The sequence below is a fragment of the Periplaneta americana genome, chromosome 6 (assembly GCF_040183065.1).
Source record: "Periplaneta americana isolate PAMFEO1 chromosome 6, P.americana_PAMFEO1_priV1, whole genome shotgun sequence".
Classification (NCBI taxonomy): domain Eukaryota; kingdom Metazoa; phylum Arthropoda; class Insecta; order Blattodea; family Blattidae; genus Periplaneta; species Periplaneta americana.
Genome location: NC_091122.1, coordinates 177,107,235 through 177,179,323, shown reverse-complemented (window position 1 = coordinate 177,179,323; position 72,089 = coordinate 177,107,235). Strand labels below are relative to the sequence as shown.

Genomic DNA, 72,089 nt, shown 5'->3' with positions numbered 1-72,089 from the left:
ATTTTTGGGTGAATGTTACTTATGTCTCGCCCACTATACGAGACATAGGCCAGTTTTACATTAATCCTAAACATATTTAGTATAACTTGTTGCTTGTGAGCCATCCCAAACCCCGACCTCCACCCATAAAAGCGCCAGTCCTTATACAGACGTGGACAAATTATTAACAAAATTGACGATTTTTATGATAATTCTGTTTACAAAATTTGATTTTTCAATTTAGACTACAGTTGACAATTTTGCATATTTCTATCATTACAGTAGACAGAAATATGCAAAAATGTCAACTGTAGTTTAAATTAAAGAGTTAAATATTGTAAAAATATATAATAAAAATCTTCAATTTTTGTTAATAATTTGTAAATTAGCAAAAATGTCAACTACAGTCTAAATTGAAGAGTCAAATTTTGTAAAACTATAAAATAAAAATCTTCAGTTTTGCTAATAATTTGGAAATATCCAAAATGTCAACTGTATTCCAAATTGAAGAATCGAATTTTGCAAAAATATGCAATAAAAACCTTCAGTTTTGCTAATAATTGGTAAATATACAAAAATATCAAATGTAGTCCAAACTGAAGAGTTGAATTTTCTAAAAATATACAATACAAATATTCAATTTTGCTAATAATTTGGAAATACGCAAAAATGCCAACTGTAGTCTAAATTGAAGAATCATATTTTGTAAAAATATATAATAAAAATCTTCAATTTTGATAATAATTTGTCCACGTCTGTATACCCGTCAGTCAATGCCTACTGACAAATAAAAGCAATTGACAATAGATATCTCAACGATAATTTGGTCCAGGGAGCATTCTCTTTTGGCACAAGGATGATTTATGTAACATGTTTCTAAATTAGTCTTTTAAATGCCGGTACATTCTTTAAAAAATCACTGAAAAACAAATGTGAATATAGGAAGTGGAGTGAGTACGAAATTATTATTATTTTTTGGCGTGTCATTTTTACGTAAATAACGACAAATAAAAAGGGATTATTAGCAAGTACGTACACTGCGTTTGTCAAATGCGCATCACCATGCTTTCGAAAAGGCACTTTTCAGTGCCCGACACCCCGCTCTTTACATCATGTGCTACACGTCGAATCATCATCATCATATCGGTGTCGTTGGAGATTGATTTGTACTCTTGGCGGAGATTAATGGAAATTTTTGAAAATATAATTATTTTGGATTGGAGTATTAACTCAGTATGAATATTACTTTCCAAATAATTAACATTAAAGGTTCATTGGATTCCGGTAAAGGTGCGGTATGGCCAATAGACAATATTTGTTGGATTGAAACTATATTTAACACACATTCATTAAAAACGAAAAAAAAAAAAAAAACTTGCGGCCCTCAAATTAACACTTTCAAATTATTAGTGAAATGTTGAATTCTCCCTCTTTTGAGTTCACTAATGTAATCAGAACACCTGGAATACCATGTAATGTAGTCTACTTGGACATATAACAAATTCAAGTGAAAAAAAAAAATCCGAAAAAAAAAAACTCAGAATATGAATGAAATTCGCTATAAAACGACGCAATAGTAATAATTCGCGAATGTGTTCATATTTCGCTATTAGAACTCTATTTCGTGATTTGTCGAGATTGTTTTATTCGAATATTATTAATCAGAATCGCTGAAGCATTACTCAGGTGGGGTGTGGTAAACCCCGGTGCGTATATTTCAACGAAAATCTAAGAGATGGAGCTAGTGTGTACTCTGTGCATCTGTATACTTTTCAATCACATCCAGTTAGTGAACTAAGAATAGTATATTTAATTGCGTTTATCTGATTTCTGAAACTTGCGGAAAAATATATTAGTTATTTAAAATGGAGTTTGTGAAACCCCACCTGAGCAATGGTGAGAATATTTATAACATGAGTAACGCAGGGTTAATTCGTAAAGATTAGTAAAAATCTGTTGTATATCTATTACAGCGGTGACCATTGCGGGTGTCGTGATTACATCGTGTAATCACAGACATTCAAACGGGTACGAGGAGTTTCCTGTACATTGCTGTGTGTTTCATTCACGTACTGAAGGCAAGCAGTGGCGGTATCATGTCGCTCTACAAACTCTGTCTCTACAAGCAGTAAGAGGTGGTTTCGTAAAGAATGAGAAGGAGAACTTTTTTGTTGTTCTGTCGGACAAAATATAATACGTTTACTTTGCTCAACGGTTCAATTAGGAGTATATAGAAACATTAATTGCCACACTGGATATGTGTTATTACTATTATTATTATTATTATTATTATTATTATTATTATTATTATTATTATTATTACTGATCACTAAGTATGTGTTTCTATAATTCTTCTGTACGTGCACGAATGTTGATATTTATAGATCTTCTCTCTAGAAGGATAAAATTATTAGGTTTTATCTCAATTTTAATCTTCATAATCTTTAAATGAAGGTAACTATTTATTAGTTATTCATTTAATAATAATATTGTAGGAAAACTAATTCAATATTATGTGCCAACGAACTGTTAAACGCCAGGTATTGACATGTCTTAAATCATAGCCAGGAAGAGAAAGATGAGATAAATAAATGTAAGGAAGTCGGCTATCTAATGAGGTTTGAAATATCTCGTGCTCTAAAGCCTTTTAATAGAACAGAATTTCTCAAAAGAGTAATGATTAAAACAGCTTAAATAAGTTGTCCTGAGAAGTTTTTAATTTTGAAAAACTACGAATTTCTCGACCAAGTATCGAGAGAATAATTTAGAAAATTTCTGATTATATTCAAGAGAGAGGTTAAAAAAAGAAGCAAGAAAAATCGTATATTATTCACTGGCTCTTGATGACAGCAGTGACATTACTGATACAGCAAAGCTTGAGATTTTTATCCGCGGGATTGATCAAGATGTTAGTACAGGAACCACCACTGGTTGTAGTTTTCATGCCAAGCACCTTTCCTCCGTCTCCTTACTTCATAGGCTGTCTGTCGCATGTAATCACTGCAGCTCGAGTTTTGGTCACCGCTGATCTATTGTGTCGTGATTTTCGCGATCTCCATAAATACGCGGCCCTGGCTATTACAGACAATTTGTTTCATTTGGAAATTAATACCACATTTAAGTACTTTAAAATTAGGTAATGTTGAATTAAGTATTTCTGTCTTTATATTATCTACATATTTTATTAATCACACAACTGTGTATGTACAGGGACATCATTTTATTTTTACTTCAATTTTTATTGTACCTGAGTTTTTTAATGTACTTCACTCCCACCCCTTCTACTAGTGAAGTTCAACCGTCCTCCACACAGAACCAAGACCGCATATACAGTCATAGTAAACAGTACGTTCCAAAAATATGTTCGCGTTTTCCAGTGACGAAAGAGCTTTCAATATTGCATCATTTTCCATTTCCCCCCGGTTTCCCCCACCTGCTTCTATTCGCCTCTCTGTAAATGCTAGTGGCTGGGCTGTCTTAGCTCTTTTCTGAGAACATTAATTTCTGTTAGGAATTGGACGTCTACGTAATATTATACCCATACAATTGTTTAAAATAACTTAAATAAAAGGGTCTCGTTAAGTAATTAACTGTCACCTGATTTCCTCCCTTTCTACGACGCTGCGACGTAACCACTTGGACGGACAGTAGATAGCATGTCTGAGTAATTTTATCTTTTCTCTTTTATAGAATAGGTACGGAATTATTTCAACATGAGTTACTGATACGAAGTACGAACCTGGTAATTGGAATTACGTACAATAGTCTATTGTGCGATAATATGCACATTAGAACTGAAGCCTGTATCGAAATGAACGGCCACCATTTTCAAAAATGTGTTTAAATATCCATAATATGATTATTTTTCAATGCAACTTTATTCTCTATATTGTACGCTAATGTACTGTATACAGTATAATATACACTGCATAATGAATACGTCCGCATGGAAAGCTCAGTTCGTGAGTAAAAACACTCATTGTTAATACTGTACTGTATTTTGATTAAACAAAAACCTAATGGAAATTATCAAACTCAAAAGCGTGATATTTCCTAGTTTACGTAAATGGATGAACTACTTTTCTTCCCTCCTGTACCTAGTAAAGTGATTTGTATTTTACGCCAGTATCATCGAACTCCAGTCTTGGAAGGGGGAGCAAGCGGTGTTTCCGGTTCTAGACCTTTAATCCAAAGATATAGCCAGGTTAATATTAAAATATCAGTAGAATAACAGCAAGTGAGATGAGGTTCATGAGAGCAACAGCTGGATATACTCGCTGGGATCATAAAAAAAATGAGGAAATAATGCAAGACCTTCAAATAGAACCCATTATACAGTTCATCAGCAAATATTAACTTCAGTGGAAGGGTCATCTCGAACGAATGAATCGATGCAGAATTCCAAAAGCACTGTTTCATTACCATCCATATATCCATATGGCAAAAGATCTCTAGGCCGTCCAAAGAAGAGATGGACTGAAAATTCTAGTTTGAGACCGTAACAGGCCACTTGGCCTAATACTTGTTAGGATGATGATGATGATGATGATGATGATGATGATGAATATTAAAAATGTTGGTAAAAATAAAATGATGTCCCTGTACTTCTTGATTCAATTAAAAATCAAGTATACTGATATTACAACATTATTTTCTGTTTCCATTGCAATACTAAATTAACGCTAGGTAATTACACAGATAGAATGTGTATAATTTTAACATTTAGAACCGGTGACCCCATAGTATAACATTACTCAATGTGTTGTAACACAACGGTAAACGGTGAAAGCGCAGTACTGATTCATCGACATAATAATATGGTAAGATTTAAATGTTAATAATTAGTCTTCACGTCTGAAATGCATACATACAGTACGAATACATCCTGGAAGCCTGCCCTTATGGAGAGACATTGCGTTTTACACAGACACCTTGCAATCAGATAATAAGATTAAATTCCCACAGTCTAAGAAGAAGTGAGCGAACTTGGGACAATGGCAGAAACGGGGTATTGGCATAATCCCTGTCTCAAGGTCTGCTCACTGACCCTACCATCAGGTTCGAGACATACAAAGGGCAGTCTCAAGATGTGAACGAGGAGAAACGGGCACAGTGTTGCCAGGTCTCCGGAAATTTCCGGAGATCTTCGGAATTTTTTAACTTCCCGGAAAAATAGGAAATTATGTTGTAATCTCCGGATTTTTTAATGTAGGAAATTATTTACTTTTTTAGAAAAATCAATCTCTGGCATATATTAAAACTGATAGATCAACATTATATAGTTAAAGTTTTGTTAATATTTTATAACTTGACTATTAAAGTTTCCCTAAATATAAAATATGTAACACGTAAAAATGAACATATCTGGTCTGGAGAAACATCTATGAGGAGAAGAAGGTGGTAACTACTAATCAAATTGGTGATTAAAAAAATTAAAGTAGAAATCTTTTTATTATAGGTTCATGTTTTGTAATAGAAGGTCAAAATAACATTTTATGTGATTTTCGAAAGTGCCTCCGGAAATTGTGGACAAATCTCCGGATTTTTTTCATTACAACCTCCGGAAATATTTTTTAAAGATCTGACAACACTGAACGGGCAATCTACGTACAAAAATATACTTACTTACTGGCTTTTAAGGAACCCGGAGGTTCATTGCCGCCCTCAAATAACCCCCCATCGGTCCCTATCCTGTGCAAGATTAATCCACTCCCTATCATCATATCCCACCTCCCTCAAATCCATTTTAATATTATCCTCCCATCTACGTCTCGGCCTCCCCAAAGATCTTTTTCCCTCCGTCCTCCCAACTAACACTCTATATGCATTCCTGGATTCGCCCATACGTGCTACATGTCCTGCCCATCGCAAACGTCTGGATTTAATGTTCCTAATTATGTCATGTGAAGAATACAATGCGTGCAGTTCTGCGTTGTGTAACTTTCTCCATTCTCCTGTAACTTCATCCCTCTTAGCCTCAAATATTTTCCTAAGCACCTTATTCTCAAACACCCTTAACCTATGTTCCTCTCTCAGAGTGAGAGTCCAAGTTTCACAACCATACAGAACAACCGGTAATATAACTGTTTTATAAATTCTAACTTTCAGATTTTTTGACAGCAGACTAGATGATAAAAGCTTCTCAACCGAATAATAACAGGCATTTCCCATATTTATTCTGCGTTTAATTTCCTCCCGAGTGTCATTTATATTTGTTACTGTTGCTCCAAGATATTTGAATTTTTCCACCCCTTCGAAGGATAAATCTCCAATTTTTATATTTCCATTTCGTACAATATTCTGATCCCGAAACATAATCATATACTTTGTCTTTTCGGGATTTACTTCCAAACCGATCGCTTTACTTGCTTCAAGCAAAATTTCCGTGTTTTCCCTAATCGTCTGTGGATTTTCTCCTAACATATTCACGTCATCAGCATAGACAAGAAGCTGATGTATCCCGTTCAATTCCAAACCCTGCCTGTTATCCTGAACTTTCCTAATGGCATATTCTAGAGCGAAGTTAAAAAGTAAAGGTGATAGTGCATCTCCCTGCTTTAGCCCGCAGTGAATTGGAAAAGCATCTGACAGAAACTGACCTATACGGACTCTGCTGTATGTTTCACTGAGACACATTTTAATTAATCGAACTAGTTTCTTGGGAATACCAAATTCAATAAGAATATCATATACTACTTCCCTCTTAACCGAGTCATATGCCTTTTTGAAATCTATGAATAACTGATGTACTGTACCCTTCCACTCCAATTTTTTCTCCATTACGTAGAAAAATATCCGAGGAAAAAATTAATTTAAATACTCGTACGTACGTATAGCTGTAATGTTGAAACTAGAACTTTTTTCGTAGAGCAAAGACCAGATTTGTATCAAAAAGAAAAGCTCGCAAAAGAAGCTCACATATGAAGCACTTTTTCTTAAATGGCATCAGTCAAATGACGTATATTTTAGAAAACCAACAAAAGAAAACTATATTATGAGATTAAAAAGAAATAATGTGTATTTCTTCAGTTTCTTAATAATGTATGTGATATTTTGAGAAGGATTTGTAATGTATTAATGATTTATTATTTTTTATGAATTTTCTTAATTTTCAAATGATGCAAAGTAGTGATCGATGGCCTTTCAAAACAAATAGATATATTTATACAAAATAAGTTCCTCATCAAAACAAACGCAGAAAATCTCCTGAACTTGAAAAGTGTACGTGCGTGGGTGCGTGTGTCGATTACAGAGTCCAGATTTGAGAAGCCACTTTGTGAAAAAGGTACATTCATCACAATAATTATTTTTTATTTTATAGCTACCGAAACACTTTCTATTCCAAAATCGCCAGAAGTCACTCAGCGCTCGTTTCTACTTTGTTTTATTTCGCAAATCATCTCGTTACCCCCCCCCCCCCCTCAGCTCTTGACACCACACCCCACGGGGTCACGATGCCAGGATTACCTACTGAAGAATACGATACAGCCATTTACATCCCACTGACGAAACAAAGATGGCAACGATAACGTAGTATAATAATTATAATGCAAGGCAAATCAAAAGCCTCAACAAAACAAACAAAACCTAACCTAACCTAACCTAACCTGCCACTGATTCGGGTGTCGTCCTTACGAAAACTCTCAATCTATTAAAAAAACGTGAAGTTCAGTATCATATTCTCTAATAGACTCGCGACCCCCACTTTGGAAACCGCTGGTTTAAGTAGTAGCACAGTCTAGTATATACAGTCACGAAGCTCAATACGTAATAAATATGCATCCATAGATAGTTGCTAACCACTAGGATCGCTACTATCGCCTCATTACAGACAATGGGAAATAGTACCTGCACAGTCTATTGTTCCTAGTACCCTCATAAACTCAAGCTTCGTGACTGTATATACTAGCGGTCTTACTAATAAACCGTGTATAGTTTTATACGAGAGTTATGCAGAGTTAAGACAGAAAACTTTACTAATAAACCATGCATAAGCGATGGATGTATAAACAATCTGTAACTATACAATGGGAATTACTTTGCAGTAGTTATATACACGAAATCTCTTGTTTAAGCATTGTCTATAGAGAAAAAAATGGCCGCCTCTCTAACAGCTGTTCGTATCGACTGTCATTTTATGATTATGGATGCCTTGTAACCACAGAAGAACACGCCAAAGAGCACAGAATAAGTAGAATAATATTGCTGTAGCTTGTACTCTTTGACCAAAATATAGTGTGTAATCGATCAGAGCCAGTGGTACTATCGATACTTAACACGGCACACTAGAGCGCTCTACCGGATGCATTAGAGAATCTCAGATATTCTATTACCTTTTGTAATGAAGTAATGACGAAACTATGACGTAGCTGCGTTAACAGTTATACTGTTATACACGATGAATGTAGTGATTATTAGTAAGGAATTTACACACGACTTATAAACGAGCTACTCATTGTATAAGTATAAGACAGTTAAACGTCTGTATATAGAGTTTTTATTAGTAAGACCGTAGAACTATACTGTGGTAATAGTTAAACGAAAGGAAGCGAAATTTTCCTTCATTAACAATGCTACGTACATCTTTTCACATGTTGGTAACATTACTTCTACCACTTCCGCTAGAGACCGCTCTAATAGAATGAGTCTCACGCAGCCAATCACAACACTCTTAATGGATACAATTGAGTATAATAAGTGCAACACGATCATCAGGATCAAACACTAACATTAATGTACCTGTATCCATGACAACATAAGACAAATGACAAGGAAATTCATTAATGATGTATTCTGAAGGAAAGCCTTTCCATATGGATTTTAGAAGTTCTGAGCATGTATAATTTTATTATTCTATATTAAATTTCCATCATTTATATGCATAGATTGTTGGGGGAGTAAACTATGATTTTTATATAGTTTAGATTTTTGAAGTTTTACGTAGTTTTGGATAGTAGCATAATGTTATGTTTGATGATAGGCGATGTTTACTGCTTGGTGGCGATTGGAGTAGGTTAGGTTAGGTTAGGTTAGTTCGACTTCTCTTTTAATTTTTTTCTGAAGGCTTGCACTGCAGCCTCTTACCATTCCTATTCTGTGAATGACTGGGTAGCCGAACGGCCACACTCTTGTACAAGTACAGCACGCCGCACCGTGTACATAACCCGGGCTATGGTATGCATGATGATTTTTTAGTTGGTTATTTAACGACGCTGTATCAACTACGAGATTATTTAGCGTCGATGGGATTGGTGATAGCGAGAGGAGGCCGAGAATTCGCCATAGATTACCTGGCATTCACTTTACGGTTGGGGAAAACCTCGGAAAAAACCCAACAGGATAATCAACCCAAGCGGGGATCTAACCTGGGCCCGAGCGCAACTTCAGATCGGCACGCAAGCGCCTTAACCGACTGAGCCACGCCGGTGGCGATGATGATGATTTATTTTTTTGGGTTATTTTACGACGCTGTATCGACATCTAGGTTATTTAGCGTCTGAATGAAATGAAGGTGATAATGCCGGTGAAATGAATCCAGCACCGAAAGTTACCCAGCATTTGCTCGTATTGGGTTGAGGGAAAACCCCGGAAAAAAACCTCAGCCAGGTAACTTTCTCCGACCGGGATTCGAACCCGGGCCACCTGGTTTCGCGGCCAGACGCGCTGTCCGTTACTCCACAGGTGTGGACGACGACGACGACGACGACGACGATGATGATGATGATGATGATGATGATATGTAAATTAATGATAGCGAAATGAGTCCGAGATCCAACGCAGAAAGTTGCCCAGTATTTCTGCTTCAATTGGTTGAGGGAAGACCCCGTAAAAAACCTCAACCAGGTAACTTGCCCCGACCGGGATTCGAACCCGGGCCACCTGGTTTCGCGGCCAGACTCACTGACCGTTAATCCACAGGTGTGGACGATGATGATGATGATGATGATGATGATGACGATGATGATGATGATATGTGAATTAATGATGGCGAAATGAGTCAGAGGTTTAACGCATTAAGTTACCCAATAATTCTGCTTCAATTGGTTGAGGGAAAACCCCGGAAAAAATCTCAACCAGGTAACTTGCCCCGACCGGGATTCGAACCCGGGCCACCTGATTTCGCGACCAGACTCACTGACCGTTACTCCACAGGTGTGGACGATGATGATGATGATGATGATGATATGTGAATTAATGATAGCGAAATGAGTCAGAGGTCCAACGTACAAAGTTACCCAGTAATTCTGCTTCAATTGGTTGAGGGAAAACCCCGGAAAAAATACCAAGCAGATAACTTGTCCCAACCAGGATTTGAACCCGGGTCCGGTCGTTTCACGATCAGACGCGCTAACCGTTACTCTACAGCGGTTGTTTTAGTTTAGCCACAGTCTAGTATATACAGTCGCGAAGCTCAATACGTAGTAAATATGCAAACATTAGATAGTTGCTCACCACTAGGATCGCTAATATCGCCTCATTACAAGCAAAATAGTACCGTCACAGTCTATTGTTTCTAGCACCCTCAAAACTCAAGCTTCGTGACTGTAGATAGTAGACTGTGGCTTAGCTTAGTTTTGCTTGGGTTAGTTATTATTGCATCTCCAAAGGGGGGCAGCCCAGTTAGTTAAGATTAGGTTAAATTGGGTTCGTTAGGTTGTGATAGGTTATGTTAGGTTACAGTCGAAATTATGTTTTTCAGATTTTTTTTTTCGTATTACATATCTTACGAAAATGGAGCATAAAGTTGTAGTTTGTAAAAAAAAAATTAAGTTCGAAAATCGTGGAGTTGTCTTTTCTATAGACCTACAAGAACATCAGAACAAACGCACCAATCTCGGTCACCTACATACCTTAAGGTCGTAAATACTAATATATAAAATGAAAATTATTGCTTTCCGCCCAATGTTAGTAGTTTCTACGTATTCCCGAAGCCAAATTATGCAGCTCTAAATCCAGTTCATCGAGAAAAGACTCTGTCAGCTAAAGTAAATAATTGCAGTGAAATTAAACAACAAAAATTATCAAAATAACGTTTTATACTATCATTCATTAGACACAGCATGAATTTTAAAACTCTTCGAATTAGTAAGTTGAAAGAGTTTCGACTTACCTTGTTCTATGAAGACATGGCCCAAGTAAATCGCAGGAGATATGTTAGAATATTACGAAAGTTCCTTATATCGTTTCGCGTAGGCTAAATCAACCATAATATGTCCTACAAGATCTGGATCATGCACACACTGATCACGTATTCACTCACAGAACAACACACGAGATGAAACTCATGTGGCGACAGACATTACACACACTGGATATGATAATATGATAGTAGTAATTATTCTCTAAATGTTCTTAAAAGAGTCCAATGCGATATTCCAACCCAGCGACAAATATTACATCTACTACGCCTGGCTTTTGTTCCACCAAATTCAACATTTCTTTCTCCCTGTTAACCTATTTCATTTTGTATTTTATTACTATGGTTACGAAAACCAGTAAGTTAAAATCGTGTCGAGATATTCGTGGTTCAAACACTTGGGCACATTCTAATATACACACGCAATAAATAATTTTCACAAGAAACTAAATTGCACTGGCTTAAAAATCAGATTAACTTCCATCCCCCGGATGTGAACACACGCTCAGCAGCCTGTCTGCTGTCTGCCTTAGTACTGCTCGCTTAGAATACAGACTGAAGGGACAGGGTTGCCAGATGCCTCATATCACCGGATAACGATACGTGTTAATTTTTTATTTAATTTGCAAGAAAACCGTTCATTTTATTGAAAAACTATAAAGGGACAAAACATTCCTTAAAAGTTTCTCTAATTATAAGAGTAAAAATCAGAATTGTACTGATAGTACTTATCGAGTGAAACAGTGTTAATGTTTAAGTGATTTTTTTTTCTCCGTAAATATTCATTTTGGACTAATATTGTATTAGAAACTTTTGTTATTAGAAATGCCGATTAAATGAGTCCGGGGTCCAGCACCGATAGTTACCCAGGATTTGCTCATATTGGTTGAGGGAAAACCCCGGAAAAAACCTCAACCAGGTAACTTGCCCCGACCGGGATTCGAACGCGGGCCAACTGGTTTCGCGGCCAGACGCGCTGACCGTTACTCCACAGGTGTGGACTTGGTTGTCTCATGAGTGATATCGTATTGGTGTCACATGAGGTTCAAACGTGTCTCCGGACAGATGGTTAAACAATAATTTCACGAGAGGACCTCTGTACCCTGGAATGTTTCACAAGTCCTCAGAAAAAAATATAGGCCCTACATTTCTCTCGGGAATACTAATAAAATCTTCTATACTAATGTATGGATGGATGGATGGATGGATGGATGTGGATAGACAGACAGACAGACAGACAGACAGACAGATAGACAGGTAGGTAGGTAGACAGACAGACAGACAGACAGACACAGACAGACAGACAGACAGACAGACAGACAGACAGACAGACAGACAGACAGACAGACAGACAGACAGACAGATAGATAGATAGATAGATAGATAGATAGATAGATAGATAGATAGATAGATAGATAGATAGATAGATAGATAGATAGATAGATAGATAGATAGATAGATAGATAGATAGATAGATAGATAGATAGATAGATAGATAGAAATCAATGAAATCTCTGTTCTTCCATTCATTTCTCTTAAGTAATTGCACCAGCTCAGAAATCGGAATAAAGTTCTGAAACCAGCAATCCTTTCAGGTGGCTTAGTCTATTGTTGCAGTTTGACTGCTAGTTTTATGCCAGAAATCTCGATGTTAAATAAATATCATTCTGGGTACACAGAATATAATAAGATTATAATACATACATTATCAATCGTAGTAGTAGTAGTAATAATAATAATAATAATAATAATAATAATAATAATAATAATAATAATAATAATAATAATAATAACTTATTTAGAAGTGTTTTATTTCAGAAGAATTTTGTACATAATTCAGTACAGTTATGCTTTTAACAGATCAACATATTATCAATGTAGCTTGGATGTCAAACACAATGAAGACATGAAAATGAGTGGAAGTAGTATTTAAAATAGTATATTTGATCAGTCCTCAATACCTCGATTCATTGGCTAGAACCAATGGCCAGCAGTCTTTGTTCTGTTAATTTATTTGTCCGATTATTATAAGACAAATTTAAAATCATCACTCTTATTAGTCTAAATGAGATTTATTACTGAACGTCAGTTATTATTTCTATAACAAAGAGTCCCAATGGACTAAACGACTCGGTAAATAGAAACACCGTTTTGCTTTAATTATTCTTAGTATATTAAGAAGAAATACCCTTATGTTCAAAGTTCTCTGACAGCTGAAAGTCGAAATAAAATCAATTTACGAAACAGCCAATCATATTCTTCTCTTGAAAACGATTTTAATGAGATGAATGCGTTCATATGAAAAGTTAGATTTAGTAGACTTTTGAGTACGGCGAAGTTACTCATATTTTTAAATCAAACTTGAGATATATAATCTTAAAACATAAGACATACATTTTTAAACATAGGTCTACATATTACGGCCAATTTCTGAAAGCATCGGGTTCGGTAAAGGCCCATTCACAATGAAAACTTTAGCGTTAACTTGAGAATGTAAACGTCACAGTAAAATCAAAAAGTCATACATCATTCACTACGGGAACATAAACCTAACTACAAAGATACTTGGTAACCATGGAAACATAACAACGACGTCATTTCATAGGCTATTCTATTGTATACTTCAGCGCTCCACGATTGTGTATTGTTTCCAAATCATGCAAGCACAAACTTGAAAGTTTGGAGTTTGCAAGCGTTTATGTTACTTTTACTCTATGTTTAATTTTAATTGTGAATGAGCTTTTACTCAGTTACATTTTTAACGTAATATACTAACAATAGTACGTTTTCTTGTGATTTCCATTTTATAACAACTTGCAAAATTATATCCCAGTTTATGTTGCAAAGATATGACATTTTAAATTAAATATCAAAAGTGGATAAAGAAATATCTAGTAGTTAGACAAGGGATATTAGCGCTGCTGAAAAGATGTGCCAACGTCAAAACAATGTCTTTTTTTTAGCTTCAAAGTGTACCATCCCATTTCAGAAAGTAAAGAAATTTGGAAGGAGTTAAATACCAAAAAAAAGAGGACTTTGTGAAGACTTCCTCTTTATATGGCTTTAGCATATGTGTTTGCCGTGATTTGATTATTTTTATTTTATAGACGAATCGTCTCAATAAACATTATTCAGGTTCAACTTCTCATCGACTTTGTAAATGACTGGTTCACATTTTTGTCCCCCCAATTTACTGTGTCATTAACTCTTGACTGCACAATCATCAAAGCTTTCAGGACTTCTTGACCAGTGCTTCATATCGCTTCTTGTACTCTCCCGCCGGGTCGTATTTGGCGACGAGTCTCTCCCAGTCTTTGGTTCGCTCCTTCATCAGATGCTTAATCACTTTCTCTGAAGTAGTCTTTTGTTTCTCGTTGCATTTCTCGCAGCCTGTCTGCAGAGCATCAGGTAGGGTTTCTGAAACAGAAAACAGTGATCAGTTCAAGCGAATTGGTTATTAAAATTGTGTGTGTGTATTATATATATATATATATATACACACACAACCAAAAACCAGAAACTAAACACACTAGAACAATACGAAATATACAGACACACAAAAACACATCCAAATGAAATTCTCAACACACAACTCAATTTCAGAACACACACACTCTATGACTCCACATTACACTACACAAACACACCCCCACAGGAAACAAAACAAAAGGCGCCAAGACCAGCAACAACCAGTTCTGAAGATGGCCACTAGCAGGCCGAAACATGTTAACAAGGTAACATAAAATTTAACACGTGAAAGACACATAATACGTTTTCCGAAGTGATTAGTCTTAAAAATTGTGTAATCAAGATTTATAACCAATATGTCTGAAAATACTAAAGCTATGCGCTTGTAGTTTCTGGATACATAATAACAACATATTACAAATAATAAATGAGTGCAGTTTACAGTTTCTTGGCAACAGAAAATCTACTTGATATTAATTTTCTTTCATGCAGGCTAACTTGCATGAAGTTTATTTTCAATTATGACAAATTCTGGCATGATTATCCATACAAATACAATCACCGTGCATTAAATTCTTCCCATTTATTTGTATATGCATGTGGAAATTTCATAGGCGTAATATTTTCAGAGATAAATGCACCAAAGTATAAAAAAAAAAAATTTTGAGAAACAAGTATGCTACTTTATAACTTGGAGTCATATTTAAAGATCCTTGGCACGCTGTCTTTTAAAAATACAACCAGGAGCATTTAAAAATGGCGGAACAAAAACAACCCATATATAACACCGTTCAGAATTTAATGGAGAATCTTATTTTATTAAAATTTGAGAAACAATGTTTTTGCCGATTTTGAACCGAACGTATAACATCTAAATTTGAGTATTAGGTTTTTAAAAAAGAAGTAAAAGTCGGCCCAAATTTGTTAATTAGCCCCCATGTGTAACTATTTACAAAAATTGATATAACTCAATCAGTTTTCTTTTAATATTTGAGAAATTCTTTTACCATTAGATTCACAAGAAGATTTACTACAAAATGGCTTCACTCGGTTTTTAATATGCTTTCCAGGAACATTGTAACTGATTTTATAATATCATGGGTTTCAGTTTTTGAGTCCACTTCCTTGTATATTATTATTTTCATATTCAATTTAAACATCAAAATTCTAATGAAGCCACATCTTTTTAAATAGTCTGTTTAAGATCTGTATAAAATTTTAGCTTTCTGCTACCTATAATTTCTGAGTTATATCAATTTATGTAGAGCATGGTGACCAAAAAATCAATTTACGGATAAACACATTTAAACATTCACTTTGTATAGACTTTCACTTGAAGGGCCAGGCAATGATTACTATATTTACTACCTTTTTCTATATTTTCTGCCTCATTTTTTGAACAGTTGCTCACAGTTTTCATATTATTTACAAGTCTAGCCTTCTGTTTGCTAATCCTGCCCACGATTTGTAACTTACTTACTTACTGGCTTTTAAGGAACCCGGAGGTTCATTGCCGCCATCACATAAGCCCGCCATTGGTCCCTATCCTGAGCATGATTAATCAATTCTCTATCATCATATCCCACCTCCCTCAAATCCATTTTAATATTATCTTCCCATCTACGTCTCGGCCTCCCTAAAGATCTTTTTCCCTCCGGCCTCCCAACTAACACTCTATATGCATTTCTGGATTCGCCCATACGTGTTACATGTCCTGCCCATCTCAAACGTCTGGATTTAATGTTTCTAATTAGGCTATGTCAAGTGAAGAATACAATGCGTGCAGTTCTGTGTTGTGTAACTTTCTCCATTCTCCTGTATCTTCATCCCTCTTAGCCCCAAATATTTTCCTAAGCACCTTATTCTCAAACACCCTTAACCTATGTTCCTCTCTCAAAGTGAGAGTCCAAGTTTCACAACCATAAAGAACCGGTAATATAACTGTTTTATAAATTTTAACTTTCACATTTTTTGAGAGCAGACTGGATGATAAAAGCTTCTCAACCGAATAATAACAGGATTTCCCATATTTATTCTGTGTTTAATTTCCTCCCGAGTATCATTTATATTTCTTACTGTTGCTCCAAGATATTTGAACTTCTCCACCTCTTCAAAAGATAAATTTCCAATTTTTATATTTCCATTTCGTACAATATTCTCGTCACGAGACATAATCATATACTTTGTCTTTTCGGGATTTACTTCCAAACCTATCTTATGATTTGTAAGTAACTACATAATGATACAAATGCATTATAAAACACTAAACTAAACTAACTACAGAAACAAAATATCAGCCTAGAGATAATTTTTAATGGTTCCGAGCTCTTTCTGTTATTTATCCTATTTTCGTATAGAAGTTCTCTCCAAACAGGTTACGCATAAGATTCTCTTCTGTATGAGTTAATATTTACAGTCGAGATGCAGTTGTTTCTCAGTACCGTTGACCTGCTTATTACAACGAGTAAAATTTCTCATTTCTGCACACAGACATCTTTGCTTTCAGGTGAAGCAACACTCAGTCGAGTCTTGAACCAGGAACCTCGGAAGCGTGGCATTAACTCCTTTCCCTGGAGACTTTTTTCTCGTCGAGATGTTCTATTGAAACTTTCACCATTTCGCGACCGCAAAACAGAAAGTTTATAGCGGCATTTGTTTAGTAAATCAATTTAAAACAAAAGACTGTAGTTACGTGTGATTGTTATAAACTCCACAATATTCCAACGGGTAAATAATATCTTTCTTAAATATATTGGCATACAATTTAAAATTAGGTTGTAGACTAGTAATTTAAAATAAAATATAAGTTAAAACAAGGCTTCCTTAAAAGTTAATTCCACATAGTTATAACTTCAACCGTGAAACGTTAATGCGCTAGATATTCAAGAAATCTGGTCACATTTTCTATTAATACGATAATGTCATTAGGTCTTGGTGACTGAAATTACGACGGATGTAAAACCAACACAAAGGGAAAACAAATGAATGTGATAACTAAGGAGCGGATTCCTATGCAATCAAATATTTTTTGCGTGTGATAAAACACAATTAACAAAGTTAAAAATTCCGAACATGAAGTTTCAAGTTTAAAACCCGAATTTTATTTCACATAAAAACACATATTTTCACAAAAAATTATGTAAATACATATTTTCAGGAAATCTATTATAAACACATAAATCTTGGACTTTTTTTAATTAAATATTTTTTTACAGGAACTTTTAAACATTTTAAAACTAAATCAATTATGTCACTTAGAAGCACGTTATCTTTTTAAGAATTCTTGGTTGCTTCGTGTTTCTAAGCGCTGTGTGGTGTATCCGTGATCCATTTTTGTAATAGTATCCCCACAAGTTCTGAGAACTGCTAGGCAGCATATCAGTGTTATTATTAGAGAATAAATTAACATGGACAAGAAGGAGAGATCTTGCAACACATAATTAGGAATGTTTATTGTTGCTGAAGATGATTTCATTTCACGCTTTGTTTGTGAAACACAACAGATAAGAGCTGGATATGAACATTATTTAATTTAAACAAATCTCTCGCCTCTCGCTCATGTCTATCAAGTAAGGCAATACGTCTTGTTGTGATTCCCTGTTATCGGGCTTCGTCAATCGATATCCTTCAAAATATACTGAAAGATGGTTGTTTAAAAAACGATTTGGCTTTCCTATTAGCAAATCTAAGCTTTTTGTGTGACTCCATAAAAAAATTCGAAACATCCAAAAACCTGCTGTGGGAGGTGCGTGCCGTGAAAATTAAACTAGGCTCGCTACCAGGTTCAGAAATACAAGTACTAAGGAACAAATTCCAGAATGTGTTTGGGAAAAACTGTTGATATAAAAAATGTGTAAAGTTGCTCAAGTATTGGAGGGTTTGCCTGTAGGTGAAATTGACGGTGTTTGTGTTTGTGACATTCCTCTCTTTAAATATGCACGTCTGACGTCCTGTGATGTGGAAAGATCGTTTTCATAGTATAAGTCGTTGTTCAGAGATAATCGGCATGCATTTGTGATGGAGAATTTGGAGATGACCTTTGTTGTTCGCTGCAATTCTCGGCCAACTACTAGCACTCAAGTGTGGTTGGTGAGTACCTAGTAACATTTTCTTTTCCAAGCTAAGTAAGGTATTTTTGTCATATTAAAAAATATATTTTTTTTATTTTTAGCAAATATTTTCATACTTTTTAGAACATAAAAAATAAATATATTTAAATTTTTAGCACGTAAAAATCCGCTCCATACTAATAACATACTTAGTATCCATGATCAATTTCAAACAAATCGGATCAATTTTGTGGATTTTGAAATATTCACTTCTGCCTCCCCTTAAACGTTAATTCAACATAGTTACAACTTCAACCGTGAAACGTTAATGCGCTAGATATTCAAGAAATCTGGTCACATTTTCTGTTAATGCGATAATGTCATTAGGTCTTGGTGACTGAAATTACGACGGGTGTAAAAGCAACAAAAAAGGGAAAACAAATGAATGTGATAACATAATTAATTCATTATATCCTATCAGGTAATCAACCCAAGCGGGAATTGAACCCATGCCAGAGAGCAGCTACGGTTCTGCAGGCAAACGCGCCTACTCTAATAGGTAATTTACAGGTCGGAATAAAGGCTGAAACCTTTCTTGTGGTTCTGATTTCATAAATTTCCTGACAATACCACAAAAAGCCACGAAGATCCTTATATAGCGTCGTTCGCTCAAGGTTTTTCTTGTAATTATTTCCACTCAGCCTTGATTTGGATGTTAATCTAGCCTCGAGCAGAATTCCATGAGGCCAGATTGCTTCGGCAATACTAATAAGCAAAGACAATGACGCCACGCGAAGGCCACAGATGGTTGACTTGCTGTGAGATGTTGAACCTGGTTCTTACTCCTATGTCGTTAGCCGAAGATCTACACACCACATTTGTAGTGCATTGCTTTCCACTGTGGAGGCCCGGGTTTAAATAACTCAATGTTACAGTGAATGAAGACGGTATTTGATGCTAGGTTTTTACGGGGTATTCCAGATTTTCCTGCTCGAATTCAACCAATAATACATAAAATTATCTTTCTATTGTTACGGGGACACTCAACTATATTTTGGAACTTTTCTCCTATTTGACCAATCTTTTTCAAATTTGGAGAAAAAGGTTAATATACACATGGAAAGTAACATACAAAATCTCAGCTCATTCGATCCAATACTTTTTAAAATAAAATATATTTCAATTTTTAATCAATCATTAATTGAAATATCACTTTTAATTATCATTTTTTATTTTTTGGCTTTGTGCATTTGACTGCGACTTCTCAATTAATAGGGGAAGAATTCTCTGTATTGATTTAGTTCTGTCACGTGAATTAGTATAGAAATTTAATTTTTCATTTCTATGTCACTTTTTCTCCAATTTTTAAGTTTAGTGACCCCTTAATGGCAATATCAATGCCAATGAGAAAATGGGACAAAACATTTAAAAGGTACGCGAAAATGCGTCCTTGGAAGAGAATTTCGAACTGAGAAAAATAGAATATGTGAGCTCCAACACTGTTAGCCACTTGTCTCACTCCGAGTTTCATCGTTTTGATAAAGAAACTTGAGAACATTTTGAAGGAGAAAACTGAAAATGGACGTAATTAACAGCTATCACATGAAGAGGATAGAAGTATGCCAGGACAGCAACAGATGTGGATCGCCAAAGATGTTAAAAGCCTCAAATTTTATGGGACAGAAATTCATATAGAGTGTTAGTTGGAAGACTAGAGGAAAAAATAACTTTGGGCAAACCGAGATGTATTCATTCATTATTAGTGTTCTGCCCAAAGGTAGATCCAGAATTCTCCAGTCTTTCCTATTTTCTGGCTTCCTCTTTGTCTCTGCATATGATCCATATATCTTAATGTCGTCTATCATCTGATATCTTCTTCTGCCTCGAACTCTTCTCCCGTTCACCATTCCTTCCAGAGCATCCTTCAGTAGGCAGTTTCTTCTCAACCAGTGACCCAGTCAATTCCTTTTCCTTTTTCTGATCAGTTTCAGCATCATTCTTCCTTCATTCACTTTTTCCAACACAGCTTCGTTTTTTAATCTGTTTGTCCATTTCACACGCTCCATCCTTCTCCATATCCACATTTCAAATGCTTCTATACGCTTCTCTTCACTTCGTCGTAATGTCCATGTTTCTGTCCCATACAATGCCACACTCCACACAAAGCACTTAACTAGTCTCTTCCTTAGTTCTTTCTCCAGAGGTTCGTAGAACATGCTCCTTTTTCTTTAAAAGCTTCCTTTACCATTGCTATCCTCCTTTTGACTTCCTGGCAGCAGCTCATGTTATTGCTTATAGTACTCCCCAAGTATTTGAAGCTGTGCACTTGTTCTACTGCCTCATTTAGAACTCGCAAGTTTACCTTCTTTACTTTTCTTCCTATGACCATGGTCTTCGTCTTGTTTGCATTTATCTTCATCCCATACTGCTAACAGCTGTCATTTAGCTCCAGTAGTCTATCCTTTAGTATCATCTCCTCTTCTGCTAACAACGCCATGTCATCAGCAAATCTTATACAATTTATTCTTCTTCCTCCGTACTACAACTCCTCCCATGTTATCAAAACAGTTCTTCACTAAATCCTCCAAGTATATGTTGAACAGGGTAGATGATAAAGGGCACCCTTGTCGTACTCCTCTCCCTATTTCACTTCCTTCTGATATTTCTTCTCCTATCCTGACTTTCTGAGACGTAGATGGGATGATAATAACAATATGGATTTGAGGGAAGGTGGGACATGATGGTAGGGACTTGATTAATCTTGCTCAGGATAGGGCCATGGTGGCAATGAATCTACGGGTTCTTTAAAAGCCATTTGCAAGTAACTTCTTTTTACGGTACATCATAGAAATTGTCAATCTCATTGTCCTCAAAAGTGGTTTTTACATTAACGTTCTAGTACCTATTGTACTAAGATCCTCAACTGACTGGAATATAGAGTGGAGTATAAATTATTTCATTGGTCAGGTGTAATGAAGATGTGTAGGGGAGTAGTGGGTACAGTGAGACACAAAATATTAAGACATATGTATGCAAGTGATAATTGAAGTATTTTTAAAATCAAGTGCAATAGAAATAGACATTAAAACATGGAGTATAATAATACATAAACAAAAATGTTAATAGATAAAGGATATAATATACAATACGTGTTTCTCAAAAAAATGCAAATGTCTCACTGTTCCCATTCAGGAGGGTACAGTGAGACACCACAGTGTCTATTAACGGACATTGAAATGATTTACATTTATTTCAAAAGAAAACAAAAACTTGCTGTCTCTTTATCTTGACATGTTCTGTAGAATTATTTATAATCATTTTGATGTCTGACTTCCAAACCATTGAAACATCTGGAACATTTGCAAAAGTGAATTTTCCATGATATTTCAAACTTTTGCGAAAAAATGAAATGAATTTTTGGTGACAACAAAGCTTATAATTATAAGAATTTAATGTAATTCTTTATTATTTTTTAACATTTTCTTAAATTTTGTGAATAATTTATTATTTATGAAACCATTAATATGTAATGTATCCATTATTTTAAGCTATAATTCCTAAATTGGTTACTAGTATGTTCATTTTTAATGTTAGTTACTGGTAAATGTAATATAATTACAGTTTGTTTTTGCAAATCATTGGTACATGGGAACAATGAGACGTCTCAGTGTACCCTTCAATGGCATGTCTCACTGTTCCCTTTACGCATAGTTCATTTAAAAATGACGCCATCACTTCAAAATTAAAACAAGAAAGACGAAACTTTGCCAAACATAATCTCAAATACCATAGTATTAGGTAACAAAACATTCATATTTATATCTCATTTGTATATCCAATATAACCTTCATTAAACACAAGCCAAAATTTTACTTCTAGAGTGAAAAATTACGAATTATTTTTTCATCACTCACCTTTATAACTACAATCAAATCGAGTATGAAAATACTGTTACTTTAGTAGTATTAGTAGTATTAGTAGTATTTATTTATTTAACCTGGTAGAGATAAGGCCGTCAGGCCTTCTCTGCCCCTCTACCAGGAGATTCCAACTACAATATCAACAATAAAATTACAATTAGTATTAAATTTACATTTACAATTACAAATAATATTACAGTTAGTATTAAATTTACAATTACAATAAAATCAAAGTACGAAAAGATTACCTGAATAATTAAAACTAGATAATTTATCATAGAGAAACAAAGAATATTTTATATTTACTGAATTACAAATTAAATCTAGAATAACAAAATTGTATAGTGATGAAATTACTGAATATTGAAATATTTTGTGATAGATTAAAGAAACTATTTACAAGTAATCAATTACTGACCAAGTGCCTAGTAAGTTTTCGTTTGAATTCAATTTTATTTCGACAGTCCCTGATGCTAGCAGGTAGCGAATTCCAGAGTCTTGGCAGGGCTATTGTGAAAGAAGATGAGTATGAGGAGGTGCGATGGGATGGTATTGTTAGTATTGTTTCATGACGAGAGCGTGTGTTCAGATTATGGTGGGAAGAAAGGTAAGTGAAGCGAGACGACAGGTACGAAGGAATAGAAGAGTTCAAGATTTCGAAGAGAAAGAGAAGTGAATGTACTTTACTCATGCAACATACAACTCCACTGTTACCAACATCTCAACATCAAAATTTACCATCTAATAAAAAATGTCTCACTGTTCTCCCTTTCTTACTGTACCCACTTCTCCCCTATATCCATTAAAACCTTGATATTTGATTTTTTCCGCATATTTGAAGGACTAACGGGAGTCGATTCCGTGAACTATGTGGGTGTGTTGGAACAGCTGTTATTCCGGCCCTCATCTGCACAGACTGACCGAGTTGGGATGTCATTGTGCAGTGAAAGTGAGCCAGAGGCGCTCAAGGCAGGACGTTCACCCACGAAACCACTCGCACTTTCCCAGAATCCGGGACACCAATCAGTCGTGCAGCTTTGGGCCAAGTCCAGCTCATGAGTTTCTGCATATTAATGCCGCGACAGAGTTTCGTAAGACATTTCTTAACAGCTTCGTAGCCATGTACCACACTAACTGTACTGTACATGTTGATTAGCTAGGTTTTTGACAAAAAATACGTCTTTCCCCACCGAATACCCACAATAGAATGCAAATGCTATTAGTAATTAGGCCTCTATGTGGATGACGTGAATATGTTAGGAGAAAATCCACAAACGATTAGGGAAAACACGGAAATTTTACTTGAAGCAAGTACAGCGATCGGTTTGGAAGTAAATCCCGAAAAGACAAAGTACATGATTATGTCTCGTGACCAGAATATTGTACGAAATGGAAATATAAAAATTGGAGATTTATGCTTCCAAGAGGTGGAAAAATTCAAATATCTTGGAGCAACATTACCAAATATAAATGACACTCGGGAGGAAATTAAACGCAGAATAAATTATGGGAAATGCCTGTTATTATTCGGTTGAGAAGCTTTTATCATCTAGTCTGCTGTCAAAAAATCTGAAAGTTAGAATTTATAAAACAGTTATATTACCGGTTGTTCTGTATGGTTGTGAAACTTGGACTCTCACTCTGAGAGAGGAACATAGGTTAAAGGTGTTTGAGAATAAGGTGCTTAGGAAAATATTTGGGGCTAAGAGGGATGAAGTTACAGGAGAATGGAGAAAGTTACACAACACAGAACTGCACGCATTGTATTCTTCACCTGACATAATTAGGAACATTAAATCCAGACGTTTGAGATGGGCAGGGCATGTAGGACGTATGGGCGAATCCAGGAATGCATATAGAGTGTTAGTTGGGAGACCGGAGGGAAAAAGACCTTTGGGGAGGCCGAGACGTAGATGGGAGGATAACATTAAAATGGATTTGAGGGTGGTGGGATATGATGATAGGGACTGGATTAATCTTGCACAGGATAGGGACCGATGGCGGGCTTATGTGAGGGCGGCAATGAATCTTCGGGTTCCTTAAAAGCCATTTGTAAGTAAGTAATTAGTAATTAGGCCATTAACCAAAGCAATTTGTGTGACCACGTACAATGACATCACCTTCTCTCGCGCCGAATTTACGTATATTAGCCTCTCTCAGTAATATACAATCACGAAGCTTGAGTTCTGAGGGTGCTAGGAACAATAGACTGTGTCGGTACTATTTCGCATTGTCTGTAATGAGGCGATATTAGCGACCCTAATGGTTAGCAACTATTTATGGATGCATATTTACTACGTATTGAGCTTCGTGACTGTATATACTAGTATATTATTTAATGTACCGAAGTACATATGATATTTCCATGCAGATATTCTGCGTCATCATACGATAAAAGAGTAATGGAAAGGAGAAAAATTCTCTCCGGCGCCGGGATCTGAACCCGGGTTTTCAGCTCTACGTGCTGATGCTTTATCCACTAAGCCACACCGGATACCCACCCCGGCGTCGGACAGAATCGTCTCAGTTTAAGTTCCAACTCTTGGGTTCCCTCTATTGGCCGCCCTCTGCCAATAATAATAACATACCAAGAAATTGCACCGTTTAAATCATATCCTATATCATTTTGACATTTCTAAACCTTACAGTCATTTTAGAAGAACAAACTGAAATTCTCCGGATCCTGTACAAAGAAACATATTATGAGGATTATTACAAACACAATCTCGTATATTCTGAAAATTAAAATTAGTTTATAAGAAAGCTGAAAGTTTTACGATATTTGTACCATCGTAAACTTCAAAAGTCTTTTAACTCTCAACACAAAAAGTGCTAATAAAAATGAGTCTGCAATCTCAAATATAGTGTCACCTCTCTGCTTTTAAATATTCCTGTTGCGGTTATTTATTTACCACTTGTGCGATGGAAATAACATTACGACTGGGTAGTCAGAAACGATGTGGTTGTGGATTGTCCTCAAGGACAGCATAACGGCTTGTCGACGTCCTTGTTCAAGTACAAGTCTCCCAAGAAACAGAAAAGAAAGTTCTCATAAACGACGCATTAAAATTTATATAAATTTGTTAATTAATTTTTGGTGCAACAAATCTTCAGTGTTTAGCAAAATACTGCCCACCACCACGCTGACATAAATTTAAATATGTCATTGAACATAGGCCTGAAAGTTTAACAGACTAGGCGGAGCTTCTTCCCCGGACTCATCATTTCCCTATCTGGTGATATTCCATGGCCCCCGTGTTCACCCGATTTCACAGCTTCAGATTAAGGGCAGGACTCTTTGATACAGAGGATCTTCTGCAAGAGTTGAAGAACAAGATTCCGAAAGAAATTTAACACATTGGTCAAGATTTAATGTGTTCGTGACATGACAAGTTTCCAGAAGCGACTTCTGCAGTGGAGGTTACCTGAAGGATATTTACTTACTTACTTACTTACAAATGGCTTTTAAGGAACCCGCTTGTTCATTGCCGCCCTCACATAAGCCCGCCATCGGTCCCTATCCTGTGCAAGATTAATCCAATCTCTACAATCATATTCCACCTCCCTCAAATCCATTTTAATATTATCTCGGCCTTCTCAAAAGTCTTTTTCCCTCCGGCCTTCCAACTAACACTCTATATGCATTTCTGCGGTGTCCCATGTCCATCTCAAACATCTGGATTTCATGTTCCTAATTATGTCAGGTTAAAAATACAATGTGTGCAGTTCTGCGTTGTGTAATTTTCTCCATCCTCCTGTAACTTCATCCCTTTTAGCCCCAAATATTTTCCTAAGAACCTTATTCTCAAACATCCTTAATCTCAGTTCCTCTCTCAAAGTGAGAGTCCAAGTTTCACAACCATACAGAACAACCGGTATAGGCCTATAACTGTTTTATAAATTCTAACTTTCAGATTTTTTGACAGCAGACTGGATGATAAAAGCTTCTCAACCGAATAATAACAGGCATTTCCCACACTTATTCTGCGTTTAATTTCTTTCCGAGTGTCATTTATATTTGTTACTGTTGCTCCAAGATATTTGAATTTTTCCACCTCTGCGAAGGATAAATCTCCAATTTTTATATTTCCATTTAGTAGAATATGCTGGTCACGAGACATAATCATATACTTCATATGAAGGATATTATTGAAAAAATAACTTAATTATTAATAAACTTATAATGTCACATATTTTCTAATTCATTTGTGCTCAAGGAACATCACTGAAATAGAAAATTGTGAACCGCGCTTTTAATTTATAATTCATTTCGTTTACTTCCGTTTTACAGACATCCTGAATGTAGCATAATTTGTTTCATTCCCGGGTAAATGCAATCGTAGATACTATAGTTGAACCAAATCCGACCAAATATTTTGAATGTGTACAGACGGACGGGCAGACGATATGTGCAAAACTACTTTCCTGATAGTAGGAACGCTAAAAAAAAACTGTACTGACTAATAAGAAATTAAAAAATCCGCATAAATTTCCGCGTGAAAAAGAAAATACTTCTCGTCACAACTGAAGAAAACTTGGTACAGACTAACAAGTAAACGGCCAACACTGGAAGGTTTCGCAGGACTTTAAATTTTGCACACTGATACGTCTTATTGGTATAAGATGTTCCAAAAAAAAGTTGCGATAATAATATGCAAGATATTTAAACGATGTTCCGAAGTCTCTCGTGGCTCCGACTTAAAGAACGTAGAACTTTACACTCTTTGCCTTTACTCTTTCGAATTCTGCACACTTCAACACCAAATTACCTTTCGTCTCGTTTCTCTTATCTATACTCTAACCACGACGTAAATACCAGATCACTTATCTGTGGCACGCTAAGTATACCTCTTCATAGAACATCTTGTTATTCATCATCTTTTACAATATCCACCTCGCGTCAATGGAATTCCTTGTCACAAAGTATTAGGGGCTGCAAGACAATAAACACCTTTAAGAACAGCTTAAAAGATAACCTTATTAGCATTTCACTCCAATCATACTGATTTAAACTATCACTGACTACATTGTTACTTTTTTCTTTAGACATCATCCTGATTGTGCTGTATTTTAATTGTCTCGTAATAATCTCTTTCTATTATCTAATATTATTTGAAATATATTAACATTCTATGTATTTTAGTTTAATTCTGCTACACAGTTTATTTCAGTGTTTAATTAATAGTTCATAGTATTTTGTTGTTTAATTTGTAAATAACTTTTGTATACATGTAACTCTCATCTCAATCAAATTGTTGGATTCTTTGTAAGTTCATGCATATGTATATACACTTTTTGCTGGTTGAGTGGAAGAGAAGGCCTTACGGCCTTAACTCTGCCAGCTAAAATAAATCATTATTATTATTCATCATCATCATCTTCATCACGGCATAAGCCTTGTGGCTCGTTCCGTCTTCAAGAAAACTGATCCGACCATCTCATCCGTGGCCTGCCGACATTTCTTCTACCTACAGGTTTATATTTATTTATTATTTGTGGTATACGATCTTCATCCATTCTTTGTATATGATCTTGCCATCTTTGTCTGTATTCAATGATTGTTTCATTTAGACTCTGAATTTCCAATTCTTTTCTAATATCTTCATTATTATTATTATTATTATTATTATTATTATTATTATTATATCGCTGTGAATCTAGTAGTTGAGGAGCCTTTTGAGTGTAGCGTGTGGCATATGTGAGGGGGGAAACAAGGCTACAACTCGACTGTAAACGCAGAGTTAAATAGGGTCCATCATTACAAACAAAATATTAACTGATTTCATGGAATTAAACAAACTCACAGTACATTAAATTGGTAAGGTATGTTTAATGGTATAACAAATTAAACCTATAACAGTATATTTTGCAATAAGTACACAAATATAATACAAAGCCACCGACACGAGGTTCGACTTTCTTATTACCTGTCCCTACCCCTTGTTTAGTTCTCTTATTCTGTCCTTCCACCCCTTTTGGTTGTATATACACACTACAGCAGCCGTGGCGAAAATGCCATCGTGCGCCGAGCCACTGTGTAACCTGCAACGTGCATAGCACCTATGAAGGGAGGCGGACACCCGAAGGGGAAGTGAAGCAACTGTCTGACTTATTAACGGATTTTCGTTTTCCTTACGTCAAGCACTTAAATAAAATTATATACAGTACAAGGCTACAAACTAATGTTTAGTACGTGTAACGAAGAAAGAAATGAACAAGAAAACATAGGACACATTATCAGAACCTAAAATTAATTGTCTTCAGAATGTCTCTGAGACAGAGTTTCAAAATCAGGAATTATGTCACTTACTGCCAGTCGTAGTTGATCACGAAGGTATTTGTCTGTCAGTCGTGATCTAAATTTGATTTTTACTATTTTCATTGTTGAAAATAATTTTTCACAAACGTAAATTGTAGCGAACATTGCTTCAACAGAGCAAGCGAAAGAACGAAGCTTCAAATATTTATTTTTTACCAAAGATCTGAAAGGTTCAACATTTGTCAAGTCCTTACATCTAGCTTTCATTTAACATCACATTGTAAATCTGTGAGTTTAAATTGAAGAGCTAACCTCATTATTCGTACATCTGCTGAAAAAGGATCGACGTACAGAGATGATGATGATGATGATGATGATGATGATGATGATGATGATGATGATGATGATGATGATGATGGTAATAATAATAATAACAATAATAATAATAATAATAATAATAATAATAATAATAATAATAATAATAACACTTAACCTTTTAATGTTTCATCAGTAACATGTAGTATAATGCCGTTTTATGTTATACAACCGTTTTCCTCGTAATACTTGTGAACAAATCATACATTTAATATTCTCATCATATTGGCAGCAAAAAAATTCGTCCTCCCATCCTACTTGAAACTTTCGTTTTTATAGAGGTACATGGCTTCGAGAGAGACATTGCGACGATATGCCACTCGCAGGTCAGAGACAAATACAAATGGAATGGAGTTTGACTCCAGTGAGTGAGAGGGTAGGGGTTGTGGGTAGGAAGCAAGGGAATTGCACTGCGAGCCACAATGTGCTCGCGAGTCGCATTTTCGCCACGGCTGCACTACAGTCTCACTGAACATAAACAGAAGAAAATTGTGAATTGTTCATGCAGTGATGAAAGCACAAATTCTTATGGCACAGCAAATAAAACTGTTGTTGCTGCATCCTACATAGTATATTTTTAACCCATAATATGTTTAATGGACTCACTTTTTATGTTCAGAACCAGTGATTTGTATTGTATTGCATTTATTAACAGTCCATGGTATTCATACATGCTTACAGCTAGAATATGGAACAAGTAAAAAAACTTGATACTATTATAAATTCTTAATTTATAGTCACAGTCTAGATGAAATATATACAGAAGAGATTTACAATATAGTCTACTAGTACAACACAAAGTTTTAGAATCAATTTCATGAAGCATTATTGAATATCATGAATTCACCTACAGAATAGAAGGCGTGAGAAATTAGGTACGTCTTTAATTTGCCCTAAATAATCTTGTTTTGAGTTTCATTTGTTGTATCGATAGGGAGGGTATCAAACATTTTACTGCCATATAACGCACTCCTTTGTGATAGCATGATAGACTTGCCGATGGAGTATGAAAGTCATTTTTTGACGTGTATTTATGCTATGAACTGTTGAATTAGTTACAAAGTTTTCACGATTACATAAGAGGAAGATTAATGAAAATATATACTGACAAGCCATGGGCATTATTTGTAGTTTTTTGAAAAGAGTCCTACAAGATTCCCTAGATTTGGCACCTACTATTATTCTAATTACTCTTTTTTGTAATAAGAATATACTGTTACTATCTGTGGAATTTCCCCAGAATATTATTCCAAAACTCATTACCGAGTGGAAGTATGCAAAGTAGGCTATATTGTTTTTAAGGTATTGATATTTAATATCTTTTGCATAGACCTAATAGCAAAACAAGCTGGATTTAGTTTGGGGGTAATTTCTTTAATATAATTTTTCCAGTGTAACACATTATCGATTTTAAGCCAAGAAATTTGGTTGTTGTTGTTTCTAATAGGGATCTATTGTTGATTATTGCGCTAGAAATTTGCGAGGTTGAATTTGGACAGGATTTAAATTTAATTATGTTTGTTTTGTTACAATTTAATACTAATTTATTGACTGAGAACCAGTCACATATTTTGAAGAGAATTTCCCCTGTTGAAGATTGGAATGTGTTGGAGTTATTGGCTGTAATTACTATACTTGTGTCATCTGCAATTTAAACTACTGCCCATAAGAACATACGCTAAGACGGTACGACGTTCAGGAGAAATTATGTTAGATGATAAATATGTAGTAAACAATTATGCAATGAACCAACAATTATTGCTATGTGTTATATTTTTGATATTATGTTCTTGCGCTCGACGTAAAATAAATTTAATAGTCACAGAAATAAAACAAATACTTTCTTTAAAAATCTAATGTAATTTTCAATACATTTAGCTATGTGAAGTTACCTTCAAACCTCAAAATTATTTTAAGTATTGTACAACGTGAATTTTCTATTGAATCACTAACTAGACAAATTGATAACTTACCCTACCTTTATTTTAGTAATTATACATCGATGTAATCGTTTCTCTTTGAAACACAAAAAGAAATAGCTAACAAGTAAGTAGTATTTCCAATAGTAACTTGAGATTATCTTTAATTGATTAATATAATTTAATTCAAGTTAGTAATTGCTCGTGTATATTGTGAAAGATTCCATCACGAGAACAATTAGACTAGTATGGTATTCAATTTCTCTCAAATTAAACCTGTAGCTTCATAGCTACAGTACACTGTTATGTTCTGTCAGACTGCCAGTCATTGCCCAGCAACACAGGTGCTACACAGAGCTTGCCTTCTTCCGAGCGACAGCATCAGGGCTTCCAAACTAGCAAACTATTACTAATATTCCAAGTAATATTTAACTGTCTTATAGGTCGATTTCGAACATTTTTTTTTTTCGTGGAAAATTCATTATAAATGCGACCTTTCAGTGTACAAAATTTAAGGTCTTATCCAACCTTCTATTGTTGAACTGTAGGTGTAAGTCTACACATTGTAAGATACTCTTTTTTTATTTTACGACGCTGTATCAACTTGTCAGGTTATTTAGCGTCTGAGTGAAGTGAAGGTGATAATGCCCGTGAAATTAGTTCGGTGTCCAGTACCGAGTTACCCAGCATTTGATCAAAATGGGTTGAGGGAAAACCCCGGAAAAACCTCAGCCACGTAACTTGTCCCGACCGGGTTGTAAGGTACAGGGACATCATTTTATTTTTACTAATATTTCTAATATTAACCTGGCTATACCTTTGCATCAACGATTAAGAACCGGAAACACAGTTTGCTACCTCCTACCACGACTGGAGTTCGATGATACTGGCGTAATATGCAAACAAATCACTTTGCTAGGTATAGGAAAGATGAAAAGCAGTTCATCCATTTACGTAAACTAAAAAATATCGTGATTTTGAGTTTGATAATTTTCATTAGGTTTTTGTTTAATCAAAATACAGTACAGTATTAACAATAAGTGTTTTTACTCACGAACTGAGCTATCCATTCGGACGTATTCATTATGCAGTGTATATTATATAACACATTAGCGTACAATATAGAGAATGAAGTTAAATTGAAAAATAATCATAATTCGGATATTTAAACACATTTTTGAAAATGGTGGCCGTTCATTTCGATACAGGCTTCAATTCTAATGTGCATATTATAGCACTATAGACTATTGTACGTAATTCCAATTACCAGGTTCGTCCTTCGTACTAGTAACTCATGTTGAAATAATTCTGTACCTACTCTATAAAAGAGTACCTTACGTACTGTAAATTCAATCTTCACTTCTGCCCGATCCAAAAAGATACAATTACTCAGACATGCTATCTACTGTCCGTCCAAGTGGTTATGTCGCAGAGTCGTAGAAAGGAAGCAAATCACGTGACAGTTAATTACTTTTATTTAAGTTATTTTAAACAATTGTACGGGTATAATATTACGTAGACGTCCAATCTCTAACAGAAATTAAGGTTTTCAGAAAAGAGCTAAGACAGCCCAGCCACTAGCATTTACAGAGATGCGAATAGAGGCGGGGGGGGGGGGAACCGGGATGCGACGTAGGCAAATGGAAAATGATGCAATATTGAAAGCTCTTTCGTCACTGGGAAAGTCGAACATATTTTTGGAACGTACTGTTTACTATGACCGTAAGGCTACTATGACTGTATATGCGGTCTTGGATCTGTGTGGAGGACGGTTGAACTTCATTAGTAGAAGGGATGGGAGTGAAGTGCATTCAAAACTCAGGTACAATAATAATTGAAGTAAAAATAAAATGATGTCCCTGTACTTTGTCCTTTCAAAAAATAACCACAGGGTCATCGAAACGGGTAAATCACGTGATAGTTACTTAAAAGGGTACTTTTCCTTCAAAATAACTGAAATAAAACTGTCCCGTTAAGTAAGTAACTGTCTCTTTCGAAGAACCTGCGACATAACCATTAGGAGGACAATACTCGCTTCTCTCATTAAGAAGTTCTGGCTTCAATTACATATGAAATAGATATAAAAATATTTGCTAACAGAGTTAGTAAAAAATACAGATGACAGCGTCTTGCCATCCTAACGGCGAACACCAGCCAGCTCTTCCTCTTCCCGTACCGTGATCACTTGATCAAATCTCAGTCCTCCTCGCGTATGTGGTACCTAAGAGGTTACGTCCAATTTCGGCTTCCCCTTCAAAATTTTCTAGAGTTCCTTCAGTGGAGCAGCGTAACCCGGAGTGAGACTAGTGGCCAACAGGCTTGGAGCTCACATATTTAGTTTTGTACAGCCCCCAAACCCCTTGCAAGGACGCGTTTTGCGTACCTTTTAAATTTGTCCTCCCAATTCTCTTTCGATTTTTCGACTTTTTTTTTTTCGTAGTAAAAATATAAGTCATTGTTAACAAATATTGGATATCTTGAAAAACACTTTTAAAACTGTATTTAATCAAAAAATATAAACATTTTTTTCTCATGCTCATTTCTCATCAAAATAAAAAAAATATGTGGCCCTTGTAAAATAATTGGGAACCGCTGATATAAAGTCTAATTTTGATGCAACTGGCTAAGAATGTCACTGAAAGTGTTAGGTGTATGACACACGTTATTCATTAACACCTACACAGCAACAACGGCCAATGACCTTGATGCTAAATTAGTAATACATTTAATGGAGAGATGACAACGTTAAGGTGTAGCCATGCAATAAGATAAGAGGTTTGGTCGATTGTTCTGAAGCAGATGGCATATCCGGCGTTACAGGAAAGCATGTGCAAACACATCCCTTGTACGGAGTGCCTAAATCATTGGAGAATTTCATCAGGGAATAGTTATATCTCACATACAAATTGCGTCCAATTCATGTCCATTTAAAGATGTAACTGTTAACGCAGACGTCCTCGATGAGAAAGGATTGCCGTGTTCGTCAAGGAGAGATGAAAATTGAATAGTTCGCGGGAAAAACGATGCATGTCACAGTTTTCTTAAGGTTGATGTCATTATCTAATTCAATGGATCACAGCGAAATTTAATGTTCTTATGAAAAATGGTAAAAAGGAGAATTATCACCACGAATACAGTAACCCTTCCCTTTATTTTCTATAGAAACAGCACTACATCTTGCAGTTATAGACTCAATTAGATCATTATCTAATCCTTAATGGAAATGTGACATTCATCGTTTTTCTCGCGAACTCTTCATTATTATCTCTTTTCGATACTAGATGAAGTCAAGGAATCCTCGTAGCAGATTCGTGCCAGTTAAAGAAATTTTGTCCTTGCAAGTGAGAGCTGTGAACAAAATCCATCGTCCTTTTTCTGGTCCACTAAGTACCCTGCATTGAGGACAGATGTATGTACAGGTACAATCCAACATCCTTCTAGAGTTCCTGTATACTTGAGAGTTAAGATTGTATTGAACAAAAATCTTTGCTTACTTTAATTACACCATATTTAAACCACCTAATAACTAATTCACAAGCGGCTTTTTAAATTATACTCTGCTTTTATCACAAGACAGAAAAACAGGTGCACATACATGCGTTTTAATGCGTCATAATAAAACAAAACATAATAAACAGGGATTTAAGAAAATGTCTGTGCCCGAAGTTGCGAGTTCGATCCCGGCCCAGGTCGATGGCATTTAAGTATGCTTAAAGAACTCCCGCGGGACAAAATTCCGGCACACCGGCGACGCTGATATAAACTCGGCAGTTGCGAGCGTCGTTAAATAAAACATGATTGCATGAAATGTCTCTACTCAGATTAAAGTGTGTATACAACATGTAGGCCTAATTTCTTTAATACCATAATATATTTTATTTGATATTCATGAATGTATGTCATGAATATCCATAGACCCAATATTTTCATGACTATTGTGTGAAAAACATCGAGGAGGTACATTAAGCTGAGAATAGAGCGAGACGGAACATGGCACAAACCACTTACACCCCTGTTTCCATAGCGACGTCGGAATTAAATTTCTTGGTCAAAACGCTACCATTTTTCTTCTTGTATTTCGAACAAAAACGTTTCCGTAGAAACAAAAGTAAAAGCCATCTATGACTTAGGGCCGTATTCATAAACGAGACTTTGGATGAAGACTTCCCAAAGTCGACTTTCGTAGTAAAGTTTAACTTTGTTAAAAGTCCTATTCATAGACAATACTTGTGAGACTTTGACTTTGGCTTTAGTAAGTCTAGATTTGACGAACTTGTTCTAATGTTGGCAATCAAAATCACTGCCTTCTAAACGAATTAAATTAATATACAGAGTGATTTATATAGAACTGACACATTTCTTTCTTTAATTATTCCGTTGGAAATTCATTCAATGACCCAATTTTAGCACCAAATTAAGCAGAATGTTCTGGAGTTTCGATTCCTTGTCACTAGATGCGCAGATGTTTATGTTTTATTCCTATTGTTGGCAGCACTGACCCAATTTTAGCACCAAATTAAGCAGAATGTTCTGGAGTTTCGATTCCTTGTCACTAGATGCGCAGATGTTTGTTTTATTCCTATCGTTGGCAGCACTAGATGCGCAGATGTTTATGTTTTATTCCTATTGTTGGCAGCTGTTTTCGACATTTTGTGTCAACGTGAAAATGCAGTACACATTAAATCAACGACTCTTCCTTGTGAAGCAATACTGGATTACGAATTCAATTACAGCTACTCAAAGGACATACCAGAGAGAATTTGGTGTTCGCAATCCTCCCAAAAGAAACACAATACTGGGACTGGTAAACAAATTGGAAACAACTGGATCTCTGGTGAGTGAAAAGGGCAAGCATCGTTCATCTAGGCTTCCCACGGTTGTTGTTGACGTAAGAGCACGACTGGAGCAGTCACCCAAAAAATCATTAAGATGTTTGTCTTTCAGTTTGTTGAGCAACTGGACGATGTAGACCTGAGTCAAGGATATTTTCAGCAAGATGGCGCTACATGCCATACATCAAATGAATCCATGGAACTAATTGCAAGTTTCTTTGACGACCGAATAATTTTGAGGAACCTGTGGCCACCGAGATCTCCGGATTTGACAACGCCGGACTTCTTTCTATGGGGTTACTTTAAAGACAGGGTTTACGCCACACGTCCCCAGACATTGGACGATCTGAAGCACAACATCACACAGGAGATTCAAGCTATTGACAACAGAGTCCTCCAACGAGTGGCCAGTAAATGGAACGACGTATTGAGTTGTGCCTTATGCAGGATGGAGGACATTTTCAACATTTGCTATAGAGGTAAATAATATCCCAAAATTCCTCTGCATTTTAGGTATAATAAGTTGTCGCTAGCACAATTCGTTTTGAAACAATTAATAAAAGAAATGTGTCAGTTCTATATAAATCACTCTGTATAATTGAAATAGAGTAGGCATTGCAACAATCAAAGCCATCTTTCGAGTCACAAATCAATGAAACAATTGAACATCGGTACATGTAACCGTTCTTGCAGCTTTACATAGGAATAATAATATTATTCGAGGGCTTATTGTGAAACTAACGAAAGTACAAAAATTGACATTTTTAGATCTTTACACCAATCGATAATAATTTGTTTTTCTACCTGGCCACAAAAAATCGTAACTCAGTTCGAACATTCTTGTATATAACACATTCATAACTACAAAACATGATGGTATAGTTTATCTGAAATAGTATTGCCTGTTAAGAATTTTGTTGTGAATAAAACATCTATTGTAGTTATGTTAGTTTCACATTGAGCCCTCAAATTATTTTATTGTAAAATAATTTTGTTCTGAAGATATGGAAGATAAGATTTCACCAATGACAGACTATGAAAGAGACATATTATCCTGCTGACAGTTGGCAGATTTATTCTCTGTATGTGTGCAGAAATTACTTACAAATTATCTGAAATCAATATGCAGAAAACATTATTATGACGACTGCATTTCCAACTGTATAACCTACTCTCTATATAATTAAATAGTAAAAATCAATATTAAGCTATTAATCCTTACCTATAGAGTAAAATCGCGGTGAAATAAATTGTATTATTTATAGGTGGAACTTACTTACAAATGGCTTTTAAGGAACCCGAAGGTTCATTGCCGCCCTCACATAAGCCCGCCATCGGTCCCTATCCTGTGCAAGATTAATCCAGTCTCTATCATCATACCCCACCTCCCTCAAATCCATTCTAATATTATCCTCCCATCTACGTCTCGGCCTCCCTAAAGGTCTTCTTCCCTCCGGTCTCCCAACTAACACACCATATGCATTCCTGGATTCGCCCATACGTGCTACATGCCCTGCCCATCTCAAACGTCTGGATTTTAAGTTCCTAATTATGTCAGGTGAAGAATACAATGCGTGCAGTTCTGTGTTGTGTAACTTTCTCCATTCTCCTGTAACTTCATCCCGCTTAGCCCCAAATATTTTCCTAAGCACCTTATTCTCAAAAACCCTTAATCTATGTTCCTCTCTCAGAGTGAGAGTCCAAGTTTCACACCCATACAGAATAACCGGTAATATAACTGTTTTATAAATTCTAACTTTCAGATTTTTGGACAGCAGACTGGATGATAAGAGCTTCTCAACCGAATAATAACAGGCATTTCCCATATTTATTCTGCGTTTAATTTCCTCTCGAGTATCATTTATATTTGTTACTGTTGCTCCAAGATATTTGAATTTTTCCACCTCTTCGAAGGATAAATCTCCAATTTTTATATTTCTATTTCGTACAGTATTCTGGTCACGAGACATAATCATATACTTTGTCTTTTCGGGATTTACTTCCAAACCGATCGCTTTACTTGCTTCAAGTAAAATTTCTGTGTTTTGCCTAACCGTTTGTGTATTTTCTCCTAACATTATTGGTGGAACAGATAATCCTATTTGTTTATTCATCAATGAAAGTTGAAACATGAGGATATTTAATACTGTCTGTTTATCAAATCTGTACCTTGATTTGAACTTATAATCTATAATATTACGCTAAGGAACATGAGTAGCTTTAATAACCTCCTGGATGTCTTCAATATTCTCGGCAAATTCAACAATTTCCCAAATATCAGTCATTTTCCTTTTGTCCACGAACGAAAGTCAAAGTCAAAGTCTAGATTTTCGGCGACTTCGAAGTAAAGTCATGATTGAAGTTTACTTTCCTCAAAGCGTCGAATGTGAATAGGAAAATGGTGACTTTGTACTTTCCAAAGTCAACTTTGGTCCGAAGTCTCGTCTATGAATACGGCCCTTAGTTTATTAGGGGAATAAATATGGTATCAGTGGATTGAGAATGAATTTCTTTGTCCAACCAAAAGGAATTGGTTAGGCTCGAATGAATTTTATAACTGAAAAACATATACATAACACCAGAAGAAATGTCCCAACTCTTTTGGCAGAACCTAAATGCCACACTACAGCTGGATTAAGACACAGTAGGAATTATGGACCAAGACTATACAATTCAGTATTGAAAAATAATCCAGACCTAAGCAATTTACACATTCTTAAGTTTAAAAATAAAGTGAAAATGTTTGTATGATATTTGGAAAATTTTATTATAATTTTTTTAAGCATTACTAGCATTATATGGTACTAATTTTTATTGTATTTATCTGATGCATGTAACCTATAAGATAAAACATTGTAATAAATATAAATAAATCATTTTCTTAATTAATAACAGTGTATATCTCCAATAAATGATTTTCTTAGCATCGCCACAGATACACTTGATTGTACTTGTCACTAGAGAGTTATTGAAATTTATATTTTCCCCGCCATTCATAAAATATTTTGATATGATACCTCTTGCACAAAAGGAGAGATCTATAACTGAAACTCGATTAATATATTTCAGTATTATTTGTATTTATCCTGGTAATAATGAACAGTTTGACTCGTAGACATTTTGTTTTTTTTTTTTTCATAATTAACTTCCCATGATTGTACGAGAAGATTAGAAGAGAACGGCAGTTACGTAGACTTTCGGCTCCCCACTACTACCATTAATGCACAACACAATGTCAATACGGCGGTTGCTTTCGTCTGCGATACAACGAACTTTTCTGTTGATTGTCGAGTTTGGCATTTTTTCCGGTTATTATATGCTTATTTAAGTTGTGTTAACTCTCGCTAGTGGTTTTATATTTTATTTTATCCGTCTTAGTATTTATTTTATTATTGTAAATATTTTTGTTTTATCACTATTATTATTATTATTATTATTATTATTATTATTATTATTATTATTATTGTTACTATTCTTTATATCATCAGCATTATTACTTGAACCCTGTAAAATTTATGTAGACTACTGGACTGTACCCGAGCACGAGCATATGCTCATTTCGGGTATCTATTCATATGTATTCAATTCAAATGTAAATTGTAAATAAATTTGAAATTTGAAATTTATAGCATTGTCCACTTGATTCTGAAGTACTTCTACGCAAGAAGGTTTCTTTTGTCGTGTATCTATTAGCTGTTCGTATTTACACAGCTTGATTTCCAACTCGCTGCAAAACTGCATTCTCATTAAATAACTTCACGTGTTATAAGATTTTGTTTATTTTTCGTGAAAATATTGCCTCCCGTGTATTTTCAAAACGTTAAAGAAAGATTTTACGACATCTACGTGCAGTTTGAGATTAATTAGTATTACATAGGAAACGTAATGGAGGAGATGATGATGCAATTGGATGTCGGCTTATAGCCTATTATTCAACATCTATAAAACGTTCCGACTGTACGGAGTTAGACGACAAGTTTACGTTATTGAGAGGCAAGGTGGGGTACAGGAGAAAGTAGGCGTGATTAGTTATTGCTCTGGGAGCGCCTGGAGGTACAAATAACTAGAAACTCGTATAGACACAACCACTTACGACAGGGTGTTTCACAAGCGCGTGTAAATAAAGAAAACTATCGTCATAGAAATCCGGAAACACGCGACACAACTGGAATTACTGCATGACACCTCACAACCGGAAGCGGAACTTACTGCCTAACAACAACTGACAAAAAAAGATCAGTGAATATATTATGTTGGCCATATTCCCTGTTAGATTCTGAATAAGTCCCATAAATGCTATGGAATTGTCTGTTTTCTGAAATAGGGGAAAGTAGAACACTGCACAAATAGTTACTATCCAAGAAGAATGGATCCCTGGACATTGCTGTGTGGAAGGAAACGAGATCCCTGATGTCCTAGTCTAGAAAGACTTCCGCATCCTACAGCCGAAATATGAACCAACAGCATTCCAAACAAAAGACTTATTAGTAATATTAATATTAGTGTTTTTTATTTGTTTCAAGTATCAACATGATCATATTATATCGGAATATTTTCTACGACTCTCCTGGCTCCGCTTGCAAGATCGACGTTTAGTACATTCTCTTTGCCTGCTATATCGAATTATACATGATTCCACACCCAACTACCTTGCCTCTCGGTTTACTCTCCTAGCTTCACATCATAATCGTAATACACGTTCACAGCACAATCTGTTGCTATCAATACCACGTCATCAGACATCTCTGTACTCAAGTTCTTTCTCAATAGCCATGGCCCGCTCATGGAATTCGCTGCCGCTGGAAATCAGGGGTAGTCTTAGTCCCCAGTTGTTTAAAATTAGGTTGTTTAGATATATTTTAAATGCAAAGAATTAGTTTTTAGGTATAATTTTAATTTATTATTATTATTATTATTATTATTATTATTATTATTATTATTTTACACAGTCATTACTTTATTTTTCCATTAACACTAATATCCAGGTAATTGTCATTGTCTCAATGTAACCCGTGCTGTGCTGATCATACTAATTCTGCTATTCCTTTAATTGTGAGATTATATTCATATGTATTAATTCCTTTTTTTTAAGTTAATACTGTATACTAGATGTATTTTCCTGTTTGTGATTATGTATTCAGTCTCTTTTTTATTATATATATTTTTTTATTATTGTTACTTTAAAGTTAATTCTGATTGTGTATATGTATTCAATCTCTCTTTTTTACTTAATTATGTTTAATATTATTTTTAAGTTAATATTTGTATACTGGTATGTATTTTTTTGTATGTGATTTGATCCTGGTTGAGTGGAAGAAAAGGCCTGATGGCCTTAACTCTGCCAGGGAAAATAAAACTATTATTATTATTATTATTATTATTATTATTATTATTATTATTATTATCAACAAGAACTTCAGGCAAAGAATAGAGTAAAACTATAAAACGTATCCTGGATTCCTCAATATGTATAGTCGTTGTAGAATTTCGTCTCCTCTTCGGCCATGACTGTCTACCCCATCACCTGCATCGCCTCGGTATAAAACAAAGCCCCCTATGTTCGTTGTGTGATCAACAGGAGACACTGGAACGAATGTATGACAATTTTGTTACGTTTATAGCTACCATTTCAATAAATAAATATTTCTTGTTCATCATTCCTGGATGAGTTCACTCGTAGATATTGAATACGAACAAAATCTAGTAGTTTAGGATACTAGCTGTACACAGACCGACATATTGAAAGTTTAAAACGACTTCTTCGATATCAGAGTTGCTGAAATGTGTATTTCTTCGGAAATCTCCACATAGGTATGTTTGAGCATCACAATATTTTATACTGGGTGTTAAAGAAAAAGCATTCAACATTTTTTTAAGTGGTAGCATTCATCCATTAGCAAAGTCCAGGAAAACAGAGAGGGTTTGGAATGACCCGGTTACATTAGCTGCTTATTTGTGCGGATGACGTGAATATGTTATGAGAAAATCCACAAACGATTAGGGAAAACACGGGAATTTTATTGGAAGTAAGTAAAGAGATAGGTGTTTGGAAGTAAATCCCGAAAAACAAAGTACTGTATATGATTATGTCTCGTGATCAGAACATAATAGTGCGAAATGGAAATACAAAAATTGGAAATGTATCCTTTGAAATGGTGGAAAAATTCAAGTACATTGGGGCAACAGTAGCATATATAAATGACATTCCAGAGGAAATTAAACCTAAAAGAAATATGGGAAATGCCTGCTATTATTCGGTTCAGAAGTTTTTGTCATCCAGTCTGCTCTCAAAAAGAACTAAAAGTTAGAATTTATAAAACAGTTATATTACCGGTTGTTCTTTATGGTTGTGAAACTTGGACTCTCACTTTGAGAGAGGAGCAGAGATAAAGTGTATTCGAGAATAAAGTGCTTAGGAAAATATTTGGGGTTAAGAGGGATGAAGTTACAGGAGGATGGACAAAGTTACACAACGGAGAGCTGCACGCATTGTATTCTTCACCTGACATAATTAGGAATATTAAATCCAAATGTTTGAGATGGGCAGGGCATGTAGCACGTATGGGCGAATCCAGAAATGCTTGTAGAGTGTTAGTTGGAAGACCTGAGGGGAAAGGACCTTTTGGTGAGATCGAGACGTAGATGGGAAGATAATATTAAAACGGATTTGAGGGAAGTGGGATATGATTACAGGGACTGGATTAATCTTGCTCAGGATAGGGACCGATGGCGGGCAATGAACCTCCGGATTCCTTAAAAGCCATTCGTAAGAAAGTAAGATAGTATTCATCAAAACAGAAAAATTCAGTCTAATAAACATGAGTCATAAAATTAATGCCTTCTGAAACATGAGTCCTTGTTCATAACCGCCATAGAAGATGCTCAATGTGACTTCCAAGTTAAAAAATTAATATTCTGAAAGGTGATAGTATTGATCGAAGCAAGAAAACAAAATCTAATAACAAGGATTCTAAAATTACATTTGTATGAAGCAACAGCTTTGGTACTGGTATTGTAAGAACAGGATATCTTCTAATGTAAGCTCTTTGATTGTTTCTTATTGTGTAGACAGCAGCCGTGGCGAGAATGCGACTCGCGAGAACATTGTGGCTCGCAGTGAGAGCTATGCATTTCTCTTGCTTCTAACCTTCCCCAACCCCCACCCTCTCACTCACTGGAGTCAAACTCCGTTCCATTTGTATTTGTCTCTGACCTGCGAGTGGCATATATCTCTCTCGAAACCATGTACCTCTACAAAAACGAAAGTTTCAAATAGGATGGGAGGACGCATTTTTTTGCTGCCAATATGATGAGAATATTAAATGTATGATTTGTTCATGAGTATTACGAGGAAAACGGTTGTATAACATAAAACGGCATTATACTACATGTTACTCATGAAACATTAAAATTTAGGTGTTAATAATAATAATAATAATAATAATAATAATAATAATAATATCATCATCATCATCTCTGTACGTCGAACCTTTTTCAGCAGATGTACGATTAATGCGGTTAGCTCTTCAATTTGAACTCACTGATTTACTATGTGATGTTAAATGAAAACTAGATGTAAGGACTTGACAAATGTTGAACTTTCAAATCTTTGCCAAAAAATAAATATCCGAAGCTTCGTTCTTTCGCTTGCTCTGTTGAAGCCATGTTCGCTACAACTTACGTTTGTAAAAAATTATTTTCAACAATGAAAATAGTGAAAGCCTAATTTAGATTACGACTGACAGACAAATACCTTCGTGATCAACTACGATTGGCAGTAAGTGACATAATTCCTGATTTTGAAACTTTGTCGCAGAGACATTCTGAAGACAGTTAATTTTAGGTTGTGATATTGTTCATTTATTCTTCATTCCTTTCTTCGTTACACGTACTAAACATTAGTTTGTAGCCTTATATTGTATAAAATTATATTTAAGTGCTTGACGTAAGGAAAATGAAAATCCGTTAATAAGTCAGACAGTTGCTTCACTTCCCCTTCGGGTGTCTTCCTCCCTTCATAGGTGCTATGCACGTTGCAGGTTACACAGTGGCTCGGCGCACAACTACATTTTCGCCATCGCTGGTATACAGTAACATATCGGAAATGCAGTAAACAAAAGAGTAACAAGGTGTTATTTCGTAAGATGTAGGGCAGAAGGATGCGTTTCAATGAATGGAAACCACATTGAGCATTTCCTATTATGTTAATGTTGATCATGTCTAGAAAGATAACACTTTTAGGACCCATGTTTATGAAACTTTCCTTGTTTTGACTAATACTGCTACCTCTCAGAATATCGAGTGTTTTATAACATATTTTATTACTAGCCGTACCCGTGCGCTCCGCTGCACCCGTTAGAAATAAATATAAAGTAATTACATAATTAAAATAGGACGTTTGATCCAGGGAACATTCGTGTTTGATAGAAGGATAAATCGTTTAATATGTTACTTAATTGAAATTGTATTTAAATAATTAAATTGCGATCATTTTGGTCCAGAGACACTCATTTGGTGCAATGACAATAACTTTAACATGTTTCTTATTTGTTATTACATGCAACTATAGTTTAATGAAGATTGACATATCATTTAGTTTTAATGTGTAAATTTTATATTACTTGCTATATGGTTCCATTGAATTATGGTAATAACTTAATTTTAACCCTTGTTTTCTACGTATTCAGTAAATGGCGCTTGGCCCACTATGGTTCTGAACCCTTCAAATAACTTAAATTACATTATATTATACTATATTATACTATATTATATTATATTATATTATATTATATATTATATTATATTATATCAGAAGTTACTGTAATAACATTATAGCATTATGTCCATCTAGAGAAACTACACTTTCCAATGGTGAAATAAAAATTAATTATACAAATCGGTTAATTTAGCTTTCGATATTACTTCATACAAACACAGAAACATTCTCTGTAGGTTATCTTTCAGAGCTTTCGATTGTTGCTGTCTAAGGCCCCTTATAGACGAAGTCATTTGTTTTTTAATTCATTACACGGCATTAGATGGCAGTTATTTTAATTTTAAAACTCATTTATCTCATTAAATATCAGTCCTATCAAAATTTTTCAAGGAATAAAACTTATCGCAAATTATTTTTAAAGAAACTTTTGTTATGTAATATTTTTCATGATAATTAATAATAAGGGAGATATTTCGATTTATTTAATTCAGGCCCCCTTATAACCCCCTTTTAAATAATGTATTTTGAATGCCATATAGCCTAAAATCTAAGTTACAACGAACTTAATTTATATTCCAAATTTCATCGAAATCCGTTCAGCCATTATCGCGTGAAAAGGTAACAAACATACAGACAGACATACAAACAAAAATTAAAAAAAAAAAAAACGATTTTCGGTTTCAGGGTGGTTAATTATATATGTTAGGACCAATTATTTTTGGAAAATCGAAAATTACCAGAAAAATTTCGGCTACAGATTTATTATTAGTATAGATTTTTCGTATAATGAGAGAGTAAAGTGAGCGTCAAATATTCAATTAGAATTCGAACACGAGCTCTCTTGATTAGAAACGAAATCTCGTTGTCAATGATTTCTTGCGGTCCGCCACTGAATGTCCCCTCCCATCCGCAGCTCAGGCGTGGCGGCTATATGTCGATTACACAAGCTGATTGCAGACACAGAGCAAGTATTCGTCTGTACACGTACAGCACAGCATGAAAGTCTGTGTGGAAGCACTTGGTATGCATCACACAATACAGCTGCTAATAATATCTACGTCTCTGACGATGTTCGAAGCGAACAGAGTTTGATTTTGTTTCTTCATTTATTTATAGACAGTTCATGTAATTCCTTTCCAAAAAACAAATAAGCCTACTTACTTACTTACTTACTTACTTACAAATGGCTTTTAAGGAACCCGCAGGTTCATTGCCGTCCTCACAAAAGCCCGCCATCGGTCCCTATCCTGAGCAAGATTAATCCAGTCTCTATCATCATATCCCACCTTCCTCAAATACATTTTAATATTATCCTCCCATCTACGTCTCCGCCTCCTGTCTCCCAACTAACACTCTATATGCATTTCTGGATTCGCCCATACGTGCTACATGCCCTGCCCATCTCAAGCGTCTGGATTTAATGTTCCTAATTATGTCAGGTGAAGAATACAATGCGTGCAGCTCTGTGTTGTGTAACTTTCTCCATTCTCCTGTAGCTTAATCCCTCTTAGCCTCAAATATTTTACTAAGAACCTTATTCTCAAACACCCTTAATCTTTGTTCCTGTCTCAAAGTGAGAGTCCAAGTTCCACAACCATAAAGAACAACCGGTAATATAACTGTTTTATAAATTCTAACTTTCAGATTTTTTGACAGCAGACTAGATGACAAAAGCTTCTCAACCGAATAATAGCAGGCATTTCCCATATATATATATATATATATATATATATATATATATATATATATTCACACACTATATAAGATCATTGCTAATTAAGATTGTGTATGAATGTATGACATTACTTACAAATGGCTTTTAGAGAACCCGGAGGTTCATTGCCGCCCTCACATAAGCCCGCCATCGGTCCCTATCCTGAGCAAGATTAATCCAGTCTCTATCATCATATCCCACTTCCCTAAAATCCATTTTAATAATATCCTCCCATCTACGTTTCGGCCTCCCCAAAGGTCTTTTCCCTCTAAGGTCTTCCAACTAACAATCTATACGCATTTCTGGGTTCACCCATACGTGCTACATGCCCTGCCCATCTCAAACGTCTGGATATAATGTTCCTAATTATGTCAGGTGAAGAATACAATGTGTGCAGTTCTGCGTTGTGTAACTTTCTCCATTCTCTTGTAATTTCATCCCCTTTAGCTCCAAATATTTTCCTAAGAACCTTATTCTCAAAAATCCTCAAACTCTGTTCCTCTCTCAAAGTGAGAGTCCAAGTTTCACAACCATACAGAACAACTGGTAAAATAACAGTTTCATAAATTCTAACTTTCAGATTTTTTGATAACAGACTGGATGACAAAAGCTTCTCAACCGAATAATAACAGCCATTGCCCATATTTATTCTGTGTTTAATTTCCTCCCGAATGCCATTTATATTTGTTACTGTTGCTCCCAGGTATTTGAATTTTTCCACCTCTTCAAAGGATAAATTTCCAATTTTTATATTTCCATTTCGTACAATATTCTCGTCACGAGACATAATCATATACTTTGTCTTTTCGGGATTTACTTCCAAACCTTTTTCTTTACTTGCTTCAAGTAAAATAACAGTTTTATAAATTCTAACTTTCAGTTTTTTTAAGGCAAACTGGATCTCCTCTCCGCCCAACCCCCAAGCTGGAGGACCACCCCCTATCGGCTGTCCGCGACTGCTTATTCAATATATTCTAGCTACCCCCCATATCTGGAGGTCGTCTCCTCGATCCGCAACCTGAGGACGCGCCATGCCGTGGTGATAGAGACCCACAATACATGATATGTATGACATTACATGATCAAAAACATAACCATGAAATTACTGTCATATTTTTTTATAATAAGTAGGAAATTATATTTTATTTATTTTCCACTAAAATTTTTTCAAAATTGTTTCACCAAAAAAACCTGGCAATGATGATGATAATGATGATGATGACGACTTACTCTTGAGCTCCCTGCCGTCTGGCGTGCAGGGCCCCTCGTCCAGCATGCACTTGATGTAGTTGGTGAGGATGCGGTTGTTGCTCAGGATGCTGTCGACGTCCACGTTGTCGTACTTGCTGGTGTACCCCTTGGGCTTATCCCCGGCGGCAACCACGGCGAGCAAGCCTAGCAGCAGGAACCACCTCGGCGACATGGCGAAGTATGTGACGGCGCGCGGACAACGCCTCCTATATACCTGCCCTGTCCCCCACCTCCACGAGAAAGTTACGGGATGCGAGGACCAGAGCAGATCTTCTGGAGACTTCCACTAATCAGAGAGGTGCAAACCGAAGTGCTTTTACAAGAAGATCCACCCATACAACCCCAAGGAAGTAGTAATGGCTTGCATACGAAATAATACAGGCGGCTTTTCGGACCGGAGATCATATGTACAGTGTGTTCATTTCAAAACTTCATACCTTGAATAATTTTGGACGTACAGGGGACACTATTTTTGAGAAAAAACACGTCGATTTAGTTTTCGAAAGAGAAGTTGAAAACCAATGTTGGCTGAAGTTTCTGCTCCAACCCTTCACACCCACTAACTTCAATTTGTGAATTTAAAATTACACTCCTAATTTCAGACACGTGATTTTAAAGGGGCTGATAAACTCTATCTGTCTACCGAGCCCTTGCAGTGTGCGAGCGACAATGGAGTGAACGCTCCAGTGCACTGAAGACGTCATAAAAAAAGCCAAGACTCAGATTTTAGGATGGATGGATGGATGGATGGATGGATGGATGGATGAACAAAGGAAGGAAGAAACGAACGAATGAATAAGTGAACGAAGGAAGGAACGAATGAATAAATGAACGAAGAAACGAAGGAACGAATGAACGAACGAAGAAACGAATGAATGAACGAACGAATGAAGGAACGAACAAATGAATGAAGGAACGAAGGAACGAAGAAACGAACAATCGAATGAATGAATTAATTAACAAATTAACTAAGAAACGAAGGAAGAAACGAACGAACACAGGAATAAATGCTCGAAGGAACTAATGAACGAACGAAGAAACGAATGAGTGAACGAACGAATGAAGGAACGAACAAATTAATGAATGAAAGAACGAAGGAACGAACGAATGAGTTAATTAACAAATGAACTAAGAAATGAAGGAATGAACGAACACAGGAACAAATGACCGAAGGAACGAATGAATGAACGAATGAACGAACGAAAGAAGGAATGAACGAATGAAGGAAGGGAGGAACGAACGAAAGGGACGGACGAACGAATGAAGGAACGGAGGAAAAAACGAATGAATGAATGAACGAACGAAAGAAGGGACGAACGAACGAATGAATTAATGAACGAATGAACGAACGAAAGAAGGAATGAACGAATGAAGGAAGGGAGGAACGAACGAAAGGGACGGACGAACGAATGAAGGAACGGAGGAAAAAACGAATGAATGAATGAACGAACGAAAGAAGGGACGAACGAACGAATGAATTAATGAACGAAGGAACGAACGAAAGAAGGAATGAACGAATGAAGGAAGGGAGGAACGAACGAAAGGGACGGACGAACGAATGAAGGAACGGAGGAAAAAACGAATGAATGAATGAACGAACGAAAGAAGGGACGAACGAACGAATGAATTAATGAACGAATGAACGAACGAAAGAAGGAATGAACGAATGAAGGAAGGGAGGAACGAACGAAAGGGACGGACGAACGAATGAAGGAACGGAGGAAAAAACGAATGAATGAATGAACGAACGAAAGAAGGGACGAACGAACGAATGAATTAATGAACGAAGGAACGAACGAAAGAAGGAATGAACGAATGAAGGAAGGGAGGAACGAACGAAAGGGACGGACGAACGAATGAAGGAACGGAGGAAAAAACGAATGAATGAATGAACGAACGAAAGAAGGGACGAACGAACGAATGAATTAATGAACGAAGGAACGAACGAAAGAAGGAATGAACGAATGAAGGAAGGGAGGAACGAACGAAAGGGACGGACGAACGAATGAAGGAACGGAGGAAAAAACGAATGAATGAATGAACGAATGAAAGAAGGGACGAACGATCGAATGAATTAATGAACGAAGGAACGGGAGAACGCATGAATTAATGAACGAAGGAACGAATGAATTAATTAATTAATTAACAAATGAACGAAGAAAAGAAGGAACGAACAAATGAATGAATGAATGAATGAATGAATGAATGAATGAAATAGGAAGGGAAACATTTAAAACCGTCCTTGCAATGGAGACTGGATTCCGCTACTCACACTCGTTCCCCAAATTCTTCACGATGCTGGGTTGGCACCGGTTTCGTACACTTTCATGAAGAGATTTCTTCATTCCGTAACACTAGTCCGAGGCATACCGGTAACGCCTTAGACCATACAGGGGGCCGAATAATAGTAGTGACATTATTTTAGAATAATTAACGCTACAGTAATACTCTAGGGCTAAAGCGCACAGCCTAGGTTCATGATTCTCTCGCTAGAGACCCCGAATTTTTATTTCTAAATTTGTAAGTCACTTGAAGTTTCTCTAGAAAATTTACATACGCATATCTTCAACAATGTAAAACAGGATCTATTTACAGCCAGTGCTGAAAATATTTCCCTTCTACATCTATGCATGGTTCTACAGGTCCCTCCAATTTCTGACATATTTTTCTTAAAATGGAATCAATAATGGCTGAAGTCTCTTTACGTATAGCCTCTTTCAGGGCTTCGATTGTACGAGGTTTATTTCTGTACGCTTTCCCCTTGAATTCACCCCAAAGAAGTCAAATTGGGAGATCTTGGTGGCCATTTTTTTTAGATAATTCTGTCTCCATTTTTTTTTTTATTTCTCTCATGCTGTCATTTGAAGTATGAGATGTTGCACCGTCTTCTTGGAAATATCCCTCAGTTCATCGTCTATTAACTGACTGACAGAATCATAGAATACTTCCAGACAGACTTCTGTGGTAACAGTTTCTTAAAAAATAAAATGGATCTATAATTCGTCTACGAGACACTCTACACTATAATCCGATTTTCTAAGGATACAAAGACTGTAGTATATGCAGTGCATTACGATTTCGTTATGCCCATATACGCGTGTTTTGAGTATTTGCATAGATGAAACTATGCTTCATGGGTAAACCAAATCAGGTCCAAAATCCCAGGATTCTACGTAAGAAAATCTTGAAACCATAAACAATACCACACGCGTTTTTCACGGTCCATGGGTTGCAATTCTTGAACACAGTTGAATTGGCAACACTGGATGTGAACAAAAGTAGAAGCTGAGAGTTAAAAGAAAATGTTGGAATAGATTACATGCTGTTTTCAACAGGGGAAGAGAAAGAATTTCTTAAGAATTCCGTTACGAGTTACGAAACAATAGCCCCAAGAAAAAAGAAAGGGAAGTCGACCTGATGAACGATAGCAAAATCAGACGTGCAAACAAAACACGAGGAGGAAGAATAGAGTTGCCACCTTTCAAGGACTGCTGGGCTGGATAAACCCCTCAATCACAAGGATCGAGGTACGAACAGACTTGTTTTTTAATTCTGTCTACCTTATATATCATCTCACAAGTGAAAACAGTTGATATAAAACTCAATTTTTCCCATTTAAACATGAAAATAATTTTAAAATAAAGTGTCAATATTAACAACTTAAGGCTGAAGAATGTCCTTTAACACCTACACTGTTCAACATCTACTTGGAGGGTTAGTGCTTTGTGTGGAGTGTGGCATTAGAAACAAAGACATTACGAATACTAATGCATGTGCAGTTCTTGAGGCTATAACCCAGAGACCGAAGAAAGTAACAATTTGGTCAGGCGGTAAATTTTCCGAAAAAAATATAGAAGAAAGTTTTCCATTTCAGAAAATTTTCCTTTTGCCGAGTTTAATTAGATATCACGGTTTCTTATCTACCGACAAAGTTAAAACATTAATTTATTTTATAAATACCATCTATCACCAATTATATCGACACTATACAGGGTGTTTAAATAAAAGCATGACATGATTGCACATCAGATGGTATTGGTCAGAAATGAAAACAAGTTCACATGAACGTCTATCCCCTAACAAATACACATTTAAATATGGGATATGTTATATTGAGGCTATTATTCTCATCTGTTCCTTCAGTAGTCACTGTAGCAGGTGCTCTTTGTCCGTGGTCGTCAGCACTCGCTGAAATATTACCTATTTCAGCGAGTGCGAGCGGAGCCGTCCCGTGTGCCCCGTCGTGCAGCAGGAAGAGATAGAGAGCATATCCGCTAGCAGCTAAGAATGCACCATAGTGCAGTGTGTTCTCCGCGGATAAGAGACGCTAGCCCCAGTGTGCTCTGTGCTGATGACCGCTGCTCTATGTGGGACTGAAGCCAGATGGTCTATGGCGAGTCCTCGGCATCAACCCCTTTGATTTGATTACCTGGTTGGGTTTTCCGAGGTTTTCCCCAACCAAAAGGCAAATGCCGGGTAATCTTTTGGCGAATCCTCGGACCTCACCTCATCTCACTACTTACTTACTTACTGGTGTTTAAGGAACCCGGAAGTTCATTGCCGCCCTCACCTACGCCCGCCATCGGTCCCTATCCTGAGCAAGATTAATCCATTCTCTATCATCATATCCCACTTCCCTTAAATCCATTTTAATATTATCTTCCCATCTACGTCTCGGCCTCCCTAAAGGTCTTCTTCCCTCCGGCCTCCCAACTAACACTCTATATGCATTTCTGGATTCGCCCATACGTGCTACATGCCCTGCCCATCTCAAACGTCTGGATTTAATGTTCCTAATTATGTCAGGTGAAGAATACAATGCGTGCAGTTCTGTGTTGTGTAACTTTCTCCGTTCTCCTGTAACTTCATCCCTCTTAGCCCCAAATATTTTCCTAAGCACCTTATTCTCAAACATCTTTAACCTATGTTCCTCTCTCAAAGTGAGAGTCCAAGTTTAACACCCATAAAGAACAACCGGTAATATAACCGTTTTATAAATTCTAACTTTCAGATTTTTTGACAGCAGACTGGATGATAAAAACTTCTCAACGGAATAATAATAGGCATTCGGCGAATCCTCGGACCTCACCTCATCTCACTACATCTCGCCAAAATATTGTAAAAAATTGCACAAAATTGTAAATATTGTAGAAACTTACTAAATTGTAAAACTGTAAAAATTTGTAAAAACTGTAATTGTAATATTGTAAAATTTTGACTTGTTTCACATCTTAAAGCTTCATTGCTCATGTAAGATCCATGGAATAAAATGAATGAATGAATGAATGAATGAATTACCAGGTATTGTCAAACATCCTTCAGCTCTACGCTCTACGCCGGTACTCTAGCGAACAAACCTGGATGTTTTTAGATTTCCTGATATACATTGTACACACGCTACTGAAATGTTTGTTTGTTGTCATTGGATGTGGCACACATCATGAGCCCCCATAGACAAAAATCCAAAGAACTAACGTCAGACTGTCGGGACCTTCTCGACCAATCCATCGGACGCTAAATATTTAAGATAGAAATATTGTAGTACGATGTGTATAAAATGGAACTATGCCCCATCGTGCATGTCAATAAAATATGAGAATAATTTATACTACTCAATCTACATCATCATTTCCCAACACATTTTTATCTGTCTCAATAAAAGTGTCACCTATTGAGAAGCAGTGGAAATATTTCATAGTTTTTCACTTTGTTTTATCTTTGGTTCTGACTTATCTCATAGTCATACACGATCATAAAATTGTAGCTCAGATATCTTTGAACGCTAGAGTACTTCTCTATCACGTCTGGCACAAGACTGCAGGCAAGGAAAGGGTTGACATGGGAGGTAAGATTGAGTGCTATGAACGAAATTGAAGTACAGCACGTAACAGAATGAGATGACTTCGTATTATTTTTAAGTAACTAGTTTCAAATTTATCTAGAAAATCATGTTTACTGGCTGAGGTTTGTAATGATTAGACGGTGGATACGGGATGACTTATCGTTGAATGTAGGCGCACATTTACTATATGTTACATTTTTTTCATTCAGACCATTGGCTGAACAGGTTTTAAACGTAAACAGACGACGTTACATGCTACTGTATCTCCGTACAGCCAGAAGGAAAAGAAAAATAACGTACTGTAGTACATATCTTGCAAGGTTCAGTCCTCGTCATCATTGATGCAATTACCAGCGTTGCAGTAAACGACGATATATTCTCGTAAGTTGTCGAAGCTGAATCGTCCTCGCCTATCGCTTAAACTGTTTTTGTATCGAGAGAATTTCTGAAGAAAAACTCTAAAATGGGGATCACTCAATTTCTTTAGAGGAATATTTGTACTGAGCATCATGTTGCACGTGTCGTTTAGACCCGCACAACTAAATGATGATGATGATGATGATGATGATGATGACGATGATAATCTAGTCTTTCAGGTAAGGCTCCCTGTAAAGCAGGTTGAATAATTTCAAGGGAAAAATTGTTCCGGGGCCGGGTATCGATCCCGGGACCTCTGGTAGAACGTACCAGCTCTCTTCCCAACTGAGCTAACCGGGAACTCCACCCGACACCGTCTCAACTCTTCCCTTTATATCCACACAATTCGCGTGGGCTGACGAAACGCCAGAAACCCACATCGAGTGCACACAATCTCGGACTTGGAATTGTGGTTTTCCTGTTAACGTACACAGTGACGTATATATATGCAAATCTAGTCTTTCAGGTAAGCAGGTTGAATAATTTCAAGGGAAAAATTGTTCCGGGGCCGGACAATTTTTCCCTTGAAATTATTCATGATGATGATGGTTCCTCAGATTTCATTTCAACGCATTTCCTGTGCGATGTACTGTTGCAATGTTTCTCTATAGCCTGAGTTGTTCTGGTTTTTATTTCAATTTTACATACATTACGCACGATATTGTCTTCGTTAATACATAAAATGTCACTCTCATACTTCTTAATTGCATTTCGTATCTCTAAGCGAATTTAACGTTTTGCCTTCGACATTATGAATGGATCAGCACTTCACTATTCAACTCGTACTACATAAGAAACGTAAAAAATTATATATTACAGTTATATGAACACTAATAAATATAATATAATTATTAAAAAATTAGTAAAAGTCAGACATGTTCCGGAGATGCTTCTCCATCCTCAGTGACTTTACCACGACGGCTGGTTTAGATGATCGATCCGCGTTCTTAAAGCTTTAAGCCAAAGTCACTGAGGATAGAGAACCATCTCCGAAACATGTCTGACTTTTACTAAATTTTTTAATAATTATATTATATTTATCAATGTTCATATAACTGTTGCTTGGCTTAAAGCTTTAAGCCAAAGTCACTGAGGATGGAGAACCATCTCCGAAACATGTCTGACTTTTACTAAATTTTTTAATAATTATATTATATTTATCAATGTTCATATAACTGTTGCTTGGCTTAAAGCTTTAAGCCAAAGTCACTGAGGATGGAGAACCATCTCCGAAACATGTCTGACTTTTACTAAATTTTTTAATAATTATATTATATTTATCAATGTTCATATAACTGTTGCTTGGCTTAAAGCTTTAAGCCAAAGTCACTGAGGATGGAGAACCATCTCCGAAACATGTCTGACTTTTACTAAATTTTTTAATAATTATATTATATTTATCAATGTTCATATAACTGTTGCTTGGCTTAAAGCTTTAAGCCAAAGTCACTGAGGATGGAGAACCATCTCCGAAACATGTCTGACTTTTACTAAATTTTTTAATAATTATATTATATTTATCAATGTTCATATAAATGTTGCTTGGCTTAAAGCTTTAAGCCAAAGTCACTGAGGATGGAGAACCATCTCCGAAACATGTCTGACTTTTACTAAATTTTTTAATAATTATATTATATTTATCAATGTTCATATAAATGTTGCTTGGCTTAAAGCTTTAAGCCAAAGTCACTGAGGATGGAGAACCATCTCCGAAACATGTCTGACTTTTAAGTTACTAAATTTTTTAATAATTATATTATATTTATCAATGTTCATATAACTGTTGCTTGGCTTAAAGCTTTAAGCCAAAGTCACTGAGGATGGAGAACCATCTCCGAAACATGTCTGACTTTTACTACATTTTTTAATAATTATATTATATTTATCAATGTTCATATAACTGTAATATATAATTTTTTACGTTTCTTATCAAATCTATGAACACTGTATAATTGGCCCAACATGTATGGTTTATCATTGAATATCGTACTAAATACTTGAGCAGGATAACACAATTGCACACATTGCGTTGCAATATTACTATGAACGGACCGGGGTACCTTCGTTATGTACGCTGCTGTACTCGCCAGGTACACAAAAGACGGACGGCGCGGCACGTGCCATATACTCTGATACGAAACAACCTCACTTTTCCTTAAGTCATCCCGCATCCACTGTCTGGTAATGATTTTCTTTCCTGAAAAGGAACATTTACAACTAGCACATAGTTTATTCTGTAACAAAGTTTGAGTTACAACTTCATTGATATACATAACAAAAAGAGATCATCCATAGCGAGCGACGATGGAATTGTAGTCTTGCGGATAGTTCGTACGGACGAGCCTGAGCAAGACGCGAGCGTTGGCTGCTTGCTGAGGGGAGCAGGACCTGCAGTTCCTCCCAATGACCTCCGGAAGGGCCGCTGTCAACAACAAAGTCCAGCATGCATCACTAACTGTTCGTCCTTAATATTAATTTATGTAACAATTTACTTACGTAGCTTTCAAGTCATAAAGACTCAGTACTAAACACTATACCAGGCATGGGCATAACGGAGAGGAAGCAAATATGATCCAGTCGCCCCTTCCATAATATTTCGGACGTGTTTGCATCATATGAACGTGGCTTCTCTTTCACTTAGGGATGTACAAAACTAATGTGACATGCCAATACATGAAACATTTCAAATCAAGTAAAATCTAGCCTATATTAATAATAAAATTGTAACATAACTTTATCTGGTAATTTTCTCTTTTGCAATAATAAATACGTATAAACATATAGCGCCTAATTAGCTTTCATGAGACGAAAAATAGCATTTTTGAAATTTCTGTTTTTATGTCTGCCTGTATTACCTTTTCACGTGATACTGGTCGAACCGATTTCTGTGAAAATCTGTACATAAATTACGTTGGATCCCACTTAAAATTTAGGCTATATGGCATTCATAATACTTTCTTTAAATCGGGGGTTGTAAGGGGGCCTGAAGTCAATACCATCTAGAGGAGCTACACTCTGTGAAACTTGGACTCTCACTTTGAGAGAGGAACATAGGTTAAGGGTGTTTGAGAATAAGGTGCTTAGGAAAATATTTGGGGCTAAGAGGGATGAAGTTCCAGGAGAATGGAGAAAGTTACACACCATAGAAATGCACGCATTTTATTATTCACCTGACATAATTAGGAACATTAAATCCAGAAGTTTGAGATGGACAGGACATGTAGCACGTATGGGCGAATCCAGAAATGCATATAGAGTGTTAGTTGGGAAGCCGGAGGGAAAAAGACCTTTGGGAAGATAATATTAAAATGGATTTGAGGGAGGTGGGATATAATTATAGAGACTGGATTAATGGCGGGCTTATGTGAGTGCGGCAATGAACCTCCGGGTTCCTTAAAAGCCAGTAAGTAAGAGGAGCTACACTTTTCAATGGTGAAAAAATTATCCCAATCGGTTAAGTATTTTCTGACATTACTACATACAAACACACTATCTCTTTACATATTAATATTGATAAACATTTATATGCATATAGATTACAATGATATCCATATAACAACAGTGTTAATCGAACCTATTACGTTTGTTGTGCAAGGCCGCCTAAAATAAACGCAGAGTCATTTGTTTTCACTTCATTGAGCTAGTCTGATTGAGACGGCACTGATATAAAACGCATAGTTATTTTAAAACTCATATATCTCGTTAAATATCTGTCCTCTCAAAATCTGGCATAGAATAAAACTTGTCGGAAATATTTTACGAAACAATTTTTGTTATGTAACATTTTTTTTATAAAAAAAACACTAATAAGCGAGATATTTCGATTTATTTATTGACTTCAGGCCCCCTTATAACCCCCTCATAAAGAAAGTATTTTGAAAGCTAATTTTAAGTGGGATCCAACGTAATTTATATACCGATTTTCATAGAAATCAGTTCAGCCAGTATCACGTGAAAAGGTAACATACACATACAGATAGACAGACAACATACAAACAAATATTTTAAAAAATGCTATTTTTGGTCTCAGGAGAGCTCATTACATATGTTTAAACGAATTATTACTGTAAAAGCGAAAATTACCAGAAAAATTTAGGCTACAGTTTTATTATTAGTATAGACTTTACTTGATTTAAAATGTTTAATGTGTTGGCATGCCGCATTAGTTTTGTACATCCCTAAACGGAAGAGAAGCCAAATTCAAATCGTCATTGTTCCTGCGATAACTCCTATGTGACATATTTATCTATTTTCAGATTTTTGCTCTATTAAATAACTTAAATACTGATACAGCAAATAATAAAATCTCCTATATGTAATATTATATTTCTTTGTTTCGAAAATGTAAGAATTCAGTCTCCTATGTACGGCTGCTATAGGATGAATAAATGTGTTTTTTCTTCCTACTGAAAAATTTTATATTTTGCACATAGGAATTATTATAGAAACGACGATATGATGTAAATACGTCCGAAATATTGTGGAATGGGTGATTGGATCACATTTACCTCCCCTCTGTTATGCCCATACGTGGTCTAGTGTTTAGTATTGAGCATTTATGATTCGAAAGCTACGTAAGTAAATTGTTACTTAAATGCAAAATTACGTAAATAGCAAATTTATTCTTCAAAATTCCTTTAAACCTGTTAAAAAAAAAAAAAAAAGAAAAGCGAAATATATATTTTTTTTTTACTTTCTAAAAATTTCACGTGTCTTGGTTTTGTTGTGTTCCTGCAATTTTCTGCAATTCATGTAACTTATTGTGGCTGTGAAATATAAACAGAGTTCTGAACATGTGGAATTTCTGCACATCAAAGGCCTATGTATGAATATTACAACCATATGAAAAACTGAATATGAGAAAAAAAAATGTGGCTCGTGGGGTATCTGCAATAAGAAACGATTCAATTGTGCAACGGATATGAACCCACGATATCACCGACTAAAAGGTACGTTACAGTATTTGTTCAACTGTTGCAACACACTTTATGTGTTTTAGGCTAAATTTCTGTTTAACATCTTTTAGTGTTTGTCGAACTCCGTTTACATAGACACTGAGCTTTGCAGATAAACAAAGACCAAAAATATATATACTGTATAGTTTCCATAGAAATAGCATTAGTGTTTGAATAACAAACTTATTGTATTCTTTTTTGTAACTAAATATACATGACAATCCATTCCGAGAACTGGCTTTAAATAAAGTTTCAGATTATTCGGATATTATTTTCAATCGCTTAGCTACTTTCGGTTAATTTATGCCGGTTAATAGATCCTGCACCGTAATCGAAAATCCTACTCTACAGCAAGACTCACAAACAAATCCAACAGTAACTTGAACTCTATAATTTCATTATAGAACTACGGTTTTCTTATATTATTTAATCCCAAACCGGGACAAATTCTAAATAGACTGACTTGTAAACATGAGTACATTATATTATACATGAAGAAGGGAATACACGAGAAAGAGAATAAAAATTTATTTGCGTTTCTTGTATTTCACAACTTTTAAACTGGATATCTGAATACAAACATCAGTAGAACATTTTGTATAATACTAGTGGCTTGTGCAGCAAATGCTGCAAACTAAGTTCATTAGACGTTCAAATAAACATTTTTCAGATTTATTTTCAATGAAGAATATCAGACATTCGGAAAGTTATTTGCTTCCATAACAATGAAAGATACTCTCTCTCGAGCCAATACTGAAGAGAACCACGCATATAAATATCTACACCACACCGCCATTAAATATATGAAAAAGACCCAACCCTACTTGATTAATAACTATAAAAATATTTCATTTTTAATAATATTATTATCTTATGTAAGTTTTATAGCTTTCAGTAACATATACTATATATACTATATAGCCGCCACTCAATAAAATATAGAAATCAAAATCTAATTTAAGTTATTCTCTACATCTACTTTCATAACCCCAAAACGTTTCACTTTCATATCATCAATATAGCATTAATATGTATAATTAATGAAAAATAGTCACATCATGGCATAAACTACAATAATATTTCATTTCTAATGGTAATAATGTCATCAAACCACCTCAAGTTTTGTAGTTTTTAATATCCAATACACAGCTGTACCCAAAAAATTACACACCACAGAATCTAACCTATAAATTATTTTTAGTGAGTTAAGTTTTTAATAACCAATTTAATTTGAGCTCTAAATATGTCAGCATTCTTGCAGATCATGGCCTTCGTGTAATATTGTTTACTGTAGTATGTGTTTTGTTTTATTCTGAAATGCAACACGGCCGACTTGATGCTCGCTTCGCTTCTCCTTTACAAAAAAGCGAAGGGAATATTAAGTCGGCCGTGAATGCTATTAGCTAGTTCTCAAAACTGACGACAGATGGATTTTGGAAAATAGGAAAATTATGTTTAAAAATTGACATTTCACTAAAAACTACTATTTTTCCGAAAAACTTTGGATTCCAAGCTTCAAAATGAGGGGTCGTTTATTAAAATCCGTCCAGCCGTTTTCCTGTAATTTCCGTTACCAGTTCAAATTATATATATATAGATGGTAGAATCAAGATTTATACGTACGTAACACATTTTAAGCTATTCATATTTTAATTTCCTAATAGAACTGATTATAATTTCGTGTTTTAAAATACAATTATAATAATAATCCGTGGCGCTACAGCCCGTCAAGGGCCTAGACCGACCAGCCGGTTGCTGGCCTCACGCCCACATGCCGAAGCAAAGGTGGACGATCATCCAACCAGAATGGAGGTATCGTGTGGTTAGCACGATGATCCCCCCAGCCGTTATAGCTGGCATTCGCAACCGGATTTCGCTACCTATCGTAGCTCCCCAAGTGCATCACGATGCTGGATGGGCACCGGTCCCATACACTGGCCGAAATTTCATGAGAAAATTTCCTCCCCCATGAGGATTCGAACCAGCGCGCATTCCGTAACGCGAGTCCTAGGCAGTATGCCTTAGACCACGACGCCACGGCGAGGGACTTTAAAATACAATTACAAAATTCAAAATATGATGCAATATATTTCACATTACTGCAATAGTAATGAAATGGATAGCTAATCTACTTTAACATCAATATGATACGAGAACACAGAAAAAAAAAAACATCGCAATACGCACATATTGATTATTTTGCGAAGAAAAATAAAGTCTATTTCACTTATCAAAGTTTACTTCCAGTAATTTTCTTTAAAAAAAAAACGAATTTATATGATTTTCCCTCTCATTTTGGACAGTAAAATTTCTAAAACCATGTAAGTTGGATAATAACGACTTTCTGGGACGTATGACAGCCCTACCAGACATTTGTGTTTTTTTTTATACTCGCTTTAACATTTCTGGTCATATCGCGAGTTAATGCTCATTCACAATGAAAATTAAACATAACGTAAGCGTTAACTTAAGAATATAAACGTTGGGGTAAAATCAAGAAGTCATACCATCATTCACGATGGGAACATAAACATAACAGCAAACATACTTGGTAACCATGGAAACATAACAACGACGCCATTTCCTCATATTCTGTCGTATACTTCAGCGCTCCACGATTGTGTTCTGTTTGCAAATCACGTAAGCATAACCATGAAAGTTTGGAGTTTGCAAACTTTCATGTTAACGTCTTACGGTAATGTTTATGTCAATGCTTATGTGAATCACTGTGAATGATCCCATTTGGTAGCCTGGGCGCAAACTTCTGTGTTTATGTTACGGTTATGTTTAATTTTCATTGTGAATGGGCCTTTAATCTTTTGGGTGAAATCCGAAGGCCTGTGTACTATTGTTGAGACTGGTTCTATTGTTGTGAACTAGATGGCGTCTGTAGATGCATCACTGATTTGCTATGAATATTATTTTAGTGATGAATGAAGCCGGTGATTTTCAGGGATGTTGTGGCCCGAATTTCCTGGCATTTTCCTTACGGTTGAGAAAAACCCTGAAAAACCTTAACCAGGAAACTCAACCCGACCGGGAATCGAACCCGGGCCCTCTGCGTAAGAGACCAGCATGCTGACCTCTACACCACAGAGGTGGTCTTGTGTCTCTGTACATCCTGTTTTTTATACATTTCTTTCGGACAATACGGTCTGAAAACATCATCATCACCATCTGCAACATTATATATATATATATATATAGGCCTATATATATATATATATATATATATATATATATATATATATATATATATATATATAGAGAGAGAGAGAGAGAGAGAGAGAGAGAGAGAAATAACTCGTCCGGCCTTAATTAAGGATCACCACGAGGATCCGGGAATTAATAGCAAATAAATATAATCAATTAAATATGAATATTGTTATAAAAATAAAATGTAATAATTAAGCACCATGATTATCAATTATAAAATAAAATCTTAGAAGATGACTATAAAATTATACTTATAAATAAAAGATTTTAATTAAAATTAGCATATCCTTAATTAAGGTCTTCTGAGTGGTATAAATGAAACTGTATAATCTGCAGGAAATCTTTAAGAATTTGCGAGATGATTTTTTGAATTTCAAAAAATGATATTGATAATTGTTTTCTTACCTTCTTACTAGCTTCTGTTACAAGTTGTCTTTTAATAACGTAGTTTTGAAGTTACAAATTTAAATTGCAAATTTAAATTGTGTAAAATTATAAATTATGAATCAGAAATGTACCTACTTGTGAACTAAGGTTATGGATGTTCTAGAGTTCTTTTGCCTGCATCTTCTTGAATATGCCACGTAATGTCTGTTTTATGAAAATAAAACGAAGCAAATCTTACAACAATGTCATTGTCACTAAATAGGTTCAAGCTATCGCGAGTGAAAGTTTTATAATTTGCGACTGATTCATCTATTCATATACTATGATGTTAACACACAACTTTCTATTGCTCATAAGTTCATAACTGATAAATACAATTTAGTTCAGCAGTTAGGGTAGAAATCCTTTCTCTCTCATTACTTTTACAGAAGATTAAAGACGTTAAGCAGATTTTCTATTTCGTAAGCGTGAAAGTAAAATAGACGAAGTTCACAGTTAAAGGTGGCTTACAAGCAGATGCGGGCAGATAAAAAAGTTATTTTTTTTCTTCCATCATGTTAATATTGTCAAAACAAGCGCTCATACAAATTTTGGCCACTCGAGAGCAATTACGAGGGCCGTCCAGATAGTAAGTGTCCCTAGGGCCGTTTACAGGAAGAAAACACAATTTCATAGAAGTATTTATTGGAACAGAAACAGAAATTGTTGAGCTATTTTTCAATATATTTCTAACCGGAAATGAGACTGTGTTGTTTTTATTTTGATTTTGTACCAGTGTTTGTTTACAAACAACGCAATGACAAGACAGTGGTACACAGTTTTTGTTTTGATTGGACGCGGTGGTCCAGTGTCTATTTTTCAATACATTTCTAACCGGAAATGAGACTGTGTTGTTTTTATTTTGATTTTGTACCAGTGTTTGTTAACAACAAGACGGTAGTACATTGTTTTTGTTTTGATTGGATCACCCGACCTCACCCCATTCGATTTTTACCTTTTGGGTCACTTGAAGGCTGTCGTATATGCGACACCAGTGAATGATGCAGAGGAGCTATTGCAACGTGTTGAAAATGCATGCCAATTGATCCGTGATGACAAGGTGTTTGAGCGAACTCAAACGTAAAAGTTAAATGACAAGTTTCAAACATGTATTTGTGATACAACAAAAAAAAGAAGGAACACAAAGTATGACCATTTCTCCAATAAATAAGCATTTTCCGTCCTATTTTCATATAAGGAATTGTTTTTATTTTTGATCCAGGAGGACGTTCACTCGTTTTCCAAACATACTTATCACTCACCCTGTATAAGCAGAGATAATCGGTCTCCCTTGATGAGTATGATGATGATGATGATGACGACAATGAAGATGATGGTTGTGATGATGATTAAAAATGTTAGTCATTTACTTCGAAATTTAAATCCAAACAAATAGTTACAAATGAAATAGTGAAATTAAATTTGATATATTTATTTATAATTATGAAGTACGTACATTACTAACGATTGCACAATACTGGATAACCTATCCGTGTAAGCATGTTTTTACAATGGTTAGTATGTCTTATTAGCATTTCAAGCACGTATCCTCAGAAATTGGTGGGATTGCCCCTCTTGAAGTAGCTGTCATTGATCTCTTTTGACTGAAAACTCTCACCTATTCAGATCTATAAATGTTCTGTTTCACTTAAGTATAACATTCCGGCACATATAAGGAAGTCCACAGATGCTGTAACTGTCAGGGATGGTAAACATTTTGAATACCAATGTCAGCTTTACTGTCGGTCTTCAGCATCTCCAGGTATTGTCAAGTTCCAGCGTTGCTGGTGATGTTAAATGTAGAGCGCAAGGGATGACATCGCTGGTTTAAATTATCCGCCATACTTTTCTCTATAATCTCTGCAATTTCTGTTTCAATCTAGCAACTTTAGAGGTATCGGCAGCAGTTTAAATGAAATAATGCAAAGATTATTTACTGGCTTTTAAGGAATCAGGAGGTTCATTGCCGCCCTCACATAAGCCCGCCATCGGTCCCTATCCTGAGCAAGATTAATCCAGTCTCTACCACCATATCCCACCTCCCTCAAATCCATTTTAATATTACCCTCCCATCTACGTCTCGGCCTCCCCAAAGGTCTTTTTCCCTCCGGTCTCCCAACTAACACTCTATATGCATTTCTGGATTCGCCCATACGTGCTACATGCCCTGCCCATCTCAAACTCTAGATTTAATGTTCCTAATTATGTCAGGTGAAGAATACAATGCGTGCAGTTCTGTGTTGTGTAACTTTCTCCATTCTCCTGTAACTTCATCCCCCTTAGCCCAAAATATTTTCCTAAGAACCTTATTCTCAAACACCCTTAATCTCTGTTCCTCTCTCAAAGTGAGACTCCAAGTTTCACAGCCATACAGAACAACCGGTAATATAACTGTTTTATAAATTCTGACTTTCAGATTTTTTGACAGCAGACTAGATGACAAGAGCTTCTCAAACCCATTATCTCCTGGCTTAGTTGCCTCATGAGTGATGCCTTATGGTGTCACTTATGAGGTTCAGATCTGTCTTCGGACAGTTGACTAAACAATAATACTAACTTTATATTGTAACCGTAAATATTTCTAAAATTGATATTCGTTTCAAAATTCAATAATTACGTATATTACGGTACCTGAAATATTTTTGTTTTTGCTGGAGCTTTAATTCATTTCGGTGGCATTTTGGCGGAAAGGGGCATATAACATACTTGTTTAAAACTCTGTTCTATTAAAATAAGTGTAGGCTTATATAAAATCCAGAAACTAAATGCAATGACGAAGCTTAGAAGTAATCCAGAATGTGAGAATTATAGTTGTAAAGAAACAAATTAACCCCCTGAAATATAAAGAAAATTTCAAACCTGTTTATTTTAAAGCATGATTTCCATCTATTTGCCATTTTTACAGCGACTGCTTCCTCTTGTTTCTATGGTACACTGGCGTTCAAAGACACCTGATCCCTAACAATCGATAGTGACCGAGATTTGTTGGTGTAAATGTGGCTTCTTTAGTTATTACTTCTACGAATAGATGGCAAAGAAGTTGTCAATCGTTCATAACCCGCATTTTAGAATTCAATATTTCGTCCCCCTCAGCTGATTATAAAACAACACTGGATTACCTGGAAATTGCTGATATTATCAGTTAAGGGGAGAGGATGGTATTTTTTGGTGAAAAATGAGTAAATTAAAAAAAAAAATCTTTAAATTACTCTGTGATGTGTGGAATGAATAGCATAATATTTTGTAGGTATTTGTGCCCTTATCAGATGTTGAGACGCCATTGTTAAACTTCCTGCGTTATGGATTTTTAAATCACTCGACCCATTTTATTGTTGTTTCCGGTAAATTGAATTTTTAAAAAATCTTTAAAATACTCTTTGATATGTGTGGAATGCATTGCGTAACATTTCGTGGGTATTTGTGCCCTTATCGGATGTTGAGACGCCATTTTTAAACTTCCTGCACTATGGATTTTTAAATCTCTTGCCCCCTTTTATCGGTTTATGTGAACTTCATTTTTTTGCTACATTGCCAGACAAAAATGGATATAATTTCTGATCTATTAAAGATACATGCATGAAATTTAGAACATACATTTTTTAGACTATTAGGAAACTTTTCTGTGTAACAGAATTTTGTTAATCGATTTCATTTTTAAACTACGTCCGTTTGTTTGCAAGAAAGGAATTAAGAAAAGTGTTATTAAATTTTAATTGTTTATTTTACAAACGTAGAGACTAATATCAAAATTTTGTTACAGACAGTTTGTAGAGCATGCTTTTGCAAGTACATTGCAAAAAACTGGATGAATCTACTTTTAAAAATGGTTTAGATCTATCGGTTTTAGTAAAATACAGCATTGGGTATATTTTTTTTTCAAATCTGGGCCCCCAAATATTTTTTTTTCAAAATATTTATTTTTGGTTGAGTTGCTACAGCTATGAGCTCTCTACGTACAAAAAATTAATATTTTACACCAAATAGGAAAAAATACCATCCTCTCCCCTTAAGAGAATATATGCTTGGATGTACATTTCTCCAACTTTTTAACCGTGTAGTGAGAGTACAATATAATAAGTAAATCAAATTCAGAAACAGTTTTATTTCTAGTATGAAAGATACAAATCAATTAGCAACAAACCGTTGCCAAGGAGAGCTATATTTTTCGTGGTCCACTCCGTTGTGTAATGAACACAGACGTAGGCCAGTCGTGAATGCAGAACTCAGAGCCCTGCAACCGCCTCAATAATGGTGCCACCTATTGAGAACTAGCGAAACTACTTGAAACTTTGTCGATTTGTTATATATTTGGTTCTTACTTATCCCGTGGTTAGAAAATTCGCTTACACGATCATAAAATCGTAGGTCAGATATCTTTGAACGCCGGCGTACCATGAATGACGTCAGAGTAAATATCTCATTTCGAAACGTTACAGTTTTTCTCATTTGAACCTCGAACATACCGAAGACCCACGTTAAAAGTATGGCCCATCTTCTCGTCATTACTTTTTAGTAGTTGTAGCAGTTTCAATGTGAAGCTTTCTTCTGAATAATTAAAACTATTTATAGACTTCAATCTGTCCGTATTAGAAGGCTGGATGTGGCACCAAAGAAGCTTTATCACTCCTGAAGAGACCCGAGCTACAGATTTGTCATTCACTGAATGTTTTACCTAATGGCCAGATCGGGAATTTCTGATAGCATTTAACGTCAACTCGCTTTCTGCCTCCATTACGAGGCAACCTTCTGTTAATAGAGGAGAGAGTGCAGGAAAACCCAGCTCCGCAGTGACAGTACCGCCTCGTCATAACCTCCAACCCTGCAAGTGCAATAGAAAGTACCCAAAAGCTATTTAACGGCGTGGATCGAATCTACAGAATAGGTTTCTATAGACTTTCACGCTAAATCGTACATCCTGAAGTGGGCGGACAACATGACTGCTGTGGCAATAAAACAACGCAATCGAATTTCCTTCCTTTCCTATGCACCATGGCATGGGGTCGCACAGAGAATATGACAGGGTTGAATGGCCTTCTAACTTCATACATCTAGTAGGATATGAACCGCTGGCCTTCCGGGTCGAGTTCGAGATGCAGCGAGTAAAATTGGAATGAGCAATGAGCAAAGATGGTGATGGGCAAGATTTATTCACAGTCTACTATATACAGTCACGAAGCTTGAGTTTTGAGAGTGCTAGAAACAATAGACTGTGACGGTACTATTTTGCATTGCCTGTAATGAGGCGATATTAGCGATCCTAGTGGTGAGCAACTACCTAATTTTTGCATATTTACTACGTATTGAGCTTCGCGACTGTATATACTAGACTGTGATTTATTCTAGTTGCTCTTTTTTTAAGTTGTCATTAATTCATGATTTCTTTACAATTTACCATCATTGTCACAGATACAATGACGTTCAAAGATACCTGACATAGAAATCTCTGATCCTGTAAGCGAACTTTCTTATCACGGGATGCCAAAACCAAAGGTTATTATACAAATGAACAAACTTGGAATTAGTTATGCTAGTTCTCATTAGGTGCGAATTGAATGTTTTTTTTTTTTTTTTTTCCAGGAGGGGGAGACATTACAATTTTAAGAAATCGGTGTTCATTGTATTAAATTGTTTTGTTTGAAATATCTCAAAGAACAACCCTCTCAAATTAAATAACATTACTTAGGTTCATTTTGTAGGTTGATTTCGACTCACTATGTCTCGAAATTGATATTTACAGAGTTTTAAGAAGTGTACCAAGCTTATACAGGGACATCATTTTATTTTTACTTCAATTTTTATTGTACCTGAGTTTTTTAATGTACTTCACTCCCACCCCCTCTACTAGCAAACTTACAACCGTCCACAACACAGAACCAGTCAAAGATGGCTGAACAGTACTGAGTTAGTGAGTATAGTACGTTGCAGAAATATGTTCGCGTTTTCCAGTGACGAAAGAGCTTTCAATATTGAATCATATTTTCGCACAGGTACTGTCGTCCGTTTGCCTACGTCGCATCCCGTTTTCCCCCACCTGCTTCTGCACGCTCCTCTGTAAAGGCTAGTAGCTGGGCTGTCTTAGCTCTTTTCTGAAAACATTAATCTCTGTTAGGAATTTGACTTCTACGTAATATTATACAACTGTTTAAAATAACTTAAATAAAAGGGCCTCGTTAAGTAATCAGCTGTCACGTGACTTCCCTCCTACGCCAAAACCACTTGGACGGACAGTAGATAGCATGTCTGAGTAATTTTATCTTTTCGGATCGGGCAGAAGTGAAGATTGAATTTACAGTATGTAAGGTACTCTTTTATAGAGTAGGGACAGAAATATTTCAACATGAGTTACTAGTACGAAGGACGAAACTGGTAATTGGAATTAGGTGCAATAGTCTATAGTGCGATAATATGCACAAAAGAACTGAAGCCTGTATCGAAATGAACGGCTACCATTTTTAAAAATGTGTTTAAATATCCATATTATGTATATTTTTCAATTTAACTTCATTCTCTATATTATATGCTAATGTGCTGTGAAGAGTATAATATGCACTGCATAATGAATACGCCCGAATGGACAGCTCAGTTCGTGAATAAAAACACTCATTGTTAATACAGTACTGTATTTTGATTAAACAAAAACCTAATAAAAATTATCAAACTCAAAATCACGATATTTTCTAGTTTACGTAAATTGATGAACTATTTTTTTTTCCTCCTATATCTAGTAAAGTGATTTGTTTGTATCTTATTCTAGTATCATCGAACTCCAGTCGTGGAAGGTGGTAGCAAACGGTGTTTCCGGTTCTCAACGTTAATCCAAAGGTATAGCAAGATTAATATTAGAAATGTTAGTATGTTATTAGAGATCTAAACCAAGCTCATCAGGTTGATCAGGAAAAGAGGGTCATTTATGAACCTTGAATTCCCTACCTTAGTGCCAAGTATAACATCCCTCTCTTCAATTGGTCAGTGACAGGTTTATTTTTGGTGCTCGGAGTTCTTTACCAAAATTTACATATCATTTTTTAAAACAATTATCAGTATCATCTTCTGAAATTCAAAAAAATCATCTCGCAAATTCTCAAAGATTCCCTGCAGATTATACAATTTCATTTATACCACTCAGAAGGCCTTAATTAAGGATATGCTAATTTTAAATAAAATCTTTTTTTATCAGTATAATTTAGTCATCTTCTAAGATTTTATTTTAGAATTGATAATCAATGGTGCTTAATTATTACATTTTATTTTTATAACACTATTCATATTTAATTAATTGTATTTGTTTGCTATTCATTTCCGGATCCTCGTGGTCATCCTTAATTAAGGCCAGATATCTCTCTCTCTATCTCTCTCTCTCCCTCCCTCCCTCTCTCTCTCTCTCTCAAAATGATGTCGTGGATAAAAACATGCATTTGCATGGAAATTCTGTCTTTACTGATGACTGATTCATCTGCATTCTATCTCCGAGACAGTTGAAGATTGAAAGCAACTGCAGAACTTACTTATCAAATTTCTTCCTACGTCGTCGCAAGGGCTTCGACTTAGGACACAATCAATCTGTCTTTCGATATAGTTCCTATTGCCCACAACACTCGAGATGTCCCCACTGCCGAAACCAGGAGCCTGCGCACGCAAAAGCGCGAACACGGCGCACGTGGTGATGAGTGCAAAGAAGATCTTCATCTTGACGTTCGCAACAAGCAGGTACTGATCTTGACTTTACCGCATCTCTCGTTTTATATCAACAGAAACTTAATAGAGGGGTTGCAAAACATCCCGTTGGGAATAATGACTTTCTCCGTTTGCGTCCGACCTTGAAAGAGCCACCAATAACAAGGAATTCCGTCATTTATCTACCAAAAGCAATTTAGGAAAATATAGGTATCTGTACCATGTCGCCATACTTTATCCATCTCGGGGAAACCACACGATAAAATATACAATTTAACGCTTGCGCAAAGCCACCATTACTCAGCATTATTTTCACATTTCTGATAGTCCAAATCCGGCTAAAAGTCAAACTTGAATCTCCGATCCATACAGGCAGGAACCAGAAATGTATATATGTATTTATTCACACTGCAATGGGTATATACCCGGTGGCAGTGGTAACTAATTACACTCAATAATGACAATAATAAACTTATTAATTAAAAATACAATTAATAATAATACTAATAATTAATAATAATAATAATAATAATAATAATAATAATAATAATAATAATAATAATAATAACAGAGAACATCCTAAATTAAATGAAACACGATCACTTAAAATAACATTTAAAATAAATCTAATTTGTATCTTAAACCTAAGTTCGAACTAAAACCCACGAGTATGATATGTTCATATCTGCACAAGTACCTTTCAACATTACACTCATTTCGCTGTCAACTCACTCACTGCACTGGAACTACGACACATTTCACTGATTCTATCCTGATTTCACTAACACTTCAAAAACATTTCACTGTCCAAACACTTTGCACTGCCACTATAAACTATAAAGCTTCACTGACAGGAACACGTTTCACTTACACAGCACACTTCACTGACACAACACTTCAATAACAAAATATCATTTACACCCTTTAAATACTGTGTATAATTACCGTCTATTAGTAAAGTCCTTAAGCCTATTTTTAAATACATTTTTGGTTGTTGGTAAACAGCGTATTCCGAATCTCACCGGTCCGGTGGCATCAAAGACGTCACGTTGCAGCGAAATAAGGAACAAAACTGCTGGAAGGATCGATGGCTGTCATGGCGACTGTACAAGTTGTTGTCTGTGCTACGCTAGCAAAATTTTGCGAAATTTTCGTACTCCCATCTCGTTCAAAGAAAAGATAGCATAAACAATTTATTTCTTGAACCGGTAGTAATAACTGGTCCGTTGACATGTTCGCTCATAAGCCATTAACATATTGTTTTTACGTTGTGCTCATTACAAACAATACAGCAGAACACACCGCCATGACACAACAGTGCACGATGTCATTCGTCTGGTATTTCCCGCCCTATACGAGAACCAATCAGATTCACTAATGGCGGCTGATGGAGACTGCCACCACCTCTGCAAGTTGATGACACCGGTGCGACACCGGTGGAGCATCAATGACGTCATCGGTGGAATTCGGAACACCGTGATGCCATCGGATTGCTCACCGGTGAGATTCGGAATACGCTCAAAGCCTTTAGTAAGTCTGCAGGTAAAGCATTCCAGTCCCTGATAGTACGATTGAGAAAAGAAAACTTTCCAGTGTCCGTCCTCTGTCTTCTTTCCCTCAATTTATAAGAGTGGTCGTTCCTTGAAGAGTAATTTGGCGGCTGCAACCTATTTTTTTATTTCTCTCCAGGCAGGCTCACCTCTGTATGTTTTGAAAAGTGCGCATAATCGAATTCGCGTTCTCCTGTCCGTCAGTGTGTCCCATTTTAATGGTGAATTTTTCCGACAGCACTTGAGAGCACGATCCTACAAGAAACATAGGCTTTTTCAACACGACACTATAATTATGCCGGTGAGGGCAGCTAAATAGAATTTGGAGATCTTCAACTACAGGGCGACCCATTAAAATCTTTAACATTTTAATGAGTTATACAGGTGTCC

The 72,089-nt window shown here is 35.8% G+C and overlaps 2 protein-coding genes across 2 annotated transcripts; both read right to left on the bottom strand.

Moving 5' to 3' along the window:
- Nucleotides 1–12,910: 12,910 nt before the first annotated feature.
- On the bottom strand, nt 12,911–47,820 carry LOC138702075 (ejaculatory bulb-specific protein 3-like). Its single transcript, XM_069829616.1, has 2 exons — nt 47,599–47,820; nt 12,911–14,533 (listed from the first exon to the last, which is right to left on the bottom strand). Exons 1-2 carry the CDS (start codon nt 47,789–47,791, stop codon nt 14,349–14,351), a joined length of 378 nt encoding a protein of 125 aa, XP_069685717.1. The 5' UTR covers nt 47,792–47,820; the 3' UTR covers nt 12,911–14,348.
- An 8,268-nt stretch (nt 47,821–56,088) lies between these two features.
- LOC138702076 (ejaculatory bulb-specific protein 3) lies at nt 56,089–70,204 on the bottom strand. Its single transcript, XM_069829617.1, has 2 exons — nt 69,981–70,204; nt 56,089–56,300 (listed from the first exon to the last, which is right to left on the bottom strand). Exons 1-2 carry the CDS (start codon nt 70,159–70,161, stop codon nt 56,164–56,166), a joined length of 318 nt encoding a protein of 105 aa, XP_069685718.1. The 5' UTR covers nt 70,162–70,204; the 3' UTR covers nt 56,089–56,163.
- Nucleotides 70,205–72,089: the final 1,885 nt, after the last annotated feature.

What these genes read in the sequence shown, in the direction of transcription:
- LOC138702076 (XM_069829617.1), bottom strand. Translation starts at nt 70,161, where the DNA reads ATGAAGATCTTCTTTGCACTCATCACCACGTGCGCCGTGTTCGCGCTT. An exon ending in CGTAGGAAGAAATTTGATAA is followed by an intron (nt 56,301 to 69,980) that starts GTAAGTTCTGCA and finishes TGTTGTTGACAG; the next exon opens with CGGCCCTTCCGGAGGTCATT.
- LOC138702075 (XM_069829616.1), bottom strand. Translation starts at nt 47,791, where the DNA reads ATGTCGCCGAGGTGGTTCCTGCTGCTAGGCTTGCTCGCCGTGGTTGCC. An exon ending in AGACGGCAGGGAGCTCAAGA is followed by an intron (nt 14,534 to 47,598) that starts GTAAGTCGTCAT and finishes TTTCTGTTTCAG; the next exon opens with AAACCCTACCTGATGCTCTG.